Genomic DNA, 72,089 nt, shown 5'->3' with positions numbered 1-72,089 from the left:
CACAGCTAAACAGGTCAGGAAACGATCAAGGCATCCAGTTGGAAAATATTGGGGCATGTGGCTTATCCTCCAGACTTGACTCATCCGATTATCACCTATTTGCATCACGGGGACACGCTCTCGTTGAACAATACTTCAACTCGTATGAAAATGGCTCACTGACTGGTTCACTTCAAAAGAAGAACTGTTTCTTTTTTTGTGTGGCATTCACAGCCTGCCAGAGAGGTGGGAGAAATGTACAAATAGCAATGGAGATTATTTTGAATAAAATATCGTTTATCACTTTCAAACAACAGACATGTAATTATTGTAACCAAATTCTGGTTTCATACTTCTACACCTGGTAAGAAACCAGTCTGGCAAAATGTCATGAAATGAATTTCTCAACCTAATGCTGTCATGTGAAATAACCTTAATATGGTATTATGATTTGCACAATCGAACGTCTTCAACAAATCGCAGGATGTTGCCAATGTTTAATAGTTAATATTTTTTTCTTGTGTCTAGGTATCAATAGTTGCTTCAGGAGGATGGACTTTTTGAAATCCAAACTGTGGTTATAAGTCCTTAACTAAACAGGTGAGTGGCAACACTTGAGTATATTATCTCCAGAAAAAGAGTATTGTTTGAAACCAGTGCAGTTACCTTTCTTATTGTGACATGGGATCAGTTGAACCTATCAATATGTGATGTGACTTTGATACAAGATGTAATTTTCTGCATCTACATTCCTAATTAGCAAGCACCGTGTGGTGCATAATGCAGGGTGCGTTGTATTGCAGCTTATCATTTCCCCATTTCCTCTCCTGTTCAAATCACAAATGGACCTAGGGGTAGAGGCACCCCATATGCTTCCATGCAAGTCTGATTTCTATTATCTGTAGGCAGCAATCCTTACATGAAATGTTAGTTGGTGGCCACAGAATATTCTGCTGCCTGTTACAAATGTTGATTCTCAAAAATTTGTCAATAGCGTTTTGTGAAAGAACTTCATCTTCCATCTAGGGATTCCCATTTGAGCTCATGAAGATTATCTGATTAAAGCTACTGGTAACAAATCCTGTAACCTCATCTCCCGGGATCCCAAACACTCAAGCAGCAAAATCTGTTTTATAGATGAACTACACTTTCCCAGAATTCTCCCCCAATAGATTGACATCAACCATTGGCCTTCTCCACAACTGACCTTATGTACTCATTCCATTTCAAGTCTTCTAGCTGCGTGATGCCTAGATATTCAACCGAAACGCGACACACCACTAATACTGTGCTTGAAACCAGGTCTGTTTTTCCTACACATCTACATTAATTTGCATTTTCCCACATTTAGAGCAAGCTGCCATTCATCACACCAAATAGAAATTCCGTCCAACTCATCGTCTACCCTTCTAAAAGAGTGAATCAAATATAAACCTGAAATTTTGTTTTAGTGCCTGTTTGTAGGTGGAGAGTGGTGTAATCTCTGCTCATTGTTGTTTTAATTTCCAGTGATTGTTTTCCACAGCCAGAACATTGTCGTACCATTTCTTTAGACAGAATCTCGATGTCAGAGTGAGAGGTACCATTATCTGTCGTCCACCACATTATAATCACGTTTCTCACAACATAGGAATAAAGCCGTCTGAAATTTTGAAAAAAAACTTGTGGCACTGTCTGGGGTTAACATCCTGTGAAACACTCGACTGTATGCTGGCACAACCAATTTTTACGATGTTGAGAAACAGTTGAGAATGCAATTTATCGACGTTGTCTGAGGTCCTGTCTAATAGAGGAGCATATTCTCACGGTTAGGCAGTTTATTGAAGGTGACTGACATACAATGGCTGCCGAAATTGCTCCCGAGATGGGCATACCCTGCAGCAGTGCTCGAACGATCATTACCGACAACCTCACATTTCGGAAAATGTCTGCAAGGTGGGTGCCTTGTCTTCTCATCACAGAACACATAAAATGTAGGAATTGTTCTGGACACAATGGGACATCCTCCCTACAGTCCGAATTTATCTCTTGCAATTTGCCTCTCCTTGGACCTCTAAAGCAAACAGTCGGAGGACACAGATTTGATGACGATACGCTGAACTGTTCATGTGCAACTGGCTGCTGTGACAGTCCCACTTACCTTACAAACAAGGGATCGAGAAACTGCCGGCCTATCCACAGGGGAAAATGTTTTTCCCATTCAGGATACTGTATGAAAAAATAAGTTCATGTGCATGGATTTTTCTGTAACCTAAATAAACATATAAAAACAAATTCCAATTTGTATTTGATTGACGCTCGTACAGTCACCAAATGGCTCCCTCTTGTATACTACAGCCACATCAGCAAGCAATCATATATTGCTGCTCACTCCAGCCGTCAAACCATTGATGTATATAAAAACAAGCAGTCCTACCATACGCCTTGTGGCACACCTGATGACGTCCTTGTTTCGGATGAATATTCACTTTCCAGGACTACGTACTGGATTCTATCAAAGTGTTCATGCTATGAGAGAGATATATACCACATAAGTTAATAAGTTATAGTACTGATACCCCATGGTACACAAAATTGGTTAGATCGCTGTTGCAGAAGCAGCGGAAAAAGCATGCTAAATTTAAAAGAATGCAAAATCCCTAAGACTGGCAAAGTTTTGCAGAAGTTCAAAATATAGCGCGTACTATAATGCGAGATGCCTTTAATAATTTCCACAATGAAACCTTGTCCCGAAATCTGGCAGAAAACCCAAAGAGATTCTGGTCACATGTAAAGCATACCAGTGGCAAGACGCAATCAATACTTACACTGCGCGATAACAACGGTGAAGTCACTGATGACAGTGCCACCTAAGCAGAGTTATTAAACACGGTTTTCTGAAACTCCTTCACGAAAGAAGACTAAGTAAATATTCCTGAATTGCGATCAAGGACAACTGCCAAGATGAGAAACATAGAAGTAGATATCCTAGGTGTCGCAAAGCAGCTTAAATCACTTAATAAAGGCAAGGCTTCCAGTCTGTATACTAGTCTGGTCCCTCTCAGAGTATGCCGATAGAATAGCTCCATATTTAGCAATTATATACAACCGCTTGCTCGCAGAAAGATCCGGACCCAAATATGGGGAAATTGCTCAAGTCCCACCAATACCCAAAAAGGGAAGTAAGAGTAATCCATTGAATTACAGGCCCATAACACTAACGTCGATTAGCAGTAGGGTTGTGGAACATATACTGCATTCGAACATTATGAAGTACCTCGAAGAAAACGGTTTATCGACACACAGTCAGCACGGATTCAGAAAATATCGTTATTGCGTAACACAACTAGCTCTTTATACTCTTGAAGCAATGAGTGCTGTCGACAGCGGATGTCAAATTGATTCCATATTTTTAGATTTCCAGAAGGCTTTCGACCCCATTCCTCACAAGCGTCTTCTAACCAAACTGCGTGCCTACGGAGTATCGCCCACGTTTTGCGACTGGATTCGTGATTTCCTGTCAGGAAGATCACAGTTTGTAGTAATAGACGGAAAGTCATTGAGTAAAACAGAAGTAATATCCAGCGTTCCCCAAGGAAGTGCTATAGGCCCACTGTTGTCCCTGCTCTATATTAACGACATAGGAGACAATCTGAGTAGCCGTCTTAGATTGTTTGCAGATGATGCTGTCATTTACCGTCTTGTAAAGTCATCACATGACCAAAACGAATTGGAGATCTGTTTGGTGCGAAAAGTGGCAATTGACTCTGAATAAAGAAAAGTATGATGTTATTCACACGAGTATTAAAAGAAGACCGCTAAATGTCAATTACGCGATAGGTAACTTCAAGTAAATATTTAGGGATTACAATTACAAAAACCCTCAATTGGAAGGATCACGTAGATAATATTGTGAATAGAGCAAACCAAAGACTGCGATTCATTGGCAGAACATTTAGAAGGTGCAACAGAGACTACTTACACCACGCTTGTCCGCCCTATTCTGGAGTATTGCTGTGCGGTGTGGGATGGGATCCGCATCAGGTGGGATTGACAGATGACATTGAAAAAGTAAAAAGGACAGTTCGTTTTGTATAATCACAAAATAGGGGAGATAGTGTCACAGACATGATACGTGGGTTGGAGTGGCAATCATTAAAACAAAGGCATTTTTCGTTGCGACGGGATCTTCTCGCGAAATTTCAATCACCAGTTTTCTCCTCCGATTGCGAAATCATTCTGTTGGCACCCACCTACATAGGGAGAAATGATCATCACGATAAAATAAGAGAAATCGGGGATCGCACAGAAAAATTTAAGTGCTCATTTCTCCTGCGAGCCGTTCTTGAGTGGAACAGTAGAGAGACAGCCTGAAGGTGTTTCATTGAACCCTCTGCCAGGCACTTTATTGTGAATAGCAGGGTAATCATGTAGACGTAGATGTGTGTGTTGTGGAACCTATTCTATGTTTGGACCTTCAGTTAACAGTCTGCAGTGGGGCACATTGTCAGGTGCTTCCTAGAGCTCTAGCAGCATGAAATCTGCCTGTTGCTCTTAATCTATCATTCACACGATATTGTGTGAGAAAAGAGCAAGCTGAGTTTCACTAGAGCAATGCTTTCAAAATCTATGTTGATTTGTGGATAGAAGCTTTTCTGTCTGAAGGAAATTTATTGTATTGTGGCTAATGAGGGATTTTGATTTGAGAATGTTTTACTTCAAAAGCATTAATAATTAATATCTTACCTTTTGACTGTTGACAGTCTGTTAGATTTTTGCTCCTTATTAGAGAGCTGCTTTCTGAACCGTAGAGCAGGAGCCATAGTCTGTATGGAAAGTATTTTTTATGGAAAGTATTTTTGTTTTTGGCAGTGAAAGTGACATTTTGTGCCAAACTCATTCTTATTACTTACTACTAATACCATTACGAGTATTTTGATTGGTGCACAAATGCAAGAATTCCTCCGATGAAGCTCTTGTTTTAGCTACATTATTAACTTTTCACAACATATTTGCTGCACATCTCTGTAGAATACTTTTTTGTTCTTAGCTGTAACAACCCACAAGAGTGTAGGACAGGACTGAATTAAAGTATGTGGAGTGTACTACTATTTCTTATCTACAATCCGACATTGTGAGAGAGATTACTAAGTGCAAAGCGGGCAGAATCATAGTCATCATAGAGTTTCTATCCCTTGTTTCTGAATCTTTGGTTTTTTCTAGTTGTTTTCTTAGTTCTGTGTCAGAAATTTTTAAGATGTCCTGTTGCAGTGCACTTCACTTTGCTATTACCACAGATGTTTAATGTGTAGCTTGTAGATAACCTTCGTAGCTACTCATTCTCCAACCAGTTTGCTTTGTGTTATACCAATTGTTTCCCAGGTGATTAGTCTTTCCAGTGCCTCTAGTTTATCCAGTCCCCCCACACACAGTAAAATGTTCCTGTTTTGTATTTCTAGAGATGCACTTCTTGTAAACATTTTTAATTGAACAATATGCTCTTTCATTTTGTTAGTGCAGATGGCTGTTGGATATCTTCCTGACCAGTTCTGTCGTATGTTAGAACTTACTAGCCTTTTTCTTTCTTCCCTCCCGTCCCAAGATCTCTCTCTCTCTCTCTCTTTCTCTCTCTGTTTCACATGGATTCCGTTCTGTCAACCAAAATTTTGATAAATCTTTATTTGCGAATTGTGTAAAAGACCTGAATAATTGTTTCTGCTGGATTTGTTGGACATAGTGCAAACTCGCTTTTTGTGTCACACTACGTGTATTGTTCTACACATGGAGCCAGACAGTGTACTTCAGCCAGTAGCTGTTGACGGATGCTGTGAGAAGCTTCTCCATAGAACGCTGAGCTGACGTGTGTTAGTGGATTTTTTGTGTATAGGTTACAGTAAATTGTCGGGGCTGTTGCGAAGTTTTAAGTAAAATGGTAGACAAAAGTATTGATATTAATCTTAAGCAGAATGCACTGATACTGAAAATATAATACAGTTTAGTTTGAAATAGTTGGAGATGAAAATTGGACCGAATTTCACAGTGTGTTACAGTGTATGAGTTATTGAGCTTTAAAGAAGTTCTCTTATGGTGGTGATAAGCAATTACTTTTAGCTGCGTACCGAGCATGCCACGTCTCCACGTAGTAGCCTCTGGAAGCAGACTCTGCTGCCACTGTAGTTCAGGTTGTAGCATTCGGCAGCTTGTCAGAGAAAACACAGAGGCAGACCGGAGTGTGGACACGTAATCACTGCCGTGTTTCAGCAGTGGGGGAAGGACGCTGCGTAGATGTAGTGAGAAGAAAGTGTAAAGTGGACAGTGCTTTCGTCGGATGTTCACTAAATTATTAAAAAAACGTAAAACAATGTTTTATGTCAGTTGCCTGGGCGTATCCTTTGTAGGCAGGTGTAATTGCTTCACAAGTTTCCCTAAAAGTTTAGTAATTATGTTTGGTGGCATTACAGAAGTAGACTTCGAGCATTCAAATTACCTAAATGTCGCCATAAATCTCTTTGTTACTCCTAATCTCTCGTCGACTGAGACTGACTCTCACATTAATGTATCTAGCTTCTCTGATTTATCTCGTCTCAACATAGTTACTTGTTGTATCGGTATGGTGCGGGACTCACTGGAGTAAAAACTTGTGGGTGCATGGTTCTGTCAGTAAGTTAACATGTGGCCAGTCGGTCGTTTTTTCAATCATTCTCACACCCATTTCGTCTTCTTTATCTGTCATCCACTGCTTACAAGCTGTAGCTAATATAACTGCAACACACACGTATCCTTTCCGGTGTTCGACAGCTTAGGCTGTAAGACCAGGGTGTCAACTGACGATTTTTGTCAGTATTATTTATGATGTGAGGTCACTTTAATATATTGAAGGTTTGACAAGTTAGTATTATCAATAAATATTGAGCACGCACAGACCTCCAACATTTAGCGATACTATGCCGTCTGCAACTAGTTTTAAAAAAACTTGCACCGTCAAGGTAAGAGTGTACGATGGTAAGTTCCAAAGTATACCTGAAATTTCAATTAGAACATGACTAAACAATGTACAACAACGAATTGACGAAGTTCATAAGCAGCTACGAATGAGTTTCCTTAATTCATTTATAACAACAAATATGATGAGTGTCGAAAGAAAATAAACAAGAGATTGAAAATGATTTGGGGCTGCTGACCTGTAAAGTCAGGGGGCTTCCAAAGCTGAGCTTCCGACCTGTCCGAAACAGAGGGTTTGTGAACTGTGCAAATAGGGGGTTGACTTTTAGCAACGAGATATCGCGATGTTCTTTAAATGCGGGAACAGGAAAAAAAAACATTGGGTCAGGGACCAGACTGGGTTGGTAGACGTAATGAGGCGTGTTGGACGTAGGTTGATTGTGAAACCAGGAAGATGGATTACATAAATATATATATTCTAATTTTTCGTCAGGTGACGAATGTTTATTAACTTTACATCAATACAACGTAACACCTTTACAATTATACATGAGCAGAAATATAATGGTCAGTGCAGCTTAATATTAAGCAAAATCGAAAACCTTTAAAAAACACAGGATATTGGATAATATATATAAACATATTCTTCATAATAAATAAACCTTTAAAAGAAACAGAATTTGCAACGTCTAACGTTTATCGGTACACAAAGAGGTTCGGACAAACATAGATCATATTCTTCATAATAGAGGTGGCAAAAAATAACGTAACTGATAGAAACAACCGGTTACTGAGAAGTAACGGTTACTGCGATAACCGTTCCTCTGATTCTGGCAATTATTTCAATAACTATTTAGTGTCAACAGTGCCTCGCGCCATCTGTTGACCGAAGATCGTACTGGGCATTTGGAAGGCGTTCTATAGACCATGGGAATAACTGTGAGACTGCGCGCCATCTGTTGATAAGAACTGTGTACTATTTCGTGGTCCTTCGTTACTTTTAGCATAAACAATTAAATAAAGTTAATGTCCAAGCCGTGGCCGATAGGAGCTGCAGTACAGGCATTAACAAGTACGGCCGTTCCCTTAAGCCACCGCCTTACGTGTTAATTTAGCTTGGACGGGTAGTACAAGGAAAGTTACTTAGGAATTCGAGCGACTATGGAAATAACTGTCAGAGACCCGTATTCTCCTCTGGCAGTTATCGTTATTGGCTCGTAGTTCTAGTTCTCTGGTAATTATCGGGCTACCACCACAGATAACCTGGAAGCTGGTAACGGAATAACTGTGTGTGTAGACGTTCCTGACTCGGTGACTCCAGTTAAAGGTCGTAGTTCCAGGTGATATTTCCAGAGAGGATAGTAACTGGAGCGAACAAATATTTTCGTACTGCTACGGAAATAGCCGCTGGCCATCGCGAATGACAAATAACATGTCAGAAAGTATAACATAATACAGTGGAATATAATAATTATTATCCTCATCATTTGTCAGGAGATTGTCAAAATATGTGAATATATCACAGTAACTGCTAATATTTACAGAATTGGTACACTGACAGAATAAAACACAGTTACGTACTTTTAATAAATTTATCGTACACAGAATACCCGATCTTGACTGTTGCAACCAAGTGCTGTCAAAACTGAAATATAGCAGAATTTTTACCTAAGCTGGTCTATCAGTCTCTGTTACGATATTCATCTACAGAGTATAAGGAGGGGTCAATGGAAGCGTCTGATTCCACCCGTCTGCTTCGACGTAAAGGTGTTGTGGTGTGTGAATGTCATTATGGCACGGTGTTTATGAGTTGGTTTTTGTGTGTCTGTGTATGTGTGTGTGTGTGGGGGGGGGGGGGGGGGCTGTCGATCTAGGTTGCAGTGCCGGAATTTGCTGGTGGTAATTAATATTTTTTTTTTTTTTTCTAGCTGTGATGTTTTGTCTATTTATGAAGTATTGAATGTGATTTAATTTATGTAGGGATGATTGATTTGTGGACTTTTGGGATTGTGGTTTTATTTTTCGCAGTTGTAGGTGTTGGTTTTTTGGCATCAGTAGCTGTGGTGGACCTATATAGGTCACCGGAAATGACCGATTCCCATTTTCATAGTTGTGTGTGTTGATGTTTTAGTATCGTCATCTGAGGTTGACCTATGTAGGTCAAGGGAAATGTCTAATTCCAATTTTCGTACTTTTAGTTGTGGGTATTGGTGTTTTGGTATGGTCACCTATAGTTGACCTATATTGTTCAAGGGAAGTGTCCGATTCCTGCAGATTTTTGTTGGTGTAGCAGAATGCTGTATTTTTTTTCTTTTTGTTCTTCGTTTTGTGTTTTGGGATCATGGTGTGTTTTTTTTTCTAGCTTGTCCTCACCCTAAAACCCCCAACTTCCCGCAGTTGTCCCATTGGTTTGATTGTATTTTTGGTGGGAAATGTTATTGTATTATTTATATGTATTTTCGTGTTTGTTGCCATGTGTATGTAGTGACGTCATAGACACACTTAAAATAGCCATTTCCGGCATATTGATGACGGGTGGAATCAGACACTTCTGTATCAAATAGTCTTTCAAACACACTGTAAACCGTGCCTTATCTGAAACCAAGTTTTTAATGGTTGCTGACTTGCTGGCAGTTTATTGAAAATGCATGTTCCTGAATATTGGACCCCTTTTGGACCAAGGTAACTAATTTTAGGTCTTTATGTAGATTGCTGTTCCCATTTCTAGTACTGATATTATGTATTAAGCTATTGGTTGGAAATACTTGAAACAAATTTCATAAAGGAATAAATATACTAGGAAGCAGTGGTTAGAATACAAAGTTCCTTGAACAGGTTCCTACATGATGTTCTTGAATTGATACCACAAACGATTTTTATTACACGCTTTTACATGCGAAAAACTTTTGCTACGTTTGATAAGTTACCACAGAATATGCTCCCTTACGAAATAATAGAATGAAAAAATGTGTTATGCCCTTCCCAACTGAATTTATTATCGAGTTGTAGTCCCAGAAATGTAACACTGTCAACCTTTTCGATCTGCATGTCTTCATATGTTATAAACATGCTGTCGCTGGAGAAATCGAGCAGTTTGCAAATCTGACATAAAACTTGGATTAGCGTGCTCACACTTTCCCCAATAGGACTAGCTTTTACAGCACAGGAGTAAACGAATCTGTCACATTACGTATATTTTTTGTTGTATTATAAGGCTGTACACTTTATTCTATTATGTGAGCAGCACAAGAAATTAAGCTTCGAATTTAACCTACAGTACTCAGTTTACATATTACTTCATACTTAAAAACGCACGTTGTTAACATTTTACTTAAACAGTGCTTTGGCGAAGTTCCGCGTACTTTCTGTCGCAGCTGCGAAGATAATATTTCTAATAGCGACCGATAACCTACAAACATATAATATGAAACACTAATAATCGTTCTAACATAAACTAAAATGTACCCGGAGTTAATAGGCTAAGGTTATGACACGATTCATACGACATTCCTGCTATTTCACACTACTCGCAGTTATACTGATAACTAAACCGATGGATTCCAACTATGTCGTTATTTAACTGTCGGAGTTATCGGTATTCGCTAGCGAAAAATAACTTGGCAGACGGCAGTTAATAATAACCGTTAACGATAACGGTTATCAAAGAATAACTGGAACTGTGATAACGGTTACTCCAGAATAACCGTTAGGCCCACCTCTACTGCATAATAAATAAATCTTTAAAAGAAACAGAATTTGCAACGTGTAATGTTTTTCGATACACAACTATAGTGGTGGGCAGGAAATCGCGTATCTGTTAGAAATCACAGTGACTGAGAAGTCACAGATATCACAGTAGCAACTTTACAGAATCTAACTGCGATTTCAGTCACAGTTAGCAGTCGCAAGTAGTATTTCACATTGAAAGACGTGAGCCATCTATTGGTCGAATTTAGCACTGCTTTCTGCGATTTCAGTGACAAGTCGCAACTAAGAGTCGCAAGTAGCAACTAAAAAGCGCGGTTAACAGTGGCATCTGTTGGCCGAAGTTCGTACTACGTCCATCTCTGCGGTACGCTATGGAGTCTAACTGCGATTTCCGTGACAAGTCGCAACTAAGAGTCGCAAGTAGCAACTAGAAAGCGCGGTTAACAGTGCCATCTGTGGGTCAAAGTTCGTACTACGTCCATCTCTGCGGTACGCTATGGAGTCTAACCATGGAGGTAAAAATAAGAGGAGTTGTCATGACGTCACAAACTTGAAGCCGACCCAAGAGAAGGTCCGCCATGTTAGCTACCCCAAAACATTCGCTTCTGGTGGTTTGATTCCGTGTAGTCGTGAAGTGTTTTGATAAAAAATGCCGGGCCTGCGTAGCTCACGGGTGTACTAATCGCTCTGATTGTAGTCTAAAGTTTAAACAAATCACATTTCATTCGTAAGTGGACTTATTTAAGCGCTATTTTCTTATATATACTTGAAATTCTGATGCACTGTAAAGTTTTACAGTATGGTTTTATTTCTGTGATTTAACTTTAGATTTCTATCAATCCAAGGCGAAGAGCTGTCTGGAAGTGAGCATTACACTTGGTTTTCACTGTGTGGTTATTCTGAAGTAACTGAAAAGTCCTGGCAAGAAATATCCTGGAAATGGGGACTAATGTTTTAAAATGCAATAATTTAATATAAAGCTAATGTAACTACATATAGTTAATTAAATCTTCAGTAAAATGTGTGGAACACCTGTTACAGTGGTTAAATTATAAGTACTTAAATGGTTACATATTTGTTAAAGCAAAGTTCCCTACCGAAGTCCAGGCTTAGATCATTACATTAATCACTGTGTTGTCGTATTACCCTGTAAATTTCTGTTCTTTGCCACGCTGAATGTCATTTGGTAGGTACAATTTAAAAAGAAAGCAGATGTGGAAATTGTAATGGGCCTGACAATATTAAATTCAGTTCTGTTCCTTCGTAATTTAACGTATTTTTCACTTTGTTGACATGACAGCTGGCTTGTTTATATCATCCCTGCATACATCTATGGGACACCAAAGGAAATAAGGTAAGTTTCTTGTAAACGTGAACATTTAAAATTTGCATTTGACTTGAAAATGCAACGAATACAAATCGGTGCCTCTAAACTATCAATCATTGTTTTTGGAGTTCTGGCTTTATCAATTATCGACACAAACACAATGAAAGTGAATAGAAATGGATTACAAAAGCACGCTTTTCATAGCACATACGTCTCTTCTCGGTTATTCTAAGTGTATAAACAAAAAGGAATTACAGTACTGAGGCAAGAAGCGTAATATTTTTACGTATTACTGTATCGAATACGCATTTAAGACCAGAAAAACGTTTGAAGTTGCGTTCCTTATGCTGTGTTGTTCACTAAAACCGAGTAACATTTAGTATATAAAACAAATATCACGTGCACACGACATAAATAACGAACAAAAAGCAATTGTAAACACTCGTCTGCTAATGTTTTGGGGGATCCAAGATGGCGGCAGGCCCCGCCCACTGCCTTCAAAACAACGTACAGCGCAAGTCTGTAGCGCCATCTCCCCTTATTCTACCTCCATGAGTCTAACTGCGATTTCCGTGACAAGTCGCAACTAAGAGTCGCAAGTAGCAACTAAAAAGCGCGGTTAACAGTGCCATCTGTGGGTCAAAGTTCGTACTACGTCCATCTCTGCGATACGCTATGGAGTCTAACTGCGATTTCCGTGACAAGTCGCAACTAAGAGTCACAAGTAGCAACTAAAAAGCGCAGTTAGCACTGCCATCTGTTGAGCAAAGTTCATACTACGCTATTCGCTACCGAGTCAAATTGCGATTTCTGTGACAAATCGCAACTAAGAGTCGCAAGTAGCAACTAAAAAGGGCAGTTAACATACTTCTCCTAGTGTCATCTGTTGACCGACGTATGTACGTTATGAGAGCCTTGTGCCTCACGAGATCGATGTGCTGTGTGTGCATGTGAAGGGCTTATTTCAATAGTGGTACAAGTCCATTTTTGTTAATTTTGAGATATAGAGTCGTAAAGTTAAATGAGTGCTGAAAAATCTGCAGTTGAGATACCAGAAATATTCACCATATGGCTTCTTGCTAGAGATGAGCCTTTATTTATGTTTGTTTGGATCACTAATTTCAGAAGCATTATAGACAGAAAAGTGTAGGTAATGGACTTGTACCACTATTGAAATAAGCCCTTCATATTATATGACGACATGCACATTCAGCATCAGTTATGGTTGGTCAAATACTGCTGTGACTCTGAATGTATTATATTAATAAGAAGCGACATTGCCTTTTTCTCCTGAAAATATCGAGTAACGTAACAAATGTGTTTGATTCTGCTTCCAATATGACAGTTTTGGTTAATACTCCACATGCCTACAGGACTTTGCAATGTTAACACAGCAGAACTCAGACATCTGTATAAGTGTAGAGAAATGAAAACAGTCATATGAATGCCTCACAGTTCAAGACTCGGGAGAAAAGTTTTACACCTGGTGTTCTACATGGCAACTTCACACACAAGAACTTTTTGCCGACACTACTACCACCTACATAAGTAAGCTTTTCCTGTGTCACTTTCAAGTAATGCACTTAAGCTATTCCTGATTTAACTGGAAGATCTGTACTTCCCACTTTCATATCAACAGCCTCAAAATGCATATTGTAGACTTCGGGATATGTTACAGGTCAGTGTCACACCAAGATTGTGGAGAAACGGGGGGGCGGGGGGGGGGCGGCATGTCACTCTCCAACAAGTGTTTACCAATAAATAAGTGGCGGAAAATTATGGGTATAGGACGGCTTAACATGTGGAAAATGAGATTTTTATTATTCACTCAATGTATTTAACATTTATTATTCCTTTAAAATCGCACAACAACTTCAATAAAACACTTTAATCAGTCATACACTTATTTCATAATTATTTCACTTTTAAACTGCAAATCCTCTAAGAGCTGTCTTGAATCTTCACGAGTCTCTCTCAACAGCCTTGATGTGGATAGATATGTACAGCAACCAGTAATCAGTCAGAACTGCGTCTGCAAAAACACAAGGATTATTAAACAATTTTTGCTGTCACTAATTACTAGCAATATAATTGACAGAGTAGATTGCTAATATTTGCTATATCACATTTGCTAATATTTGCTATATCACGTTCGCAAGAACGATCTCACTGAAGTAATTAAGTCCATCAAAACGCTTAGAAACTAACCTGTCGTCTGACGAAAACGGTCTAAAGACTGGCAATTTCTTCAGATCTGTTGACAATGATATTTTGAATCATCACTTTACTGAGTGACTGAAATGTAGTTCAGGTACCTATGAACATAATATGTTAGAATTCATTTGCTAAACATGAACTATTACGATACTGTGCGGCTACTTACATATTAATTACACTATTAATATTTTCACAGTTGTTTCTTTAATACAAAATTAAAGCCAACGGAAGAATAAACGTAAAACATACTTACCAATGACAGGTTTGTTGAGATGCAATTTTCTGTGTGGACAGATGTAACTTTTTCATACGGTGGTACGTCGCAGCAATCGCAGGAGTCACAGAAATCGCAGAAGTAGCAGAAGTCACAGAAATCGCAGAAGTCACAGAAATCGCAGAAGTCGCAGAAGTAGCAGAAGTCGCAGAAATCGCGGAAGTAGCAGAAGTAGCAGTGGCGGAGGGATACGCGACTTAGGTTCCTTAACTGCGACTCTTAACTGCGACAAATCACAGTTAAGAATAACAGATACTGAAAAGTAGCATTCACAGAAATCACTGATATCGGAAAATCGCAGTTTAGCCCATCACTACACAACTAGGTTCGGACAAACATAGTTCGAACCTTTCAAAAATTAGACTTTAATTCTGATTTGCTTACAGCACTTTGCAGTTTCCCACATATAATAAACACATTAGCAAGAACGTTAATGGGTGTAAAGTACATTCCTTACAAGTTGACCATAGATATGGACATTTATTCCAATTTCCTGAAGCAACTGGAAATAAGTAATTGATATCGATAAGAACATCTTTCTTATTTTCAGCATTTTCCTGCTAAACTTCTTATTGCGAGATCCAGTACACAGCTGCTGGCTTCTGCACTGTTGCTCGGCGCCGCCGACAGATGTCAGCTCGAAACGCTGTCGGGAGAACATGGCGATCATTTTAACCCCGTCTCTTGTCGCCTTCTGCAGTTCGTCACTACCTGAAATCCAGTGACATAGTATCTGCAGCCACATTGATTCTGTGTAGTGTGTTAACTTTTAAGAACCCGTTACGGAAAAACAATTTGTGAAACTGTACAACATTAACCAAGATCGCGTTGGAGTGTTTCCGCGAAATTTTGTTAGACGGAGAGTTTGTCAGAATGGCGGACGTTGTTAGAATCGGTGTTTCGCCTCATATGGTTAGGGAAAAATAGTTCTATTACGATTTATCTAACTGTGTCACTATGTCGGCCACTGGAGATTGGTGGTGAAAAAAAAGAAAAAAACTTCGTTGCTTAGCACCAAAAGTAGTATAGGCGTCGGTATAGGACACTTCCCAAGTGAAAACCAAGTGAAAATAAAATTTCTAATCTTTTTCACTTGAAAAACTGAGGGAATGGGGCAATATGAGTGAAAACAAAGTGAAAAATTTTCCACATTAAATTTTAAAACATTTTTCGCAAAAGTAGTCGCCTCTTTGAAACCTGCATTTTTTTGGGCAAAAGATTGCGGACACTTTTTGGTGGTCACCGGTCACTTCTTCGCAAAATTCTGGCGTTTTTTTTTTGGCAGTTACGTTTTGCGCTCGCTTTTTTTTTATGAATTTTTGGCAATCAAAAGTTTGAAATTTTGTAGGCCTTGACCTATAAAATTATCCTTAGTAGTGTTTATATGTCACGTTTATTATTTGCTCGTTGATGAACATCGTACAATTATTTCTATATTGTCATCGAGTATGAGCTCGTACCGACGAGCATGATCATTGATGTATTCTGTAATCACTGTTTCCATTTATATATACAAAAGTTTTTCTTCAGTAACTCGAGGGAAGGATATAAATTATTCCGCCTTTTTCCTCTAGGAGCATACGTATAACACAGTTAAATTTAAACTCTTTTGGTATAAATTTTTTCACCAAATTTTTGGTTTTCTTATCTCTCGTGATCATGTTTTTGCTTATGATAACCTAATCTTCAGAAATCTGTATTAATTCAATCATCGTATTCATGTTGAGTTTTACGGAATTTCTGTAGTTTAGAGTCAAGCCATTAATTTTGGTAGTGTGTTAGCCTTTACATATTTGCTAAACATAGCGTTTTGGCCCAGTGCTTATCCATTCAATGCCAAAATCGTATTTCCAAATTCCTTCCTTTTTCTTTGACTACAGTAGCCGTGTTATTCTCAAGCAATTTTGTCCTGTAAGTAGCCATACATAAACTAGCGAATGTTATGCACTGAAATCGATCAATATTTGCTATTTCCAGGAAATATCGCCCAAATTCAATACACCCAGACGGAATATGTCGACATCAGAGTGGCAATATTGAGCTAATTCGTTCTGGAAGTCAAACACGTGGTTTTCATTCACCTTCTGAGTGTGCCATTCTAAGAGCGCCTCTCTAGCTTCGGGTTTCTTAGTGTCAACACCATAGTACTTGGTTAGCCACATTGGATAAAATTTATGCTGTCAATTAGTCTGAGGTTTAGGTTAGGTATTTTCAGCTCCATAAGCTTCGTCCATTGGTAAATGGTTTTGATCTTAATTCCGTTACTGACACAACAATGCAAAATGAAGTACGCATCATAAGCCTTTCCATTGTGTGCTATATACATATACTCCCTGTTACTGTATGATATCGATCATTTACAAAATTCATTGTTATTTCTATATTCGTATCGGTTTTCTTCGTAACCGTCCACAGTGACAGAGTTTGGCGTATGTACTCCCGTATCTTTTTCTGATTCGAAATCGAAAAAGTAGTACATTTCTGTGTAAGTGCGTTTTTTAAATCGTTTAGTGCCTCTCGCTTATCTTTACATTTTCATCACAATTTCGGCATTCAAAGAAACCACAGTTGTGTCCACTTATGCTTCTACTGCATATCTTTTTTCACTTTTTGCACTTATAAACTGTTTCACAAACTGGTTTGTGGTTATTCATGCATTTCCTATCAAAACAAAATCTGTTGCACTTTTTACAATAAGTTCTTGATCACTTACGTTCTGTATTATCATGCTTTGGTCTTAATCACAAATTGCACACATTTCGTTTATCTTTTTTGCAAGAGTATTTGTCTTTGTGATGGAAGGGAACATCGCACTTCTTGCTGTAGTATACGCTACCACTAAAACACTCATGTGGTCGTTATTTAAGTACATGTAAATCGTTTTCTCTCTTTCCACGCCTGAAGAATGAATTACCTTGTTAAATGCAGCAGCTGAAACGACCGTGATCTGAACAATCAAAAATTGTGCTGTATCGTTGATATCGGCAAGGGTGAACGCTTTTTCACAATTCTTTCCTAGTTTCTCGCACAACTTCTTCGCTAAAACTTCCTGCAGAGCTCCCCCTTTCCAAATGCAGAGAACTTCATTACCCGTCAATTCCTTGCCCAGTATGTTTCTGGTTTGGTAGGCAAGTGCTGTGATTAATGCTCGTGGACCGCACAGGCTGTCAGTGTAGGTTATACTGTTTGTGCTTCTCTTACTAAAGATATCATTAGGAATATTCACTATTTTCTTACGATTTCCTCCGTTTTCTCTGGACATTTTGTAGACCTCGAAGTAAAAAGTGGTATTGTTTATGTCTACATTTTCATTAGATGCCAATATTGTTTCAATTTGTGCAAGTAGCCGTGAAGCATTGACTTTGAAATCCTTTCCGACGAAATTGCGAGATTTGATTATTTTCATCAACTACCTTCATTTGATCGCCTTGCTTGAAATCAGTTAACTTTCTAACCTTCTTAATGCCTGTGTGTACAGCTTTCCTGACAGCTTTCATCTAAGATATTTCACGGGATCACCTTTCAAGTCTTTGATTTTATAAGTTGTCTGCCAAAGTTATATTTTTTTAACAATACTGTACGATTACCTGGAATAATCTCGAATGGCAGCTTCTTCTCTTTCAACGGCTTGAACAGTTTTTTCTTGAAATGGAAAGTACCTCTTAGTGTTCCTGTTGTTTTCTTGAATTTATGCTTTGGCACTGTTTCGAATAAGTCTGGAGCAAACTGAAACTACCGAATTCTCTCCAAACACTCCTTCTCTAAATTTATCAAATTAAATAGCTTTTCCTTTGAACGTATCACAGAATATTCTTCGACTCTATTTTCCCTTGCTATTTCACTGAATTCATGAAAATTGTTTTTGGAAAAGTCGTCATAGTTAAACAATCCGCCAACATTTGCTGAAGCTTCATCATGTGCTGATTTCTTCATTTTGTAAAAATATTTGACCCTGAGCTCTTTTGCAAGAGCTTTTAATTCAGTAACAGTAGCGCCATTGCGGCACTGCTTATTATTCTTATTATTTTCATTAGCCATTTATTTATTATACAAAATATTTTTTATATTTCGATTACGCAATTCAATTTTTATGGTACAACTAGTATTTAGAGTGTTGCCACCTGTGGCGAAAGAGCGGTCGCCACATAACCAGATAAGAAGTAGGAAGTACGTGTGTGCACGGCCTTCACCGGGGTTGATTGTGTTCTCTTCTTCTTCTGTCAACAGATTTCGCTGATGTTTGCGCCACATTAATCACTACGGTACGCGTTTTTGCTTTATTCATTATGGAAATGTAGACGGAATGGTCATCTCGGTTGAAAATTAAAGAGAATTGAACTTTGTTTTTAGTCTCTTCAAATGAGCTGCAACTATCTTGCAAAAACTATACATTTCACGCGAAAAATAAGGTGGTGACTTAGGCACTTTTAGAAAGTACTTTATCACTGCCACACCAAGTATATATACAAGACTTACCTCCCGTCGCTGCCCAGCCTCCTCCTTTTTTTCTATGTCCCCTCCCTCCATCGGCTCCCATCTTTTTTTTCCTCTCCTCCCCCTCCTTTCTCCCCTTCATCTGTCTGGGTCCCCCTCCCCCCACCCCCCATCAGCCACCATGTCGCCTCTATAGTGCTGGTTTAAGTGCGTCCCCTGTCAGTTTTGCGAACCAACGAACAGTCACCATACTGTCACTAGTTGTTTTTTTATCTCATGCAAACAGAAACCAGATTGTAGCCATGTTTTTTAATTGTGCCTGTCTCCTTCCTGATTATCTTCATCTGCATCGTCAATGCCGTGGCTTTGTATTTTACTTTCTTCCACTTTCTGCCATTTTACTGTTTTCAAGGAAGTCACCGTTTTATCGCCTTTTATATATTGTTTGTTCTCTTACCATTGTTTGTTTAACTTTTCTCTCGACTGTAGAGCAGCGTATTAAGCTGCCATCAGCCCGCACTCCCCCGGGCGGTGGAGAATCGAAAATCAATAAAGGAAAAAAAAAAACTCCCGTCGTTCTGCTATCTTTGTTTGCCTCGACCTCCAGAAAGCCTACGACTGTGTCTGGCATCCAGGGCTCCTCTTCAAACTCCAGACCTGTGCTCTCCCTGTCAATTTCTTCCATCTCGTTGCTTCTTTCCTCTCCTGTCGTCCCTCCTATGTCACTATCCACAATGCCAACTCCTGTACTTTCTACCCCTCAGATGCCGTGCCCAAAGTCTCTGTCCTTTCCTCCATCCTTTCTCCTCTCCACTATCTCCTGTACACTGCTGATATGCCCAATCCTCCTCTGCCTGTTCATCTCCTCCAATTTACTGATGACACCGCCTTCCTGGCCCTTTCTCCTACCCTTAAACAGTCCCAACGTACCCTGCAAAGCCACCTTGTCCAGTTTACTTGGTTCCTTCGTATGAACTCCTATAAGACCCAGACAATCACCATAGGCCACACCACCCACTCTTTCCATCTCCACGATTTCTATCTAAACATTTATGGTCGTCCTATCCACCTCACTCCTACCCTAAAATGCCTTAGCCTCACCCTTGACCGCCACCTCACCTGGACTCCTTATCTTCTTAATATCCAACACATAGCCCACAACAGACTCCACCACCTGAAACTCCTGTCTAGTTGGACATGGGGATTGCTGCATCCTTCTGCCACCCTTCTTCACTTCATTTTCTTTTTGTTGTCCTGCTTTGAGATTTTTCAGTCTGCTGCTGCTTATATGGACTGCTTGTTAGGATTGTAGCTGAACTTCTTTTTCTCTTCTGTGAAATAACTTGAATACATTTTGGTGGCATTCTGATGTCTTTGGAAGTAACCACAAAAGAAGGACTAGGCTGCGGTGACATTGGAGCAGGAATATGTGATACATTATTAGAGGTTGTAGATGGAACTGGCTCCATTTGCAGGGTTTCTGAATTGGAAAACGTAGGCCTACCTTGACAACTAAGAGGTCAGTGAGAGGACAAAGAGGCAGCAAAATTTGCTTCTTCAAAAACATCACAGTTAAAAGGACAAATGCCATATTTTATCAACCTGTTAATGCCTGTTATAGGTGTTGCCACCCCCAGATATGCTCTTCCTAAGAGTCTACTTGGCATTGGGTCATCTCCCGTCCACGATAGTTGTGGGAAAACTTCCCTATAGAAGACCCATTAAATGTGTTAAGTGGAAACATGAATTTCACATCCAGTGGCTGGAATTTATGGCTTTGATGAGGCAGAAATGTAACTATTGTCACTTTGTTTTTCGCTGTACACATTATGACTCGCATGTTCTTGATGTGTGTCATGTGACTGTCCTATATGAGAAGAACAGGGTTCTTGTCTGATGGCTTAGTATGGCTCAGGAAATGGCCAAACCATGAAGGTAGAGTATAAAGTTGCATCCAACCTGAAGAATTACAAGTAAATATTGTTTACAGTGCATTACCATCAACTAACTCAACTTTCATAGAGATGAACTAAACTAAACTCCGCCCGAACAGGCCATGAAGGCCCAATGGAACCGTCCAGCTGCCATGCCCCCCCTCCCTCCCCTAGCCCGAAGGCGACATTGGATGTGGATATGGAGGGGAATGTGGTCAGCACACCGCTCTTCCGACCGTACGTGTTTACACGACCCATCCAAGTGATAGCCCAGAAAAGCAGCACTTAACTTCAGTGATCTGACGGGCACCAGTGTTACCACTGCGGCAAGGCAGTCAGCTTTCATTCAGATGCGAGGGAAACAAATAATTGGGGAGGGGGTGGGGGGTATGAAATGTCCGCATGGGACATACAAATAACTGTGTGGACAGAACTCCTCGTTCTGTGAATGTAATTGTCCCTATTTGCTTGTTTCCTTTGAAGACGAGAGCCTTACTCGATTTTGGTTGGACATTAGGTACGCCAAAAATGTTCAAATGTGGGTGAAATCCTATGGGACTTAACTGCTAAGGTCATCAGTCCTTAAGCTTACATAGTACTTAACCTAAATTATCATAAGGACAAACACACACACCCATGCTCGAAGGAGGACTCGAACCTCTGCTTTGACCAGCTGCACAGTCCATGACTGCTGCGCCCAAGACCGCTCGGCTAATCCCGCGCGGCAATGGGTACACCAATCTCATTGACATTTAAGATACGATGGGGCGGAAACTGTATTTCATCTGAGAGAGTTTTTAATATGGAGAGAAATTTATATACATTAGACTTTTTAAAGGCCTGAGCTCTGGCGGCAGATGTCGCCTCAGGCGATAGCAGTGTAAGGTATGGGTGATGACTCTTGAATCCATAGAACCTATCTTCTCCAGCAAGACGTGATTCTTTGTCGAAAATATGTTTAGTGTTGTTTTTCTCAGACCGTTGAATAGCAAGATTTATGACATCTCTAACTGAAAAACCAAAAGAACATTGTTCCCATTTTCAAAATATAGTCTTTTAGTTCCTTCTCCTGTTCAGGGATGAAAACAGGTCGTTTTGAACCAAGGACTTTTTCTGTTTGGTTGTCACTTTAAGTTATGGGCTGGTGTCTTCAATGTCATTCTCGTAATACTAAATATTTCTCGCAACTTCTCATTGCCTTCATAGCCTGACGAATTTTTGTGGACTACAGCATTGTGGTGAAGTGAACTCAATTTCTAGCCTTTTAAGAGCTGTCTGTAAGAGAAAACTCGAGTCATATGTTTGAATGTGTTCGGGGCAAGGCAGTCCCTTTGTAGAAAGGCAGGACCATCTTGCCCCCAGACGCTCTCAGACTAGAAAAACATGGCTACAAGATGTCTAACACATTCTAATATCTCGAAACATAGAGGTAACTTAAGTTAAAGGTGCAGGTAACCAAAATATCTAATATAAATAATAATTCTCCCACGTAAATGTGATTTAATTATAGAATGAAATTGACCTTACCTTACTTCAGTTCGTCACAAAATAGATTTTTTTCGTTAACTTCAAAGCAACACCGGACATTCAAGTGACGCTTGAAACACAAGCAGGACATAGTATAAAATTCCAGCGACATATTACAAGGGCGTCACACCAACTGTAGGGATCACTATACATGGGCTTCCCCTACGTCAGCTAACCTTCAATGGCTGCCATTCAGTATGCGTGTGAATGACAAACATAAATTTGGAATAAGGTACCCTGAACTCCTAAGGTACTGAAGAGTGAAAACACATACCTACGCCACATTTGCAAAGCACTTCACGTAATAGAATCGCCAGCCTACTGGCATAAAGACGCCAGATAGCAGTAATAATGTCCAGCTACCACAACCCAAACAGATCCAGTACAGTACCGTCAAGTATAAGATACGCTATACTTGTCACTTGAACAAATTATGTTTACAGGTTATAACCTATACCTAAAATTTACAATAAGGATTTTGTCTACTTGTGTTTCCCTATGAACTTGCGATTTCAGTCCGTAAATTCCGAACTACAGTCGAAACCGGTTATAGCGACGTCGAAGTGGCGGACGGTTTACGATCGTTCTAGCCGAAAAGTCGCACAAACCCGGTTTTTTTTACTTGTTTTTGACAAAAATTTCGTATTCGTAAATTTTAGATTGCTGTAGAGGTAACACTTCAAAAAGTAACAGCACTACAGTAGACACGCAGTATTTACAATTAAGTATTTGTGAAGAGGAACAAAAGAGGAATTTTTCTTACATTTATGCAGTGTTTACAGCGGTAAAATAACAGTAACCTGTAACAGGTGAAGTAAGAAGTTGAAACAATGTAAATTGTTCAATAATGTCGAACACGGTCTTGGATTTGCACGAGATAAAATGATAAGCACATATAAAACTTACTGTAAGTGCTGTATGGTACAATATTCGTGAATGACACAACTTCATTCCTGTTATTGCACAGAGGGGTCCAAAAAATGTATCCACTGTTTACAAGTCCGTAACTGGCAAACTAATTGACGGAGTTGTCTCATCTTTGGTAATGTAATCGTTTGTAGTCCCGGCAATCGCCACACAAGCATTGTACTGTGTTGTTTTATTTTGTCAGATGACAATCGCCAGATGGTCAGTGTTTTGTTCTTAGTTGCACCTAGTTACTCGAGTAAACATGGCTGACGCAAGGTTTACATTCGATGAAAGGAAGTCAGTTTTGAAGTGGTATTTTAAGTACGAAAACATTAATGAGGTTCAACAGCAATGGCGAAATGAGTATCAAACAGAGCCACCGACACGTTTAACGATTCGTCGCATTCGAGACAAATCTGAAGCCGAAGCCTGTGTTAAAGATGTAAACAAACAACGATCTGGACAACCTGTAAATGTAACAAGTCCAGCCAACTCCCGCTGTGTGCTACAACAATTCACTCGCCCACCACAGAAGTCTGTGAGACGGTGTGCCCGTGAAACTGGAGTGAGTCTCTCAAGTGTTCGGAGAATTTTGAAGACAGCAAAGTGGAAGTGCTACATCACACAATTGCTACACACAATGAACGAGGACGACCCAGATCATAGAATGGAATACGGTGAGTGATTTACTAACATGGTGCACAACAATGAAGAGTTTGCAGAGATGATTGTGTGGTCTGATGAGGCACAGTTCAAACTCAATGGTACAGTAAATCGCCGCAATTACATCTACTGGACCGCCGAAAATCCGAACGTCCATGTAGATAAAGATGTGAAATTGCCAGGAGTAAATGTGTGGTGTGGGTTGTCTTACCGAGGCTCGATTGGGCCATTCTTCTTTGATGGCACAGTTACCGGTGAGGTGTACCTTCAGAGGCTTCAGACATCCATTTTACCTGCCATCCAAGACTTGTATGGAGATGGAAGAGTTTACTTTCAACAAGATGGAACTCCAGCTCACTACCAAAATCGTGTTAGGGCTTACCCCGACGAAAATCTACCAGGAAGATGGATAGGCCGTAGAGGTGCTGTGGAGTATCCACCACATTCCTCAGACCAAACTCCTCTGGGCTTTGACCTGTGGGGAATACTAAAGGACGTCGTTTATCCGCAAAAGCCACCCACAATGGATGAACTTCGAGAATCCATCATAAATTCATGTGCAAATATCCAACTGAACACGTTGCAGTCAGTAGTTCGTGTTGCAGTTCTGTGGCATCGTTTGTGTGTGGATGTTAATGGTGACCATTTCGAACACCTACAGTTATATCTTTAAGTTGGACTTTAAGCTACACTTTCACCAAAAATGAGACAACTCCGTCAATTAGTTTGCAAGTTATGGACATTTTAACAGTGGATACATTTTTTTTGGACCCCTCTGTATAATAAAAATCAATCAACAGCAACAAAAGGAAAGGTCAGTATTCTACACACAAATTGCACAAAGAACTACAGTTTCTTCTGTGTTTCTCTTTAATGCTTAGCTTCCCAGATCGTTTTTTGTGACACACAGTCCTGGACGCAGTCTGACAGATTGTAATATTTAAATTGCCATGAAAATGCATTTAGCAATTTCCTTGAAGCAGTACATATTTTTATGTATACGTTACATTAACACCACTCACAAAATACATTAAAAGAAATTTTAAAGTTTATTATTTCACGAAATAATAAAAACACAAAAAATCCCATAAAGCAGCCTTAAAAATGAAAACTACACTATTACTTTTTAGGTTTTTAGTTTCCGTGTCAGAAGTTTTCTTTGCACTCACTATAAATGTTGTACAGAGTTCAAGTTAGATTGGATTCTTGCAACAATTGATAATGTAAGGCGTTTTTCTCTTCTTTTTTTTGGGTCATGAGTTGAGGTGTTTCGCGTTTTTGCGATAGTTCTACATTGACATCTACTCCTGGTACAATGGATGCAAGAAGTTCCCAGAGCATGCGGTAGTTGTTGACTCACTTTATATCTCTGGTGCCACAAACGAGTTCGCAAGCTTCTTCAGGAAAGTGAAGCGGCATTGCAGAAATTGTGAAGGACAAACGCATTCACCTCGCTTATGTTCAACATGAAGAAAAATAATGTCATTAGCTATTGCTGGAAGAGGCTTCGACGGCCAGCAATATTTGTTTCGACCAAATATATTTCTAGCAGAGCTATTCGCTAAAGACTCAGTCTCTACACTTCTGTCTTCATCACTTTGATCACCTGTTTCATTCAAGGAACTCGCAGGTGGCAAAACAAATTAGTCTTCACCTTTGTGTCGTTCCTATTCTGAACTATGTTCGTTTTCAGTTTCATTGGCACTATCTGAAACCAACATCATTTTGTACTCTCTCCTCAAACCATTTTAAAACATTATTCTCAATGTCAGCGTCCATAGCACGAGCAATAGATGAAGACTTGGCAACTTAATCTGTGATGCAAAGTACAACACGTGGTATCAGACACCGCTGGCATGAAAGAAGCAGTAATAGCATAGGTCCATGTCGCATTCAAGTGGCTACTGACGAAAGGAAGCCATGGAAATATCAGCAAGGAACAACTAGTAACGCAGTAATCTCCTACCACCCCATTATGCGTTAGCAGCAAACAACAGATGCTAGTGGTCTGTGCTACTGCACCTTTGTCTCTTTAAGAGTTAAAATGTTGTACAAATGAAGTCATGTGCGGAAGAACAGGCTAACCGTCAAATATAAAACCTTAGAGGCAAGTGTTGCCATATGTTGCTGGTATGGGAACTATCAAAATTAAAATTGGTCTCACCCCTAAGTGATACTTGGATGTGAGACCAATGTCAGTTTTGATAGTTCCCGCACACAGCAACAGATGTCAACACTTATCTCTAAGTTTTTACATTTGAGGGTTAGCCCATTCTTTTGCGCTTGTCTTAAAATGTGATGTACTGTACCTGACGCACTGAAAATATCTAACACACACAACCACAAAACATCAATAATGGACACACTATTATTCCACTTCCAGACTTTGAAGAAATAACACATATTAGAGTTTAATTTTCCATTTTTCTGCAATCACAGCGAAGATAGTGTTGTTTGGTTTTTTAACCTTGCTGTTTTAAGTTCAGAATGCAATACAGTATGCAAGATACAGTATACTGATGTACTTAAGGTAATAATTTATTTTTGTTTACTTTCTGCACCTAAGAAGTGCGTACGCATTTTACCAAAAACAAGAGTTTGAAAATGAGCTTTATATTGTTATTAATAATCCCCAAAATACATAACAAACTAAAATTAGCATTGGTCGTTACAGCCGATATATATCTCAGAAGGTGTAATTAAAATACGTCGTTTTATATGATAAGTCGCAATAAGCGATTTTTTAAAATATAGGGTTTATGCGTAATTTATATGAGGCCAGTCTCTTTCGCTGTTATAGCCAATATGGCTTTAGAAGCGATGTCTCTGTGAACAGTGTCAACTATATATCCCGATTATAATGTTTTTCATCCTCAGAAAGCAACAAACCTCTCCTATATTAATCAGTTTCTGGCAAGCCACGCTTTACTGTCGTATTGGCCATTGTGAGCGAACAAAACAAACGGATTTGAATTTCGCCGATTGTCGTCCGAAATCTGTACGTTCAGGTCATGAGATCGGATACATTGTGACTGTGCGCAGAGTGGTGTACTGATGTGACGACATCGGCCGATGTCGGTCGTCGGCGGAATACACCGACATCAGCACTACAGTCTATGTTAGACAGTCATTATAATGTAAATTACGAATCTTTGAGCAACATGTAAGTGACGACATTCGTGTCAAAATCGTGAATGCCTCTGTGAAGTCTTGAACGTCACTCAATCAGCATACATTAGATCACAGATATCAATAGAGAACCTTTCAGGATTGAGCGTCACCTCTCTTAGATTGATTTCAACAGCGAGAATCTTTGTTTGGAAATATCCTGCTGCTTGAGAAATGAGCGCAAGCATCTATCTGTGGCTACCTGACACAGCTGCCTCCACAAATTTTACATATATACCACGAACATAGTTTCCAGTTGTAATACCACAACCCTTTGGGACGCTATATCCTATTCCAGTCTCATCTCCACTCCCCAAAGAGGGTATAAATATAATATTAGTAAGTTTCACTAATTTAAACTGTTGTTTTGGCATTATTTACACTAGGTCTTACCAGTAAATGGAATGAAGGAAACGTGTTGGATTAAACGCTAATGTACCGTCATAATTTACACATTATACAACCTTGGGGCACGTTGTGGGAATAATTTCCTTCTTGTTATTATGGAGTAATTAACGATTAAAGTTCCGAAATTTCCAAGTCATAGAGAGACATCTATTTTTATGTTCTGAAGTCAGAAATTGTTTGAGTTCCTAATCAAAATGTGACACGATGATTTTTCAGGCAGAATCAATCATACTCATGTTGTAATTGTTGTTACTTAAGAGAACTGTAATTACGACCATAAAGAAATGTAAATTTTACTCATACAGAAATTAATTAGTTGCATCTAGACCTTTTATTCGATAAAACTAATCACCCTATACACCTGAAAATGATAGCATGTCTTTTCTTTGAGTCAATTAATTACCATATGAAAATTAACGAAAAATACTGTTGCAATGATAAAACATGGTATTTATAGTCTTAATAGAAACAGATTCTTTCCTGTCTTTGTATGGAATTATTCACTTTTATTCTATGTAACTTTCTATGTAGTTTGGGAAGGTGTATGGAAAAACTCTGTTCATATGCAAAATTCAATATGTAACAATGATTTGTACGCCGCTATAATACTTCAATCTTAGGCCAAATTCTGTATCAGCAGTAGGCTGTCAGACTTTCTTGTAAAACATATTCATCCCACAACATCTAGTGTACAAAATAAAAACCTTTGTAAACAAGAACAACTGAAACTTATTTCGACCATTTCATAATATCCATGTGACGATGCAGTTACAACAAAATGAACCTATGACAGTATCAAGAAGCAACACCCCGGATTACGCAAGATATGTATAAAACTGGTGGAGAGTTATCTCAATACTGGTAATGTGTTGCAAAACGTGGTGTTAAATAATTAGAGAGTGACTGAACATTGTTTTCCTCGTGTTAAACTACGATACATATCCCAAACTTCACATAAACATTTTCGGCTCGTTTTATTACGCAGTACCTTCTACAACAAGTTGTAGTCAGTTTAGTACTATTCTCACTTTTCATTAGAAATTACTTTTCAGGTTAAACTTACGTAATTTTTTTCTGGAAATAATTAGTTTCAAAAAGATTTACAAACCTAACAGTAACAAAGGTTGCAAATTTTGACAGTCTGGAAAGGAGCCACTTCCCGTCTTTGTGTAATGTCGACATCATTGCCGATAGTAAAATTAGGAAAATTACAGATGAAAAGAAATTTTATTTTTTATGGGAACTGAAGCATACAGAAAAGCCGTTCTTGGATAATTTGAGCTGACAGTTGTAATACTAATTCAAAATGGATGCTGTGCAATGGATTCGATATGAAAAATAAAAACATATTATCAGAAAAGTAGTGTTTTAACAAACAGATATATGCAAAAATATCTTCAGACTTGGATAACTCAAGTATGAAACTTAAGCCAGGCCAAAATTTATACACAATCGAACATTTCAATTGAGATATGAAAGTTACGAGCAGGCAAGATCTATTACAGTAGGCAACTTCAAACATTTTTTTGCGAAGTCATCGCCTATCATGTATCACAATTGGATAAATATATTAACCGTTGTTCGTGTTGAAGTAATACAAGAGTTAGTTAATTTTTCCATTTCTCTCGGTTTCATTTGACTGCAGCTTATCCTTACATCTCTAACTGTTGGAATTACTTCAACGTTAATTATATCCATATATGTACATATGAGACTGGCAGTGTCGTGTTCACACGACATAGTAAGGTAACCTATACAGGGAGTGCTGAAATTGTTCGTGCAAATTGATACGAGAGGTAGAGAATATCAAAACAAAAAAATATATATTTTATTAAGTACAGTACATATGGTTCCTGAGACCAATTTCTGATGCTAGGGACGATTTAAACAGATGGTAGTTTAGTGACAGTGCGATTCACAAAAACTGCTGGAACGTGCGACCTATAGGCGCGAATGCACACAGTACCTCTTTGGACCAATTTCTGATGCTAGGGACGATTTAAACAGATGGTAGTTTAGTGACAGTGCGATTCACAAAAACTGCTGGAACGTGCGACCTATAGGCGCGAATGCACACAGTACCTCTTTGGACCAATTTCTGATGCTAGGGACGATTTAAACAGATGGTAGTTTAGTGACAGTGCGATTCACAAAAACTGCTGGAACGTGCGACCTATAGGCGCGAATGCACACAGTACCTCTTTGGACCATCGACTGGCGCGACAGTTCGAAGATTCCTTTTTTTTTTCTTTTATTGGTTTTCATTTCCACCCAGAGGATGGCCGGGCTGGCAGCAGTGTAATACGCAGCTCTGCAGCCCACAGAAAAAGAGAGGTGATAAAATGGTGACTGCTTAAAACGAACATGGTGAAAGGTTGCGAAGAAAATATAAAAAGAAAGGGTGGGTGATGCTGATTTAACCACGACGTAGTTTGACAGGCACAATCCAAAAACAAGGTGACAATCTGGTTTCTATTCGCAACACTTAACAAGGGGGATGCACAACACTGAACAATTACAGGAACACTGCACTATACAGTACAAATGCATATGCGGTGGGTGGGGAGAGGCCAACAGATGAGGAGGAAAAGAGGGGGAAGGAGAGGTAAAACCAAAAAAGGGGGGAGCCGATGGAGGGAGAGGACACAGAAAAGGGGGTAGGGCAGATGCAGGAAGGAGTGGGGAAGGCAGTGTGGGGGGTGGGGGAAGAAAAAGGACTCAGGGAAGAAAAAGGAGTCAAAGAGAGGGTAGGTGGAGAAAAAACAGGATGAAGGGGGAAGAGGGAGCCAAGAAGAAGAACAGGAGGAGGGAAGGGGGGAGAGAATCAGAGTTGAGAGGAGGGATCAATGGAGGGAGAGAGGGCTTCATCCGGGAGGATGAATTGATGGAAGCCACCTAGGGAAAGGAAATGAAGGGTGTAGAGGTGGATGGGAGAGGGACACAACAGGTATGGCAGCAGGAAGGGTTTGGATAGGAGTAACCAAGGGATGAGGGGGATCAAGTCGGTGGGAGATGTAGAAGGCTTGGATATGTTCGAGGAATAGGAGCAGATGGGGGAAGGGGATCAGGTCATAGAGGATCCGTGTGGGGAACGGGAGCTGTAAACGGAAGGTGAGGCAGAGAACATGGTGCTTATAGAATTTGGGGAGTGGGGTTGGTATCCATGCAGGACTGGCATAACAGAGGATGGGATGGACCAAAGATTTGTAGCTGTGGAGGAGGGTAGAGGGGTTCAACCCCCATGTCTGGCCAGAGAGGAGTCAAAGGAGACGGAGGGGCTGCGGGCTTTGGATTGGATAGACCTGAGATGAGGGATCCAGGTGAGGTGACGGTCAATGGTGAGTCTAAGGTAGGTGAGGGTGAGGGAGAGGCGCACAGGATGAGTGCATATGGTAAGGGAAAAATCAAGGAGCTGAAAGGAATAAGTGGTTTGACCTACAATGATTGCCTGGGTCTTGGAGGGATTGATTTTGAGCAACCACTGGATACAACATGTGGCAAAAGAGTCAAGGTGATTCTTAAGAAGGCGTTGGAACTGCTGAAGGGTAGGAGCAAGGGCAAGGTAGGTGGTGTCATTGGCGTACTGTAGGAGCTGGACTGAAGGGAGGATTGGGGCATATCTGCTGTGGACATGAGGTAGAGGAGAGGGGAGAGGGCAGAGCCCTTGGGTACCCTGCGGAGGGGTAGAAGGTGTGGGAATCGGCATTTTGGATGGTTTCGAAGGACTGGCAGTGGGAGAAGGAGACAATTAGATTGGCATAGTTGATAGGAGAGGCATAGTTCTGGAATTTAACCAGGAGACCAGGCTGCTATAGCAGCCGTAGGCCTTTTCGAGGTCTACGGAAACAAAAATGGCAGAGCAACAAGAGTTAAGATGGAGGGAGAGGAAATGAGTGAGGCAAAGCAGTGGGAGAAGGAGACAATTAGATTGGCATAGTTGACAGGAGAGGCATAGTTCTGGAATTTAACCAGGAGACCAGGCTGCTATAGCAGCCGTAGGCCTTTTCGAGGTCTACGGAAACAAAAATGGCAGAGCAACAGGAGTTAAGATGGAGGGAGAGGAAATGAGTGAGGCAAAGGAGTTGGTCCCGAGCAAATAAGGACAGTTGAAAGCCAAACTGGGTACTGGGGAGGTAGTGGTGTCGATGGAGGTGGTGGTGGATGCACTGGGTAAGGATGGATTCCAAGACCTTGCTGAACACTGAGGTGAGAAATATAGGGCGATAGGAAGAGGCATCAAATGGAGGCTTGTTGGATTTTGAGAACATCAAGATACAGGAGGTTTCGCATAGGTCAGGGTAGAATCTGGTAGAAAGGATTACATTGTAGATGGCAGCAAGGAGGAAGGGCAGTGTTTGAGATGGCAGTAGCTAATGCATTTGTGGCCGGGTGTACTGTTGCGTTTCGTGCAGAGTATGATGCTGATGTCCGGTGTAGTGACTGGAGTGTTAAGTTCTGATGGTGGTGTGTGGCCCAAGTACTGGAAGCTAGGAATAAGGGGAGGAGCAGAGGTATCCATATGTTTGATGACATTGGGGAAGAGGTAATAATCAATTTGGGGATCATCTGGATTGGAAAAGGCATTGGATAGTTGGGAGGCAAAGTGGTTGGACTTACTGATGTTATCAGGAAAGGGACAGTCATCAAGGAGGAGTGTGTACTACAGGGTAGGGTGGTTCCCAGTAAGGCGATGGAAAGCAGACCAATACTTGGAAGAGTTTATTGGGAGAGTAGTGTTAAGTTGTGTGCATGTCTGTCACCAGGCATGAAATTTCTTAGCAGTAAGCATGTGGTGGATGTCTCGTAATTGACGGTGGTGGGCGAGTAAGACCTGGTCATGAGTGTAGAGGAAAAAGTGGTAGAGGTGACAGAATTCATGAAGGAGAAGGACGGCCTGTAGGGACAGGGCTGGGTGCTGATATTTTATGGGTTTGGTAGGGATATGGGTGGCTACAGCATCAGACAATGTCTGGTGGAGGAAGATAGCAGTCCAAGACATATCATTGGGAGATTGGAGGGTAGGGTAGTGGCATTAGTCCTGGGTATTTATGGAGTCCCAGTAGGCATCCCAGTGTTGTGGGAGTAATCGTGGACAATTTTAGGAGGCATGTCAGGGTGAGGAATGGGGCAAGGATGGCGACAATGAGAGATAGTGAGCAGAATGGGGTTATGGTCGCTGCCAATTAGGTCAAGGACGTCCTTGGTGATGCGCTCAATGAGGTTGGGAGTGGTGTTGGATTTTGGTCGATTGTGTTGGGGGAGGGGAACCAGGTCTCTCTGGAGGTCTGTATCAATCACGTAGGTGGAGAAGGTGTGACCAATTTGGGCCAAGAAAACATAAGGGGCAAGGGGGGTATGAGGGAGGATGTAGATGGTGGCACATGTGATGAAAGGGTAGGGAAGAAGAGGTTGAGGGTGAGATGCTTCTCAGGATTGTTGAGGAGAGGTTGGGGCTACACAGAAATGTGCTTGTGGTGGCCAATAGCAACCCTGCCATGAGCCAGGTGGTATGGGTTATCAGTATAAGGAGTTGTGGTGATGGAGATATGGGCTTGGAGGAAGGGTTCATTTAGAATGAAGGCCTCATGTGGTATCATTTGAGGGTGTGATGGAAGAGGAGTTTGTGGGCAGGCAGGGAGCAGATATTATGGTGAAGGAAACTTTAACGTTGTCTTGCCTAGGTAAAGGAAATTTAGACGAGGATGGTGAAGGAGAAGTGGGCATTGTTACGCAAGTAGTTGTCATAGGTGGTGAGATGGAAGATGGAACATGCAATGAGCGAGATTTAGGAGTGTGGGGGTGTTGGAAGGGGTGGATATTTTGGAGGACAACGGTGACAAAGCGGATGTTGTCCTCTGCAGTAGGAGGAGGGCAGAGTGAGTAATTGGGAGGATAGGGTCACTGATGGTGGGGGGGGGGGACGGAGATGGTGAGATCTAGGGTGAAGGAAAGAGGTTTTGCTTTACATTTAGAGCAGAAGGTAGGGTGGTGTTCATTACAGGTATTACAATATGGGGAGAGGTGAGGTTGGGGCAGTACGTCAGGAAGTCCGAATTTTTGCAGTGGGGACAGGTAAGGGGATCTTGCAGGTAGTAGTGATATGGTTGTTATAATTGACGCATCATTGGCAGCAGTAGGAATAAGTGGGAGGGGGGGGGGAATGGGAGGAGTTAATTTTGTGACGTCTAGTAAAGATTAGCTGTCCCTCTGTAATGAGGTGGTCGATGGAGGACGAGAATCTGTGAATAGGTGCATCAGGTAGGTCAGCTCGGCATCATTAAAGATGCAATGGGCCAATCAGGTTTCAGTGTCGGGATGAGAATTTAGTTCCGATGACAATTCAGCTTCTGTGATTACAGGGATAACCATCACAATCAAAGCAGTTAAGGTCAGCAGACATTGGGGAGGTTGAGGCTATTGGGTTAGAGGATGGGGTGTGGTGGGGGTATGGGTGGCTCATGGGCAAAATTGGATACATGGAATTTTAGAGAGGAGATCGGTGTGGAAGGAAGCATTGGGGGTTTAATGACCAAGTATTTTCAAGGAATCATAAGGGAGACAGGGGAATTGGGGAAGTATTTATGGATGTACAGGGTGATGGTGTGAGTGTCGCGGAATTGACAGTCAGGATTGGAGAGGGCAAAGGTGCAGACTGAAGGGGTTGTAGGGGCAGAACCAACATTAGGGCGTTTACTTGGTTTCTGGGACAGGACAGGGTGGGAAGGGGGCTGGGGGATGGGTTGAGGGGGAGGTGTTGGGGCAGATCCTCCCTGAGGGGTCGGTGGTGCAGTAGGTGTGTGGTGTGTGTGTGGCAGAAACTGTGGCATGGTGGGTGGTAATCTGTGCTGCCTGGGAGCCTGTCGTCGTTGATTCAGTGAGTGGTTGTAAGTCTAAAGATGGCGATGGGGTGACAACTAAGGGTGAGGGAGAAGCAGGGGAAGTGACAGCTGAAAACAGCGCAGGAGTGGGGTGGACACGGAGGGAAGGGATGTGGTCTGTGGAAAAGCTCCATGTGATCATGGTTGGAGCAGCTGAGGGGGAGATGAAAAAGATGGAGTTTGTAGGGTGGGATGTGCTGGGTTATGGAAGTGGGGGGTGAAGATGGTGATTGCTGACAGCGACAGCGACGACTACGAGAAACGGCGGCAGCAGCGAGGACAGTGGCGGCAGTGAAGGACTGCAGCGACAGCGGAAGCAGCAGCGGTGTCTGCGTTGGTGACTGTGCTCAATGGCAGCGACAGCAGGCACACAGATGTCGACAGCAGCAGCAGCAGCCTGGGGCTCCTCCCAATGTATTGATTCTACTGTGAGTGCAGCCCAGGCTCTGCAATCTTCTCACTTGAAAGTGAGGGGATCCAACCCTCGAGAGCTCCGAAGATTGCTGGCACATCCACAATGGTACCAGCAACAACAGAATTTCATGCGACGAGGTCTACTTCTGTTTCCACAGCGGTTTCCTACCACAAATCAATTGAAGTGGGATACTAAAAAAAAAACAACTCATATACAGTTGGGAGAGCGGTGAGCTGACCACACGCCCCTCTGTATCCATATCAAGTGACGCCTGTGTGCTGAGGATGATACTGTTGAGCCTTCATAGCCTGTTTGGGTGGAGTTCTGTTTCCACTAAAAAAATAACACTTGGCTTGAACAGGAAAGAAAAGAATTTGATTTCTATACATTTCTCCATGCTTTTCTCTTGAAACGCGCTGTTGTGAAAAACATAGGAAAAAGCATATACGGAAAAAAGTGGCGAAGCCCAATGCTGCTCTCTGGGCCTGCTTGTTACGTGGACGATTGCACTTTCCCCCGCTTCAGGTAGTACACAGAGGCGACATGAGAGTCAAGGAGCGGCAGGAAGAGGCTAGCAGTGCGCATTGCCACCAGCAGATGGCAGGCGCGAGGTTTTCGACACCACCTTGAAGTTCCTCACAACCTCGTTCTGTGGCGATGCAGACCAGTTGCCCGTGGACGATTGCTATCATGACTCGTTGAGGCGGCTGCCGCTTGGTTGCGCTGCAGCCTCCTCACAGTTGATTGTGCCAGGTAAATAAATTTTCATTTACATATTTGTTACTAACGAGGGAAACATAGGAAATAAGCTTCATTTGTAGTTCTAAGTTTCGTTAAGAAATTTATCCAATAAAATGTATTTACTTGTGACCTGCTAAGATAATTATTTTCAGACTTGCACACATTAACCACCGTATAAGTTACATATAGGATAGAACGCTAAACCCCCATCCTTAAGTACCTTGGTGTCACCCTCGACCGTTGCCTCTCCTGGACGCCCATCTCCAGACAATCCAAGCCAAGGCACGCTCCCGATTCCGTCTCCTCGAGCTCCTTTCCGGCTGTACGTGGGGTCTGGACCCCTCCACCACACTCCACACCTATAAATCCCTCATCCGCCCTATCCTCTGTTACGCCCATCCTGCCTGGATCTCCGCCCCCCTACCTTTTACAAATCCCTTCAGATCCTCGAACGCCATGCTATCCGCCTCACGTATCGCATCCATCTCCCCTCCACCACGCGGATCTTGTATGACCTAATTCCGTTCCCCCACCTCCTCCTTTTCCTCGAACGGATACGGATCCTCTACACCTCCCATAAACTCGATCCTCCTCACCTGCTTGTCTCGCCCATCCTCTCCCACCCCCACCTGCTGCCCTGCTTGTATCTCCACATCCCACCTGCTCTCCATCCCTCCACCCTCCTTACCCTCTCCTGAGGTGGCTCCTGTCGGCTCCCCCTCCCTGATGATGCCCTCCTCCCCTCCATCTACCCCTCCTACCAACTTTGATCCTCCCCTCCTGCTTCCTATGTTTTTTTCCTTTGGGCGCCCTCCCTCCCTTCTCTCTCTGTTTCCCTCCATCCCCCCTTCCTCCACCCTTCTTCCCCCGGGCTTCCCCTACCCACTCTCCTCGCTTCCTTCCTCCCCTATCTCCCCTGCCCTTGGCATCTCTGCTCTCCCCTCTCCCTCTCCCACCCCCCTCCTCCTCTCTTGGCAGGTCCCCGGACTCGTACATGCTCAGTGGACATTCTCGCGCCGAAGATCATCGCCATGTGTCTCGTGTGTGTGCCTTTGTGTTTAGTGTTTTTTCGCCGTCACACTCCACCGTTCACCTGTGCCATCGCAGTGGCCAGTGTTTGTGCGCCGTGTCAACAGGTTTTTGTGTTTTTTCTTCTCCAGTGTAAATGGCTTCGTGTGTATTGTTTTCTGTGTCTACAGTTTTTTGCCCGCCATTTGTATTGTATCATCTGTGCCTCCCTTACGTCTTATATTGTACCACTCGAGGCTGATGAGCAGTGTACTATGCTGCTGACGTCCCACCTTTGTACAAGGTGTTGAAAATAACAATAAAGAAAAAAAAAGAACGTCAAATTCGTTACACACATTCGAGGGTTGGATCCCCCAGTTCAGAGTCGAGGAATGACACTGCCTGGACTACAGTCAGGGCGTCTCATGGATTTGGAAGAGCGCCATTCATTGCTGTCGTCTTTTTGCCCGTGTCCGCTGTCGCTGCTGCCCACCGCCTGGTCCTCGCTACCAAGTGTTCACCGCTGCCCACTGCTGCTGTCACCTTCGCCGCCGCCGCCGCCGCCGCCGCCGTCGCCACCTGCTCACCGTAGCCCGGTGCTTGCAGCCGCCGTCGCTGCTGCCACCAGGTCGCTGTCTCCTGGTGCTCACAACTGCTGCTGGTGCCGCCACCTATGCCCAGTTTCCGCTGTCGCCGTCTCCCAGTGCTCGCCACAGCCCAGGGCTCGCCCCTGCCCACCGTTTCAGTTCCTTTGACACTTTGGTGACTCCTGTCGCCTGTGGCCACCACCTGCGATCATAGACACCCCCTCTACCACCATCATCTACACCGTCCCTTCACCTGCCTCCACTTTAACATCGTGGAGTGCTTCCTCTGGGATTAACCCATCTCATCCACCTTCCCTACTCACAGTCTCCTCCCCTTCTATCTCCTCCTCTTCCCTGTATACCCAACTATATGTCACTCCTTCCCCTACCCCTGCCCCAGCCCCTGCTCCTGCTCTGGTTCTGCCCTCCCTCTCACTACTGTCGCCCACCGAGACGACTTTCCCCATTCCCCACCCACGCCCCTACAACTATGCAAGCTTCCCTCGCACGAGTAACCGCCTGCCACTCCACAGTCACCACCACAGAGCACTCCACCCTCTTACCCAGTACAGAGAATATTTTTGTGCCCATGAATATTAATCAGTCAATATTACCAGCACTGACAACACGCCAATTCTCACCTTCAGACAGTCTGTATATTGGCGCATTGTTAATATACTGACAATAGTACTGAACCTGTGAAGAGCCCCTTAAGAAATTCACTGAATGCATGAGGGAGCACACAAGCTTATCCGATAGTTGTGGTTTGGAGGGAGTCGTGTGAAGTTAGCACCCATTTTTCTTGAAAGATACATTTTTTTCGTTGCTCTTGATAAACGTGCCACAGTTCGATACTTCTTTGTGCAAAATTTGAATAGTCCTGCGGATTTTAGCGAAGAAAACAACAATAGTCGAAAAAAGTTTCGTATCGAAACCATTCTTTGTTAATTTGAAACGTCCCCTTTGAACAATTATACACGAGACTGTGCTTAACCTGACACACAATACTTTGTTAGCGCAACGCAATCTGACTTTCAAAATTCCCTACAAAAGAATGGCCCTGACTAACATTAAACTATACCTTTCACAAATCACTTACCTCACAAAAATCTTCGCTGCTCAAGCTACTGCAATACAGCGAGCGCCACTACTGCCAGCTAAATAGAAGATTCAAACTACTGAAGGCACTAACTACTGATAGGGATAGTTAGCAAATGAAAGATATTAATAGAGAGCAAACAATGTATTTACCTTAATATCATCACAAGTCATAATATATATATCAGTTCATGACAAATTAGAAACCTCCGCCATCTCTCTCCCCACATCCACCACTGCTGGCGGCTCACCTCCAACTGCGCAACGCTACGCGCTGTTCACAGCCAGCTGCCTAACACTACAATGGCGAGTATTACAACAATGCAAAGCAGCCACAGACTGCACACAGCACAGCCAGTGATTTTCATATTGAGCGCTACGTAACGTTGCCAATAAGAAAACATAAACAGCCTACTTACATAGAGAAAACATAAACAGCCTGAGAAAACATAAACAGCCTACTTACATAGAGAAAACATAAACAGCCTACTTACATAGCCCCCATGCTCCCCACAAAAATTTTTACAAATGGTGTTGGGCACTGGCCAATACAGATTTGACAAAAAATTTTCACAATTACAGTAACAAAGATATAAAATGCACACACTTATTGATACATTGTTGGTCAAAAGCTAAAAATTTCTCACAGTCCATAAAGACAGTCCACATTGTTCATCACAGTGAAACTGCCGTTTCTTTTCTCAAAGTCTGAGCAGTAAAAGACAATGCACACAGAAGTAGTGGATTTCCATGCAGTCTTGAAGAAGTAGTGTTGTCCTTCCAATGGAAAGACAGTGCTGACTCTTGACATGCTGACAGGTAATGGGCCACAATGGAGCAAACCCACAGCAGAGTCATTCGAAGTTTTGAAGAATATTGGTAGGTAGGTCATCACAGAGCAGACCCACTGTAGTCCTGGTAGAGATTACGGTATTGGTGGGCCACCAGAGGTGCAGACCCACTGCAGTCCTTGTAGCAATTGGTGGGCCATCAAAGATGCAGACCCACTGTAGTCCTTGTGGATACGGCCAGCAGCCATCTGTTGTGACTGTGCAGGTGCACAATCACCATTGAAGAGTCTTGCGGATAATGTAGCAAGTCCATAAACCACCACTTGTGCACTCACAAAGTTTTTGTAATTGTCCTTAGAACCAGCAATGCTGTTATCCAGTCCCTTGCTGAGTTATTAACACACGTGCAAACACTAACAGTCCCTACTTCTCACATATTGTCCACATACTATGACCAACAGAAACGTGTGCAGTGAAATGTAACTAACAAGTTAATAATGTCATGAACTGGTGACAATTACAATTTTATAACATAAGAATACAATTACAAAGGTACAAAATACATCATTAAAAACATAATAATACAGATAACATTTGTAGTACAGGCTTTACAAAAGAATAGAAATAAACATATACATCAGTGTTACAAAAATAGTGACATAAGTACATACATAAAATAATGAGAATAGTTTTCGAAACATTAATTTCACACATGAACATTGAAACAGAACAGAATTGTAAACAACTTTACAAAGAAAATAACATATTATTAATGCAACTTATATTTGAGGATAACAGTATTCCTCCTCATAGCGAATGTAGCTTAATATTAAAAGAAAAAAAAATTCTATGAAACTACACAGAGACAGGAAGAAAACAAATACACAAGGGTACACAAACACATAGTGGGATAACACCAATAGGAAAGGACAGGGTTCGTTTTCAGTGTAACATTTGGTACTGCAGTCCAACCCAAAACTTCATATATCTTTCCTCTTATTTCATCCTTTGTTTCCACCAAAAAATTCTATCTAAGCATGCTTTCTGTATTTATATGTTCACACATTTCTTACCTCAACATTTATTTCCAAGAAAATCCTACCTAAACCTGTTTTCTCAATGCATTTCTTCCAATTCATCGCAACTCATTCTCTTAGAGGCTACCCCCTCTTAAGCTAACTTAAATATACTGAGCTCAGATGCTAAACTAAGGGACGAGACAATGCAGCATCACATAACAAATCAACACAAACAGCAATGCAAAAAAATGCAAATTGGCAAAGCTAGCAGCATAAATGAGCAAAAGTCAAATTCAATAACACTATGCCTGGCAAACAGCAGCAACTTATACCTAAACATGACATAGCGCAAGCAGAAAAAATATTACACTAAACAACAATGCAGATAAGGGAAATGTATCATCTTAATGTCTATGTAATTAAAGTGGTGCACCACAAGAAGTTATTCTACCAAAAAGTTACCAATTACTTGAAAAGAAAATTATGAATGCAGTTACTAGTTCCTTCTTATTGTTCTTTCCTTTCCAAGTGCTCCTTTTTTAAAGAATGTGGATCATAAAATAATTATTTAATAGATCTGTTGACAGAAAGTGTTCACATTAGCAAATGCATTTTATTTTATAAAAGCAATGCTGCAACACAGCTGGAAAACAGATGTCAAATGAAATAAGCAACTATGAAAAGCAAAGCATAAAAATATCATTCAGTAGTCATGTGACATTTCATAAGTTAGTAGCTCTCAACTCTCGTAGAAAGACGCTTGTCGTAATCAGGTGTGCAGATGTACGAATATTTCCCATCAATTCATAAGCATTTCAGTAATTAGCACAAAGTGCGAGCAATCATATGTTTTCAAGTAACGAGGGTGTCGCATTAGCGATGAAAGGCACACCCTAATGGCTTGTTCTCCAGGTGTTTGACACGTCCCACGTCCCCTTTTTTTTTTTTCTACCTGTGCCGCTGAAAAGGGCTCGCAATAATGGCTTTTTCTCCAGGCGTCTGACACAGCTGGGTGCCCGCGACGCATTATGTGCAGGTGGTCACTTAACTTTCGTACGGAAATATTTACGACAGCAGTTTCTGCTTCCGTTGCAGTCTCATTTAAAAATATTTCACAGGTCAAGAATTAGCGTTGCAAATGTGTAGATACAAAATCCTACGAACATAACAGTGTTCAAAACGTTTTCGTCGGCATTGTGATACATTCATGCATGTATACACATTTCATAACTCTTAAAGTACGATTCTTGGTTTCCAACATCCTGTTTCACAAGTCAAGAGTCCCTAACTTCTATTCATTATTCCTTACCTCATTATACATATACATATTCGTCGACACTTCTTCAATATTTCATCGTGAGAAATACGTAGCATAATAAACATTCCTCAACAACATAATACACATCGTCGTCGTAATAATAACATCATAACACTTCAGTCAAATCTCAAAATCGTCGTAACTTCCTCCAATAATTTCTAAGCCTAAAATAATTCTCTGCTCATGTCAAAAGTGTCAGCTGCCTCAAACGTACTTTAAAAATCATGATCTCATACCAAATACATCATTCAAAGCTCTCATAGTATCACAATGATTCCGAAAAAATATGAACAGTTTACAAAGTACAGACAAAATACAGTTTCATAAGTGTGAAGTTATCCAACGGTGTAATTACGTAAACATGTGTCACTGACGTAGTAAAAAACATGTTTATCTCTCAGTTAAATGATCAGATAGCTGTGTAATTTGTGTGTTAGAGAAATATGGTACCGATGTGTAAAGTTGTATAAGCAAATACCATATTAGCTAGGGCTCCTTGTGCTTGCCAAACACATGGTACACAAAGTAAGCGTGTACCCCCCTGAGGATTAATGTAATTATACCCTCAGGTGTTACAGATTACAGCAATGGAATGAAATGTATCACGGAAAACTTTCTTTGTAATTCAAAAATCTTTAAAAATAAATTTTTTAAGTACAAAATTAATCACTCAAATACGTGTACTGTAGCGCTAAATGTGCGTCTTGTTGCAACATAATCTGTGTGGAAGTGTCGTAGTTATCGTCCTCCGAAAGCTAAGTTCTGCAGAAGCCAATGTACTTACCTCATAATACACAAAAGTGAAATGCTTTGCGTATAGATATCGTAGTTATTACGCTTATTGTTGTAATGAAGAAAGTACTGTACAGTAACGTATTGTTATGCTACGGAAAACCCTGTCTCATTGTAGCTATACTACACAAGTTACTACTAAAACCTGTTTTACTTTCCAGAAGAATTCAGAAAAACTGTGCAGATATAAAACAGAAACACTGCAAAAGCAACATTGTAAATTGTCACTCATTAGTAGCGTCGTGATAAAAATCGTGTAGCTGTCACATAAACTGACCTCTGTGTCATCTGGTATCTCTCAGAAAGCACTTTAAATACAGAATGTATTTTCAGGTAACCAAAATGTTGCATTAAAATCTCATTAGCAGTACCAGTATGTGTCCTAAGTATGTAAGCCTGATATTCGTTACGTAATCGTGCAACTAACAAGCAAGAATGTACAACTAACAACACTGTGTCGTCTGTTCATTATAACAATGCATTCGTAATTTCTGTTTAAATAAGTTCTCTTGGTTCTTGACTGGATATTTCACTTCAAACATTGTTACATGTTAACAGATTCCAAATCTGACAAAGCATACTAGAAATGTGAAGCGAAAAATTTTATGACAAAGACTAAGTTAAAGAGCAGATTATCTTTCAATAAATGGTTTTACATGTGAAATGTGGTGTAAACCTTTACTCTTCCTAATACGCAGAGTTTCAACTTCAACGCAATTATCATGTGGTATACGTCGGATTCTGTATGGTCCATTGTAAACTAGAAAGAATTTGTGACTCAAGTGTTTCTTCTTATGTGACAATGAATGAGCTTTAATGAGAACCTTCTGACCAATATACAATTTCTTTGCATTTGCTTTACCGTGTAGTTTTCTCCTTTTGTCTGCTGCAGATTTTATATTTTTAAGAGCCAAATCAATTATGTCTTTGTGTCGAAGTTTACGTGTATTTGGGAAAGGTACAAGCTCTCTGATTCTGTTCGGTGGTTCTTCATTCTTCAGTACAAGAGTAGGTGGTAAAGCAGTGGAATCATGAGGCATTTCATTCAGCACGTTTTGAAATAAGTGTAAATATCCGTCCCAATGCTGATGATTTGTGTGACAATAAAGCCTGCAAAGCTTATTGATTTCTTTCATAATACGTTCGGAGGGGTTACAATGTGGTGAGTACAATGAAATAAAAACAGGTTTGATTTTATGGTTGCGAAGCATGCGTGACCAAACAGCAGATCTAAATTGCGGTCCGTTATCTGAAATGACTTTAGCAACGTGGCCAACTTCACGTAAGAAATTTTTAACAAATGCGTTGGATACAGACCGTCCGGTGGCTTTACGTAACGGTGTGAAAGAAACAAATTTTGAAGTAAGTTCAACAGCGACTAGAACGTACGAAAATCCATTGGATGTTCTGACAAGCGGTCCCAAGAGATCAACAGCAGCAAATTCTTTTAATTTAGAAGGAATAATAGGAAACAACGGAGCACGATGTGAGACAGTAGATGGTTTCGCCTTTTGACAAAGTTTACAAATAGATAAGACTCTTCGAATTCTTTTTTCCATATTGTTAAAATAACAAGTCGTTCGAAGAATATGATAACATTTTCGTGGACCAAAATGTGCGTAGCTGAAATGAATGTACCAAATGAGCTTATTAACAAAATCGTCTGGAATGCAAAGTACCCATAGCTTGTCATCAACAGTGCAGCGTTTGAAGAGTATGTTGTTTCTAACCAGGTAATAATGCCGAATCTGTGTGTGTGTCTTTTCATGCCATTTGCTCTTGATGTCTTTCCAAATCGGATCTTTATCTTGTTCATGAGCAATGTCCTTTAAAGATGTGGTGATGAAGTTTTCAAAGGCGACTTTCTGAATGTAAAGAATACTGAAATTTTTCTCGAGGTTGCCTTCTGTGGTACTTTTCTCAAGCCCAGCCGGTGCGCGTGACAGTGCGTCCGCAACAATGTTCTCCTTGCCGGGAATGTAGACTATTGTGAAGCGGAATTCTTGCAGAAACAATGCCCAACGTTTTAACCTGTCATGATTTAATTTTGAAGACATAAGAAATTGTAATGCACGATGATCACTGTACACTTTTACGTGCTTACCAGAAAGAAAGAAACGGAATTTGTTAAATGCCCAAACGATAGCTAAAGCTTCTAATTCAGTAACGGAATAATTTTTTTCAGATTTTGTTAGCACTCGGCTAGCAAAAGCAATGGTTTTCTGAACAGTAGTGTCATTTTCTGTGGCTTCTTGAAATAAATGGGCACGAAGACCGACTTCAGAAGAATCCGTGCTAAGGCAGAAATCTTGTGACAGATCTGGATGAGCTAAGATTGGCGCGTGAAGTAACGCTTCTTTCAAAGAATTGAATTCCAACTGTGCTTGTTCGTCCCAGTTCCAAATAGTATTTTTTCCAGTGAGAGAACAAAGTTTTGGTGTAACAAGAATTTGCATATTCAGAAAACGACGGTAAAAATTTACGAGACCTAGAAAACTGCGGACTTGTCTTTTTGTGGATGGAACTGGAATGGCTCTGATTGCTTCTAACTTTTCAGGATCCGGCTGAATGCCTTCAGAAGAAATAATATGTCCCAAAAACTTCACCTTTGTCCTACCGAATTCAGACTTTTCCAAGTTAACTGTAATTCCAGATTCTGCAAAAATACGTAACAAACTGTTGAGGATGCGATTATGTAGTTCCCATGAAGCTTCTGCTATTAGAATATCGTCCACATATAAGGTGATGTGACGTTTTAAGAACTCAGGTAATATCGAATTTAGCCCGCGAATGAATGCTGCTGAAGAAATGTTCAAACCAAAGGGAAGTTTCCGAAACTGATAACAAACGCCGAAACAAAGGAAAGCTGTGTATTTTCTACATTCTGGATGAAGTTCGATCTGATAAAAGCTGGATCTGAGATCAATGGAAGACAACACTTTTACACCATTAAAATTTTGAAGAAGTTCTTCCATCGTCTGCGGCCTGTCTGTTTCAGGAATAATGATAGTATTGATTTGTCTCGAATCTAAGACAAGCCTGATCGATCCATTTTTCTTCTCAACAACATGTAACGGATTGTTGTATGAGCTTACTGCAGGCTCAATAATGCCCTCGTCAAGCATAGATTGTATTTCTGTTCTAACACGGTCCCTATAATGCGCCGGAATTACATATGGTCTAACACAAAATTTAGTATGCTCACGAACACGAAATTGGTATTGAAATCCCTTGATTGTTCCTGTTTTGTGAGTAAAAACTGTGGAATGTTCTTGTAAAATCTCAAAAAGGTCCTGCCTATCAGTGTCATTACAATTCTCAATTGTTTGAATTTTATTCTGAATTAACTTATTAGTGTCAAATGCGCCGTCGATATCATCCCTGTCAGTACTTGCAGAGTGATTGTTAGTGTCTAGTTCCGTAGAAAAGTCCGAACTGTTGTCTAACAGAAGGTAAAGCCGATTAATTTCCTCGTCATGGTTTGAGAGCCAATCTTCAAATTTCAAAGCTACTGACTTACCTTCTTTTTCTAAACTTATTTCAGCATCGTGAAAGCTTAAGATTGCTTTGTATTCATTTAAAAAGTCTACTCCCAGTATAATTTCCGTCGACAATAATGGAACAATGAGAAAGTTCATAGAGAAGCTGTGGCTTTGACAAAAGAATTCTAAATTGGTTTGTTGGCGTACATCTACACCTTTTCCAAAGATTGCACCTTGTAATTTAATCTTACGTAACGGAAGTGTGGGGCAATCGTTCGATTTGTTGCATTTGCTAAAGGCTGTTTCACTGATTACTGAAATGGGACTGCCAGAGTCAAGTACTGCCGTAAATTTTATGTCATTTACAGTAATGTGAATCACAGGATATGCAATGTTGTTATGTTTTATGTCGTGTTCCTGGAGTAAGATGTCCCTAATGTCTTCCATTTTTACGTAATTACTAGCTATGGCAGCTGCGTCGTCAGTTTCATAAGTATGTTTTGTGGCTGCCAGCGGTGTGAGTCATTGCCTATTGTCTCTTTGTTGGCGCGCGTCGTTATTCGGATTTGGAGACCTAACTTCTACAAATTCACCTCCTCGAGAGGGCCCTGCCCTGTTTAAATCCCGCCAGTTCTGATGCAATTCAGGTCTGTCGTTACGATCACATCGTCTGTCGCCATGTCGATAGCTCCTGTAGTTTCTTTCTTGTCGGTTAAGTGGTGGAGAATTTCTCCCTGAATCGTAACTGCGCGCTGGACCATTGCGTCTAAAGTTATTCTGTCTCCCTTGATAATAATTGTTTTGGTTCCCATATTGTCTGTTTCTCTGATTGTCTCTGTGATAGTCATTACCACGGAGAGGTGATCTTTCCCTGTAATTATTACTACTCTGCCAACGGTTGTCATACGGGTGGTGTCTGTTTTGGTCACGATATGTGTTGTGGGAATAGCCTTGTCGTGTCCAGTTATTATTTCTTTCATCGCGGAATTGCGACTGATGTGATCTGTAATTGTTGTGCTCCTGTGTTCCGCGATTGTCAGTGTCACTTTCCAGTTCTTGTAACAGTCCCTGAAAAGCTTCAATGTCGTCTTTGCAACGTCCTGCCAAAATAATATGTCGTAAATGTTCAGGTAATTTGATTAAGCAAATGCGGATGAGTTCTGAGGGGCTGTATGGGTTTGACAGGTACTGATTCTTGTGCAACATGTCTTCAAAATATTTCACAAGACTGGAGAATTCAGATTGTTCGAAATGTTTCATCATTATGATGCCATGTTTTACACGGTCTTGTGTGGCTTGAGACCAATATGCTGAGAGGAAGGCATGGTAAAACTCTCCTTCACTGTGGCAATCGTGAATTACCGATCGCATTCTTACAGCTGGTTCATTCTCCAAGTAGCCACACATAAATTCTAATCTGTGTTCTAACGACCAGTTGGGAGGAAAACAATGAGAGAATTGATGGAGCCATGCTTGTGGATGAATGTCGTTGCCAGAATTCTTAAATGTTTTGAATTTACGTGTAGTAATGAACAGCTTATAGTCAAAATCATCATGTCGGCGAGTCGCATATCGGTCATTGTTAGGTCGTGTCGGCCGTTCCATCTCAAAATTCGGTGCACATTGCCAATTTCTTTCATAACTTCCGAAATGCCCTGTGTTATTATTTTGTGGTTGTTCCGTATTTCTAAGTCCCTCTTCCCGTATTGGGGCGCGAGTATCCTCTGAAATACGTAATTCTTGTATTAACTGTGTCAGCTGATCTTGTACTTCCCGGATTTCTCTTTGGTGTTGCGTATTAATCTGATTCTGATTTTGTTTGAATTTCCTAATTTGTTCGCACTCTTCAGTGTCAGTGAAGGCTACAGGTCTTGTGTCATTCAGATCATCATCTACCTTTGTAGATAAGTTAGTGACCTGATCCGAAAGTTCGGCTACTTTCTCCGATAGTGAACACATTTCCTCAGTGTGTTTTTCTGAACCAAGTTTCAGAGTGTCCATTTGTGTTGAAATCGTATCTACTGTGTCCTTTAAGTTTTCCTGAGTTATTGCAAGTTGCGTAACCGAATCGGTAGATGCAACTGAGTCAATTTTAGCCCACAAGGTCTCATGATTTTCATGAACAATGGCTTGCAGTTCTTTTATGGCTGCTTCGTGATTCTGTAATGCATTTTCATGCCGCGAAAAAATAGGTTGAAAATGCTCACAAATTTGTGTTTTTACGTCATTACAGACTTTTTGACATTTCGATTCAATGTTATGTAACTCAGTAGTTAAATCTTCACGCGTTTGTTCAAGAGTTTGTTCCAATGAGTCTAACTTTTGAAGCTGTTGCTGTGTTTGTATCTGATTTTGTTCCATTGTGTCTAACTGTTGCTGTGTTTGTCTCTGGTGTTGTTCCATTGTGTCTAACTTTTCAAGCTTTTGCTGTGTTTGTCTCTGATTTTGTTCCATTTGTTGCATTAATTGCAATAATAATGTATTAGTGTCTGGAATCTGTTTCTCTACGCTTTTCGGCAGTGCATTTGCACCGGCAACATTCACATTTTGACAAGCAGAAAATGTGTCTTGACTTATTTGAGAAAACGGTGATGACCCAAAACCTGAATCTACAGTATTTGCGAAATTGTGTCCTGTCATTTCGGATTCCTGAGGCGAGCTGTTGCCGACCGATCGATCGATAATGCTTCCCTGTTCACTACCTGTTTCACTGTCTACACCATTGTTTGCAGCCCGCTCCATTTCCCTATGCACGATTACCAAATTACTACTTTGAACATCACTTAATTCATTACTCGGTGGCGCTAACACACTGCTTTCATTTTCACTGTCATTTCTCAGTTTACTTTGGAGCCTAGTGTTACGTTTTTCACACGCCATTATTGTCACAGTATTTCACACGACAACACAGAAAAACACAATTTGAAGATCAAAAATAAGAGAACACATTAACATAGCACTGAAAATAATATCTAGTTAATTGCAAGCGCAGCTGCGAAATACTTGGTGCAAATCTACATGCATGCCACAACTGTTTTACTATACAACAATGAAAGACTGCAACTACAAAGGAAATTCTCTCTACAATTACGCGCTAGCAATAAACAAAAGCTACACTAAATACACAAACTACAAGAAAAAATCAGAAGATTCCAGTGAGGTATCCTAGGCTAAGGGTCGACATATGAAACGTCCCCTTTGAACAATTATACACGAGACTGTGCTTAACCTGACACACAATACTTTGTTAGCGCAACGCAATCTGACTTTCAAAATTCCCTACAAAAGAATGGCCCTGACTAACATTAAACTATACCTTTCACAAATCACTTACCTCACAAAAATCTTCGCTGCTCAAGCTACTGCAATACAGCGAGCGCCACTACTGCCAGCTAAATAGAAGATTCAAACTACTGAAGGCACTAACTACTGATAGGGATAGTTAGCAAATGAAAGATATTAATAGAGAGCAAACAATGTATTTACCTTAATATCATCACAAGTCATAATATATATATCAGTTCATGACAAATTAGAAACCTCCGCCATCTCTCTCCCCACATCCACCACTGCTGGCGGCTCACCTCCAACTGCGCAACGCTACGCGCTGTTCACAGCCAGCTGCCTAACACTACAATGGCGAGTATTACAACAATGCAAAGCAGCCACAGACTGCACACAGCACAGCCAGTGATTTTCATATTGAGCGCTACGTAACGTTGCCAATAAGAAAACATAAACAGCCTACTTACATAGAGAAAACATAAACAGCCTGAGAAAACATAAACAGCCTACTTACATAGAGAAAACATAAACAGCCTACTTACAAATTTTTGCAAAAAGTAATTTCTTACAACAGTTTTGAGGACAGTTCTCAACATAACACCAAGAGTTCTATCAAAAATCGTAATAAAATCTTTTTGTGGCGATGATAGTTTATACGATAAAAGCTTTAATGTTAGACCCACTTTCTCCACAGAAAAAAATAAATCCGTACAACAGTTTTGATTAACAGTTCTCGATATCAGCCCAAGACTTCTATCATCAGTCATAATAACATTTTTTTGTGGTGATAATAGTTTGTAAGATAATTGATTAATTGTGGGGCTCACTTACTCTACAAGAAAAAAATATGTCTATTCGTACAACAGTTCTGATGACAGCTCTGGATAGCATTGTAGGAGTTACATCGAAAATGCTAGTAACATATTTTGTGCAGGTAATTGTTTACGAAGTAACTGCATTTAATAAGGAATGCTTATGAGCATTTCCCTAAAGTTTGCACCCCTTTTACGAGAAATATAAATTTTTTCATAGTTCTTGATATGTATGCAATTGTTCTAGAGTTCCCTGCTCAAAACACGAATAGTTATGCAGAATTTCTGGAAGAAAACAATAACTCGGCAAAATTTTTGTAAATTAAAAATTTATTTGTCAGTTTTGAAAAAAATAAATTTTTATAACAGTTCTGTTGGCAGTTCTTGATAGCACCCGATGAGTTGTATTGGAAATGTTAAGAATATTTTTGTGGCGATAATAGTTTTACTCTAATATTCACTTTCTCTACGAAAACAAAATTCGTAAAAGAGTTCTGATGACAGACCTGAATAGCATCCACAGAGTTCTACCGAAAACTATAATAATATTTTTTGTTATGGTAACATTATACCACATATTTTCTTCAATCTGGGACTCACTTTTGTTGCGTAAAGGTAATAAATTTGTACAAAAGGTGTGATGGCTTTTCTTAATAGTACCCTAAGAGTTCTACTGAAAACTGTAATAACATTTTTGTGGGGATAACAGTCAATGAGATAATATCATTTACAAGAGACCCACTTAGACCACATTATCATAAATTGCCACAACTCTTTTGTTGACAGTTCTGGATAGCACCCAAAGAGTTCTTTTAAAAACCCTCATATGAAACTTGCTGGCAGATCAAAACTGTGTGCTGGACCGGGTCTCTAACCCAAGGGTGTCACGAAGCAAGATCTTCACAATACCGTTTTTTCCAGGAGTGCTACTTCTGCAATTTTCGTAGGACAGCTTCTGCGAACTTTGGAAAGCAGGAGATGGGGTACTACCAGAAGTACAGTTATGAGGATGGATCATGAATTCCCACTTTTGTTTTGGAATTATGTGAGACATAAACAATGTTACAATGTGCAGTGCAGTACACAAGAAGCTCTTTTATCTGGACTAGTTGGGACCGGATGTAATCCAGATTACCGAAAATCCGGATAATCCGGAAATATTGTACTAAATACAAAAAGTCTAAATATTCAGCAATCTATAAATGCCGATACAGCTTCATAACACTGACTGTAGTAACTGTTGGTGGAAGCGTGGGATGTGCACGCTTAGATGATTCAAAGAGAGAAGGCTCGTCAGTGCAAAACAAACATGGCTGAGAGAGCGAATCCATTCACACGCTCCACTACCCAGGTGGTGTCACACCTGTCGAGGAGAGCACCAGAGGTACAATGAGCTGTGGTGGGAGAGCTGTTGGCGTAGTTACTATGCAACTTACTTGATGGGCCCCAATGCTGACAGAGCTTCACATATCGGCCACTTGGCATTAGTATTCCTTGTTTGCTTACAATTCGCCTTTGTTCGCATCACACCTAAAATCCAATTTTTGAAGTGATCTTTTAACATAGAACAATTTTAATAGGCCGATGCGATTGTAATCACTGCATATACCACTTTAGGATGGCAAAGGATGATTGATTCTGTATGTCAATGTCTACCTTAGTATAGTATAGGTTAATGAATTACATAGCAGTTCGAAAAAGCTCTTTGTCTTACAAAAATATGTCATATATCCGAAATGACTAGTAACAAATCCTCGAAAACCATATCAGTTTCACCAAATTATTAAAAAACGTAGAAAAATGTTTACGTCAGTATCCTGGAAGTATCCTTGCTAGGCAGATGTAATTGTTTTACAAGTTTTCCCAAAATTTTAGTAATTATGTTTGTTGGTACTACAGAACTACACTTTGAGTATTCAAATGACCTACATATCGCCACAAATCTCTTTGTTACTCCTAATTTCTCGTCGATTGAGACTGACTCTCACATTAACGTATCTTGCTTCTCTGATTTATTTCGTCTCAACATAGTTACTTGTTGTACTGGTACGGTGCAGGACTCACCAGAGAAAAAACTTCTGGGTCCATGGTTCTGATTGTCTGTAAGTTAACATGTGGCCAGTCGGTCCTTTTTTCAACCATTCTCACACCCATTTCGTCTTCTTTATCTGTCATCCACTGCTTACAAGCTGTAGCTAATATAACTGCAACACACACGAATCCTTTTCGGTGTTCGACAGCTTAGGCTGTAAGACCAGGGTGTCAACAGACGATTTTTGTCAGTATTATTGATGATGTGAGGTCACTTTGATATATTGAAGGTTTGACAAGCTAGTATTATCCACAAATATTGAGCACGCACAGGCCTCCAACAGTTGGCGATACTATGCCGTCTGCATCTAGTTTAAAAAAAACTTGCACCATCAAGGTAAGAGTGTATGATAGTAAGTTCCAAAGTATACCTGAAATTTCAATTAGAACATGACTAAACAATGTACAACAACGAATTGACGAAGTTCATAAGCAGCTACGAATGAGATTCCTTAATTTGTTTATAACAACAGAATGTGATGAGTGGCGAAAGAAAATAAACAAGAGATTGAAAATGGTTTGGGGCTGCTGACCTGTAAAGTCAGGGGGCTTCCAAAACTGAGCTTCCGACCTGTCTGAAACAGAGAGTTTGTGAACAGTGCAAATAGGAGGTTGGCTTTTAGCAACGAGATATCACAGTGTTCGTTAAATGTGGGAACAGGGAAAAAAGACTATTAGGTCAGGGACCAGGCTGGGGTGGTGGGCGTAATGAGGCGTGTTGGACGTAGGTTGATTGTGAAACCAGGGAGATGGAGTACATAAATGTGCCGCATATCGAAGGAGTAAGTTCTTTCCTGCATCCGAGGAAATATGAAGCACTTTATATATATTTTAATTTTTCGTCAGGTTAGCGTGAACGCCATCCCGACTTTCAAAAATTATGCACCGGAAAGTCGCGCTTTTTTGTATTTATTTATTTATTAACATTATATCAATAGAACATAACATCTTTACAACAATACATTAACAGAAATGTAATGGTCAGTACAGGTTAATATTATACAGAATAAAAAACAGACAAATTCTTTAAAGAAACGAGAATTATAACCAAGGAATTAATTTTTAAATGAAACAGATGTATCGGCAGTTCAGAGGTTCAGACAAACATGGTCCGGACCTTTCAAAAATTAACCCTTATGTTTTGTGTTTTTCCTACTGCATTGTTTTTTTTCCCTTTATTGTTATTTTAACACCTGAACAATCAGGTAGGCTGTCAGCGACATGCTGCGCCGCTCTTCAGCCATAGTGTTGACAATAACAGAACACAGAATGGAGAATCAGAATGAAGATAGTGACGGGCAAAAAAATAGTGGTCAAAGATACACAAAAAACACGGAGCCGTTCACACTCGACGATAACGACACTGAAAACACGTTGACACTGCGCACATAACACTGATGAATCCGACGGCACAAGTGAACGTAGAAGCATGACGGTGGACACTAAAAACACAAAACGACGTCACACACACGAGACACTGATGGCGATGATCTCCGGTGCGCGGAAGTCCACGTAGCATGTGCGAGTCCGGGGATGTGAAAAGAGGGGAAGAAGGGTGAGGGGGGATGGAGAGGGTGGAGAGGGGAGAACAAAGATGCCAACGGCTGAGGAGATGGGAGGAGGAGTAGAGGTACAGGGGAGCGGAGGCCCAGGGGAGGAGTGGGGAGAAAGGGAGGAGGGAGGGAGGGTGCCCAAAGGAACAGACACAGGAAGAGGGAGGGAGGATCCAAGTTGGTAGGAGGGGTATATGGAGGGGAGGAGGACATCATCAGGGAGGGGGAGCTGGCGGAAGCCACCTTGGGAGAGGGTAAGGAGGGTGGAGAGATGGAGACCGGGTGGGATGTGGGAATACAGGCGCGGCAGTGGGCCGGGGCGGGAGAGGATGGGCGAGACAAGCGGGTGAGGAGGATCGAGTTTGCACAAGGTGTACAGGATCCCGTATCCTTTCAAGGAAAAGGAGGAGGTGGGGGAATGGAATGAGATTGTTGAGGATCTGCATGGGGGACGGAGGACGGATGCGATAGGCGAGGCAGAGAGCAAGGATTTGAAGGGATTTATAAAAGGTAGGGGGGGCGGAGATCCAGGCCAGATGGTCGTAACAAAGGATAGGGTGGATGAGGGATTTATAGGTGTGGAGTATGGTGGAGGGGTCCAGACGCCACGTACGGCTGGAAAGGAGCTTGAGGAGACGGAGTCGGGAGCGTGCCTTGGCTTGGATTGTCCGGAGATGGGGGATCCAGGAGAGGCGACGGTCGAGGGTGACGCCAAGGTACTTAAGGGTGGGAGTGAGGGCGATAGGACGGCCATAGATGGTGAGATAGAAATCAAGGAGGCGGAAGGAAGGGGTGGTTTTGGCTACAGTGATCGCCTGGGTTTTGGAGGAATTTGCCTTGAGCAACCACTGGTTGCACCAAGCGGTGAACGAGTCAAGATGGGATTGGACAAGGTGTTGGGAGCGCTGCAGGGTAGGGGCAAGGGCAAGGAAGGTGGTGTCATCGGCAAACTGGAGAAGGTGGACAGGGGGTGACGGCGGCGGCATGTCCGCCGTATATAAAAGATACAGAAGGGGAGAGAGGACGGAGCCTTGGGGCACACCAGCGGAGGGAAAACAGGTGTAGGAATCCGTGTTATGGATGGTGGCGTAGGAAGGATGGTGGGAGAGAAAGGAGCCGATTAGACGGACGTAATTAATGGGAAGGGCAAAGGTTTGGAGCTTGAAGAGGAGACCGGATTGCTATAATGGTCATAAGCACGTTCGAGGTCCAGGGAGAGGAAGACTGCAGAGCGACAGGAATTAAGCTGTTCAGAAAGGAAATGAGTGAGGTGAAGGAGAAGGTTGTCGGAAGAGAAGGATGGCTGAAAGCCACACTGGGTAACGGGAAGGAGGCGGTGCTGGCGGAGATGCTGGTGGATGTGGAGGGTGAGGATAGATTCCAGGACCTTGCTGAAGACCAAGGTAAGGCTGATGGTATGGTAGGAGGAGACGGCGGACAGCGGTTTGCCAGGTTTAAGGAACATTAGGATACGGGTGGTTTTCCACAGGTCGGGGTAGTAACCGGTGGACAGGGCTACATTGTAGAGCCTGGCCAGGGTGAAGAGGAAAGAGACAGGAGCTTCACGAAGGTGACAGTACGTGACACGATCGTGACCAGGAGCGGTGTTGCGTTTTGTGCGGAGTGTAGCAATGAGATCCCGTGTAGTGATAGGGGCATTGAGTTCCGTGTGTGCAATGTTGTCCAAGTACTGGAAACCAGGAGTGAGGGGAGGGACAGAGGTGTCAGTTCGATCGCGGACATCCGGGAAGAGGGAGTAATCGAACTGGGGATCATCGGGGATGGAAAAGACATCGGAGATGTAAGAGGCAGAGTGATTGGCCAGTCCCGGCGTTACTTAGCCACGAGCAAATTTCGAATGCGTCGCTGGAGTTGCCGGTGGTGTCGTAGTGTGTCCGGGTGACGTGTGTGGAGGAAGGCATGGTAGAGCCAGCGGGATTCATGGAGGAGGACGGCCTGTGGGGGTAAGGTAGGACGGTGGGGGTGGACAACGAAGGTAGGGACGTGGGCCTCCATGGCCTCAGACAAGGTCTGCTGAAGAAAGGAGGCGGCATGGGTTACATCATCAGGATGCTGGTAGGCGAAGGGGTGGCTATCAACCTGGGTGGAGAGGGTATCCCGGTAGGCATTCCAGTTGGCACAGGAATGCATGGACATACTTTGGGGAGGGTCATTACGAGGGTCGGGGCGGGGGCGACAACCATGTGAAACGGTGAGGAGGACAGGGAAATGGTCGCTACCAATAGGCTCCAGGACATCCACCATAATGCAGCCAAGGAGGTTAGAGGAGGAAAGGATAACATTGGGAGTGGAGTTGGATTCGTGACGGGTGTGCTGGGGGATGGGGATGAGGTCGCCTTGAAGGGAGGAGAGGAACCGATGCCACCGCCATAACTGGGCAGCGGAACGACTATGGATGTTGAGGTTGGTGGCGATCACGTAGGAGGAGAAGGTACGGTCAATGTGGGAGAGGAAGTCGAAGGGAATAGAGACGTTATGGCGGACATAGATGGTGGCGCAGGTGACGGTAAGGCCGGGGAAGAAGAGGCTAAGGATCAGGTGTTCGGTGGGGTCGGGAAGGAGAGGTTGGAGCCGAAATGGGATCTGGCGGTGGTGACCAATGGCATCTCCGCCCCGCGCAATCAGGAGGGGATTATCGGAGCGGTGAAGGAGGTAGGGTGACATGTGGACGGTGTGGTGAGGTAGGAGGAAAGTTTCATTGAGGAGGAAGGCATCCACACAGTGGGTGGCAAGGGTGTGCAGGAAGATGTTCTTGTTGGCGGGAAGGGAGCAGATGTTGTTGAAAAGGATACGGTGCTTTTGCGCCATGAGAGGGATTTAGACAAGGGTGTCAAGACGAGAGAAGGTGAAATGGGCCTGGTTGTTGGAGTAGGTGGCATACATTTTTAAGTGGAAAATGGAACGGGCGGCGAGGGAGACCTGTTGGAGGGTGTGAGGGCGCTGGAAAGGGTGGACGTTTTGTAGGACAATGGTGAGGAACCTGATGATGCCCTCAGCGGTGGGGGGGGGGGGGGGCGGACGAAGGGAATTGCCAGGAGGGGTGGGGGCGTCCAGAGGATGGACAGGGACGGTGAGTTCAGGAGTGGTCGGAGGGGGTCAGGCTTTACACTTTTGGGAGTGGGTGGGATGGGGGAGATTGCAGGTATTGCACGAGGGAGGGGATTGAAGGTTAGGGCAGTGCCAGAGGAAGTGTGCTTGCCTACAATGCGGGCAGGTGGGGGCCTTGCGGCACTTGGCTGTTGGATGTGCCTTATAGTGCAGACACCTCTGGCAGCGCAGGGATTGAGGAGGGGAATGGGAGGGGTTGACCTTATAGCGCTGGTTGAAGAGGAGGGCACCCTCCTTCAGGGGACGGTCAATGGAGGGGGCGTCCTTGGAGAAAATCCACATAAGGTGGGTGGGGCCGGCCGAGTTGAAAATGTGGCAGACCACCCGCACCTCCACTGTGGGATGCGCCTTGAGCTCCGCCAACACCTCCTCCTCCATGATCAACAGACTGAGCCGAGTGATCATGACGGTGAGGGTCGGTGGGCGACGCGGGGGTTGGGGTTGGCAGGTAGGAGATGGGGAAGAAGTAGGGGTGAGGGAAAGGATGTCAGTATGAAGGGTGGGGCTAGGGGAGGAGATGAGAACGGAGTCTCTTCGGGGAGTGACGAGAGAGATGGTAGCTCCAGGAAAGTGTTGACGGAAGAGGATTGAGAGGTTCTGGGCCTCGAGGAGGAAAGGATCAGGACGAGAGAGGAGATATTTGTAGGAGGAGGGGGGGAGGAGGAGGAGGCGGAGGGAGCAGGGCGAGGCGGGGAGACATCCATGGCATCCTGCGGGTGAAGGAGGACAGGGTGGGGCCTTTTTGGAAGCTGAGGAGGTGGTGGTGCCACTAGGGCGTTTGAGGGCAACGGAAGGGTGAGTGGAGACATGTGGGACAGGAGCAACAGGGAGGTGGTGGGAAGGGGCAGGTCCCGGCGTGGATGCTGGAGCCGGCGCCGGAGATGGGGATGGCGATGGTGAAGGCGACGGCGACGGCGATGGCGGAGGTGAGGGTGAGAGCTGGGCATGGGCAGTGGCCCGTCAGCCCACCACCCTAGTGGGAGCTGCAGTTACAGGCTGGGGGGGGGAAAGAATCAGAGGTGGAGGTGCGGGAGGAAGAAGCTGGGGAGGGGGGACAAAGAGCAAGGGTGAAGGCAGAATGAGAAGAGGGGGGATGGAAGGAGGGGGGGCGACTGTGCACACCATGTAATGATGGTGGTGGCAGCGGAGGGGGAAGTATAAACTATTGCGGTGGTCGTGGCAGTGGTAGTGGTGGTGGGGGCTGACATGATAAGTAGGAACTAAGACAGGACAGGACGAAAAGTATAGAGGAAAACAGGGGACAGACGGACGACAACGGGGGCCAAAGTCCCACGCTGCTGGCACTGGCAGGAGGCGACTGCTGGCAGGAATGCCGACTGGCTGGCAGGAACACTGGCTGGCTGGCAGGAATGCCGCAAATGCTGCGGCTCGCTGGAGCACTGCCGGCTGGACCACTGCTGCTGCCACTGGGTGGACTGCTGCTGCTGGCTGGACCACTGCTGCTGCTGCTGGGTGGACTGCTGCTGCTGGCTGGACTACTGCCAGCTGGACCACTGCTGCTGCTGGCTGGACTGCTGCTGCTGGCTGGACCACTGCTGCTGGCTGGACCACTACTGGCTGGCTGGACCGCTGCTGGGTGGCTGGACCGCTGCTGCTGCTGCTGGCTGGACCACTGCCAGCTGGCTGGACCACTGCCAGCTGGCTGGACCGCTGCTGGCTGGCTGGACTGCTGCTGGCTGGCTGGACCGCTGCTGCTGCTGCTGCTGCCTGGACAACTGCTGGCTGGCTGGACTGCTGCTGGCTGGCTGGCTGGCTGGCTGGACCACTCTCGGCTGGACTGCTTATAAAGGCACATTTGCATGCCGAGCGTGAGTTTCCTCGGAAACGCGAGATATTAATTAAATAAATAATCAGTGACAAATAAATAAAGCCTATGGCACACAACTGCAGCGCTGTGTCGCTGATAAAACAAAAGTACATTTTCGTTAGTCGTATGTTTGATTAAAAAAAAAAGGAAGAGCCCTGGTTGAAGTGGTGCGAGAAGCACGTATTTTAGTTTATTGTCTGGCACACCGCCATATTTCATGATATAGAAAATTACTGCGAGTTGCAACCATACTAGGCACTCGATTCTGTAAAGAATTTATATTTATAAAAGTAAGTAGGACTATGAACTGTAGGCTTATTCATTGAATATATCTGATTTAACTAACTGTGTAATTTTTTGTTTAGTAGACAATCACCTCTGTACGACGTTTTGGCATGGCTGGCAAATTATTGTAATATTGAGATTTAGTTTATGAGTCCGCACCTACCGCAGCAGTCTTTGGAAACGATTTAATTACGAAGTCCGATTATTTCAGTTTTATTTCACGGTCAACTACGAGTAACATTGCCTTTACGAAAAAGCCATTGTCAAGCGTCTGATACCGAATAATCAAAACCTGACGACTCATAGGAGAGCCAATCATACAGATAAAAATAATTAATATTTTATTTTATTTTATTTATTTTATATTGGCGACTGCGTGTCGGACTTGTTATTTTGTCATTTGTTACATTGTTCTCTTTGTTTCATGTGAAAAATCAACCTTCTGGTCCTGGACTTGACTATATGAGAAATAAAAAAAAATCAGAAGATATTTGCCAATTATAAAATTTTGCGGGAAGACGCAAAGAAGCTTCCAGCAAAATAAGGTAAGACGCAGCATCTTTGCATTAGCAGGCTTGACCAGACGTATAATTCAGTGTATTAGCTTTTCAGTAAAATTCTGTAGTGTTTCTTTTCCGCATAACAGTTTCAGTGATAAATTCCATTCTCAGTATTTTTCCTTAAACAATAACGTATGCAACAATACCAATACACGAGTGTACAATATGGCCGACTTCTGTACGATATCATGTAACATGGCCAGCAGCCATTACCAATAATCTCAAATTCAGTTTATATTTTTAAATTAACAGACAGCCATTGTTGCTACGACCGATTCATGCTCAACTGCATTTTATTTTAAAACCAGTGTCAAACATTAATTTCTTGAAATATATAGCACGTGTGGCATGGTAATAACTAGAAAACAATACGCAAAAATGGAACAGCAAAGACGTACTATTCAGACGCAATCCGACTCGGACGAGAGACAAATGTTAGAAAATGACTTTACGACAGCAACCGGTAGTGACGATACATCAAATATTGACGCAAGTGTCAACGGAAATTTTGACAATAGGCCGTCCACCACAAAAATTTCAAAGTCTCAGTCAGAGCCCATGTTAATACATGACGTCACGTCTAATGACGCGGCGGGGGCAGAGACCTTGCAAACAGTAAACATTGCCAACATGTTACAAATGCTAATGAAACAAAACGCAGAAAATATGGCAACCTTAAGGATGCAGAACGCGGAAAACATGGCAACCTTAAAGACACAAAATGAACAGTTAAAGACACAAAATGACGAAATTAAATCTGATCTCATAGCAATCAAGGCATGTAATGACACTTTGTGTAAACGTGTGGAACTTATAGACGCCACACTGACCGAACAGATGACTGAACTCAGTACGAAATTTTCCAAGCTTAATACGAGACAAGAAAAGACTACAAATGACGTAGCACTTTTACAGAAACAATTAAAAAACCTTAATGTCACGTGTGAAGCTCTTACTGAACAAATTCAAACATATCCTTCAGTACACGACAACCTTGAAAAACGAATTACTGACGTGCAGAATAAATTTGACGATGTTGAACAACACCTGACTGACATCTTACAATCTGATGCCACAGCTCATTTTCAAAATATTAATAAAGAATTTCATGATTGGGTAGAGAACAAAGACAAACATTTTGATAGATGCATACGTGAAAATTTACCAACAATTGTGCACGACTCCGTAGCGGAATACATCACTAATAACAAACAGCTGATCAGTGACGCAGTACAATCCGTCACTGCACCCATGAGACAATTCACCGATCAACCACAGTCTGAATGTAACGAAAATATCAGTCAAAATGTACAGTTCAGAAATCAATATACATTCGAGTATGACGCACACATACCGCACACCACAAACACACAAGAACAAAACACACCACGACTACAACACATACCACGACGTGCAACCACAAACACAAGCTATTATCATGGTAAACCACAGCAACATTATCGTAATTACTCGCCAGCTGAGCATTGCAGTAATTACAGTGGAACAAATCCATATCATAATGCAAAGGAAGAAGAAAGCTTAATAAAACACAGGCAATTTCAGGCTTTTATCCCAGAGAAACGAACCATTCATCCGGTGATTTTTCTTAAATCTTTTAGTAACGCATTTCCACGCACTTGGAGTGACCGGAAAAAGATTTCATATATTGTCGGTTACATCCAAGGCGATGCAGCTGTCTGGGCATACAGTCAAGCTGACGTATGTACCACGTACAGTGAGTTTGAGCGTGCTTTTCTGAACAAATTCTGGTCGCAATCCGTCCAGGAGCGACTCAGAAGACAAATCTTAGAACCTGAAAGTTTTAACAGTAAAAATGGTAACTTACGCAGATATTTTGAAAAATACTTGAACATGGGACATTTTTTAGACGAACCAGTCGCAACACGTGATATACTCCGAGCGTTGAAGGCCAAATTGCCTTTCAACATTAAGGAAAAACTTCTACATATCCCGGATGACGATTCAGATTATTTTTTAACAGCTTTAGATTCGGTTGACATGTTACTTGAAGATCAGCGCTTCGCGCGGCAAAACAGCAGCCACAATGTTTACACTAGTGGTATGCAAAACATGCAGGCTTGCCAACACAATTCTGGCGCGCCCACAGTTGGATACGCGGTACAACAAAAACAGCAAACTCACATGCCGTCTCAGTACGGAAATCAAAATCAACACGCGTATTCCAATACGAACAATAGTTACAACAGTAATAACATTTCATGCGGCAATCCATACAAAAGGCACCGCGGTAATAACTGCAACGATAACAACGGATACAAAGGTAATAACAAAAACACAAACAGAAATAGAAATAATAATAACTACGAGCCAAGACAGCATCAAGGTTGGACTCGTAACGATCAGTACTTTCATTCAAACTCTGCTTTACCACAGCAGCCACCAGGTCAAAATTGGAGCATACCTTACGACCGACAGGTAAGTTATAATGCGCAACAGCAACAACAACCGCAAAAGTTTGGAGATCATAATAGGCAATATCCGAATGTGAATATAATAGAAATGACACCTGATGCACAACCTCAATCTGTGTCAGTACCTAGTACAAATGATAATCCAACAAACTAGAAACAGTCACTACTTTGCCCCAGGTCGTGGCTGAAGAATCCTTGGGGGGCGGCTTCAATGTTAATCAGTTATTTGACACCACACTTGAACAACAGAATAATGATATGCCGAGTAATTCTAAACAAAAACTACCTGTTTTATTTATAAGATACAACCACAATAACAATATATCAGATGAACTTTTACAAGACAGTACACAATGTCGTTTAAACACAAATGAAATTGTTTTAGCATCCACTACTGGTGTAGTAGGTGGGATTCCAACTACTATTATCCTAGATACAGGTGCAGCTGTGAGCGTTTTATCTTTTAATTTTTATAAAAAGATGTGTGAATTGGAACCTGTGCCTGAGTTTCCTGCCCAAAACTGTAAAATAACTACTGCACTAGGTAATAAGTCATGTAGGGTTACGAAGCAAGTTTTTGTAAACGTTAAAATAGGTAATGGAACCGTACAATGGCCATTCCTGGTTGTACAAAACCTTGTGACAAATTGCATATTAGGAATAGATATTATGAGCGAGAAGGACTGCATTATAGACTTCTCCAAAGGTAAATGTATTTTAAATGATAAAGGCAGTGTAATTATTATTGATTTGGACAGGAGAACTCTAAAGCATGACAAACACTGTACAGGGTACAAGGTACAGTTAGTACTTGACAAAGACATTCAAGACATGCAAACACACTCATCTGACAGAGAGCTAATGGACTTGAAAACATTGCTTGATCATAAGATAAGTGAAGCTACAGCTCTCAGTGTACATGAACGTATAAAACTACAGGAAGTGTTATCCAAATATTTACAAGTTTTTACCAAACGATTAGGTGTTATCAACACGTATGTGTACAAGATTGAAGTTAAGCCTCACAAGATCTTCTACCATAAGACATATAACGTACCGTTATCTCAACGACCTGCTGTGTGGCAAGAATTAAAACAAATGTTAGACTGGAAGGTCATTGAACCATCCACCTCACCTTATTGTAGTCCTCTACTTGTTGTCAAAAAATCAAATGGAGGCATTAGGTTAGTGTTAGACGCACGAGCTATTAATGAAATAATTTTACCGGTTCACACAAAACCTGAAAATTTAGAAGAGCAATTACAGAAATTTCTAGATGCAAAATATTTTTCCACAATAGATCTCGCTAATTCGTTTTGGCAGGTGGGTATCACTCCTGATTCTCGGAAATATACTGCATTTATGTTCGGGGGGCGAACCTATCAGTTTTGTGTTCTACCCTTCGGACTGAATGTCAGCTCTGGGGTATTCATTACAGCCCTGGATACCGTGCTTGGCGACGATTTAGTTGAGACAGTCACACACTATGTAGATGATATACTGATAGCTACACAATCCTGGAATGAACACGTTGACACACTTCAAAGAATTTTAGAAAAATTTGCACAAGCTGGAGTCACAGCCAACCTAAGAAAATCAAAATTTGGTTGCAGTGAGATAAAGTATTTAGGACATATCATTAATTCACAGGGCATACGTCCGGATCCCAGTAAATTAGATGCTATCAGAAATTTTCCTAGCCCTCGAACTAAAAAGCAGTTAAAATCATTCCTTGGGCTATGTTCATTTTTCAGACGTTTTTTGCCACAACCACTTTTGAACAGTAAACATCTGCTAAATCTACTCAGAAGGAATCAAGTTTGGATCTGGTCGGAACAGTGCCAGAATGACTTTAATACAATTAAACATGCTTTAGTGAATGCTAACATTTTGAGCCATCCAGATTTCAATTTAGATTTTTGTATGACTTGTGACGCATCACGTACTGGCTTGGGCTGTTGCTTATTTCAAGTTGTAAAGAATAAAGAGGAGGAACAGATAAGAATTATTGGGTTTGCGAGTCGCACTCTAACTGAATGTGAGCGTACATACTCCACTACTGAGTTAGAAACACTTTCCATAGTATGGGCATTCAAGAAATTCAATTATTATTTATTTGGAAAACATACGGTAATTTACACCGATCACCAGGCCCTGACATTTTTGTTAACTTGTAAACTTGTACATCCTAGACTATCACGATGGGCAGTTACACTTCAGAACTACTCTTTTGAAATTAAGTACATAAGAGGTAAGGACAACACCATTGCAGACACTTTGTCTAGACTTCCACAAGGTATGAATGATACCAACAGTGACTTAGAAAATATAAATGACTACAGGATTCTCATAATGCAAGACAAGCAGTATCACCAATATTATATTGATATGTGCAGAAACATGGCTGAATTACAAAAATCTGATCCTCACTGGTATAAGATAATAACATTACTGGTAGAAAAACACAACCATCCTTTGACTCAGTATTACAAGTTACACAATGATGTGTTATTTTACCGCCGACATCCAAATGCTACTAACTGGTGTGTATGCATTCCCAAAGAGTCTGAACGTAATCTAATTTGGCACACACACTTAGTTTGGGGTCATTATGGGACGAAAAAGTGTTTGGCAAAGCTCAGTACATACTGTTATTTTAGCAATATGAGAAGAAAAATTTACAGGGAACTAAAAACATGTGTCAAATGTCAAAAATCAAAACCTCAGAATTTATCCACAAAAACAGATTTACATTCTATTTTACCTGGTAGACCCCTGGAAATTCTGTGTACTGACATTAGTGGACCGCATCCAGCAAGCTCTGGAGGCGTCAAATATATCTTAGCTTTTTACGATATATTTTCTAAACACGTAAAACTTTATGCTTTAAAATCCGCCACTGCAAATGCTATAATACGAAGATTCTCAAGTGATTACCTGACGCACGTGGGAAAACCTAAAGCAATTCTGTCAGATAATGCAGCATACTACTCTGGGTACAAATGGAGAAATTTCTTGAAGGACAATAACATTAAAAGTATATTTATTTCGAGGTTTAGTCCACAATGTAACGCGACTGAGAGACTTTTCCGAGAATTAAATCGATTCATGAGGACCTATATTTCATCAAAACATACTAATTGGGTGTCCTACCTAAGTCTTTTCGAAGACGTACACAATAACTTAAATATTTACGATACAAATTACACACCTAACGAGATCATGTTCAATTGCAAACAGAACGATCAGTGGATAGAACCATTACCTAAGTTGTCAGACAAGGAAATCACACCTGAACAGAAAATAAAAGAAGTATTGACTACGCTGACACATCACGCACAGATACGAAACAAACATCACAGAAACATAATAAAAAGAAAACAAAAATTCGAGGTAGGAATGCTTGTACTACTTCGTACTCATCATAAATCTGTTGCACTCAAACGACGCAACGCTAAGTGGCGTCTGCTATGTGAAGGACCTTATATAATTGTTAACATACCGCACCCTGGTGCGTATCTGTTACAACATCGTAGAACTAACAAAATTATTGGGCTATACGCACACCGAGATCTTAGAGCATTTCATGCTGAATAATGTAAAAGTCATACCCATCAAAATATTGCTAAGCAACTCGAAAAACTCTGTTGCTACAACACAGATAATAAGTAGTATAGAAATTTTCATTTCAGCGTTCCAGAGTCGCAGTTGAAGACAGAAGAACTTTTCTTTCAACGCCGCGGTTCCACCGAGAAGACTGAATATTAAAGTAAAATTTATGATTACGTAGCAGTGAATGATATATAAATTTTTCACGGAACATTTGTGACTGTAGGTACCACTGACTTGCTATGACACCTGACGAACCGACAGACGTCATCTGTGAAGCGATCTTTTACTTCGAGAAATAGATTAGACGCACATCTCTCAGCAAGAAAAGCATCTACCAGTAGTCAAGGCCACACAGACACACTACACACACGCACAAAACGCGAGGAATCGAACATTTTCTCTCTCTTACTATTTTGAATATTTATTGAGTAGTGAAAACGCCTGGTCTTGCCTACTGATGTAATGAATGTTGTGTCTAACCTATCTTAATTTCAGATGACATCACAAAAAACATCGATAATATCCCAGCAAAACCGCTAAAGAGGATGTAAATATCTGCAATTCATGTAATCAAATATGACACAATGTAATAACCTATAGCTATGTAATGATGATGTAAACATGTTTATGTGCAACTGTATTATGTTTATGCTAAGAAAATATGTGACGTGTGTATGTATTATTACTTATGTTTTTTTTAAACTGATGTATAATGTAACTGTTACTGTGTGAAAATTTGAACGATAACGAGTGCCAAAATGTGAAAAACTTTTTAAAAAAAAAAAAAAAAAAAAATTGCGTAGTGAACCACTATTCACGGACATTAACGTACATTACTAAGTCTGCAACTACGCAGAAACCTATGTGAAAGAAACTGTTAATGACATTCATGATGCATCGTACCTTTGTAAACGCGATGAGTAACTACGAACATTTAGGTGAGCTATATTCAGCAAAAAAAACTGAAAATGTGAAGTGAATAATTCGTGCATCGTCTAGTGACATTACTACAGTACCCAACTTCAAGATGTTAACTGGATTAAATGGACACAAAGTGCCTGTCCAGAAAACAACACGACGGGTGGAAGAATTTTGGTTGGAACTTCAGGGAATGAAATGTTCTCGAAATGTGACGGACACGCTTACCTGGACTGTCCAAGGATCGACGCCAGCTATGTGCCGTCCGAGGTTCTGCAACCAAGCTTCCACGGAATATCGAAAACGAACTGCATATGGACTAATTACTCGACGGGTCACGTCTGATCTGTAATAAACAATGCTTTTTGTCACAACGAACTGCATCACAACGACTATAATGGAAATAGGAAATGGACATGCTTATGTATCAATCACGTTGTTATACAACGATGTTACTGTGATCAAAAAAACTTTACCACGACGATACTAACCTGTAAAAAATTATTGTGCAGCAGATGAATATGAACTGTGATAACGACACCATGTGTATAGGTCAACGCACCTGAAAAATACGGACATTTTTCTTTGAAGCATTTCATTGCAATGCTATGTAACTAAGAACATTCAACAATCTAAAGTTGTATTGTATTATAACAAATATTGTAATTTTAAAACTAAGTTACCTGTCATAGAATGTAGTCTTCATATGTAATCTTGGTGGAATATTTTCTTTGTGCAACGACTAAGAAATGCGCGCGCACACGAACAATATGAACTGCAATACTGTGCCGCGTGATCTAAATTTACGAAATAACGGCAGTGCCGTAGTTACACAGACGCTTCTGCGCATGCGCGCACTCTGTTTTGCCAACATAAGAACTTTTTCGGCGCACGCGCGTCATTCAAATTTTGTGTATAATATACAGTATAATGTAAGTCATGTAAATAGTTGTAGATAACTTAGATTTTCTTGTGCCTTTAGGTGAATTGCTCGCCTGCAGGTGTGTCCTTTCGCCTCGCAATTCAGGGGGCAATATAAAGGCACATTTGCATGCCGAGCGTGAGTTTCCTCGGAAACGCGAGATATTAATTAAATAAATAATCAGTGACAAATAAATAAAGCCTATGGCACACAACTGCAGCGCTGTGTCGCTGATAAAACAAAAGTACATTTTCGTTAGTCGTATGTTTGATTAAAAAAAAAAAGGAAGAGCCCTGGTTGAAGTGGTGCGAGAAGCACGTATTTTAGTTTATTGTCTGGCACACCGCCATATTTCATGATATAGAAAATTACTGCGAGTTGCAACCATACTAGGCACTCGATTCTGTAAAGAATTTATATTTATAAAAGTAAGTAGGACTATGAACTGTAGGCTTATTCATTGAATATATCTGATTTAACTAACTGTGTAATTTTTTGTTTAGTAGACAATCACCTCTGTACGACGTTTTGGCATGGCTGGCAAATTATTGTAATATTGAGATTTAGTTTATGAGTCCGCACCTACCGCAGCAGTCTTTGGAAACGATTTAATTACGAAGTCCGATTATTTCAGTTTTATTTCACGGTCAACTACGAGTAACATTGCCTTTACGAAAAAGCCATTGTCAAGCGTCTGATACCGAATAATCAAAACCTGACGACTCATAGGAGAGCCAATCATACAGATAAAAATAATTAATATTTTATTTTATTTTATTTTATTTTATTTTATTTATTTTATATGCTGCTGGCAGGCTGGACTGCTGCTGCGGGTACTGGCTGGCACCTGCAAAACCTAACACTTCGATTAGTGACAGAAATCATGAATTGAAGAGCGGTACTCGTTACAAGGTACCGCTGGAGATTTCTGCATTCTTGCAATTTGCCACATATAATAAACACATTAGCAAGAACGTTGTTGGGTGTGAAGTACATTCCTTACAAGTTGATCATAGATATGGACGTTTATTCCAATTTCCTGAAGCAGCTGGATATAACTAATTGATGCCAGTAAGGACATCTTTCTTATTTTCAGCATTTTCCTGCTGAACGGTTTACTGCGTGATCCAATACACAGCCGTTACGTCCTGCACTGTTGCTAGACGTCGCCGACAGATGTCAGCTCGAAACGCTGTCGGAAAAACATGGCGATCATTTTAACCCCGTCTCTTGTCGCCGTCTACTGTTCGAGACTACCTTAAATCGAATCACATAGTATTTGCAGTCACATTGATCGTATGCAGTGTGTTAACTCTTAAGACCCTTATAAACGATAAAACAATTTGTAAAACTTTAATACATTAACCAAAATTATGACAGTGTATAGAGCTAACTGCCGTTTTCGTCGAACAAAGATCGCGTTGGAGTATGGCAAAAGCTGTAAGCACTTTGAAGATAAGCAAAGTATGTCTGCCGCCCTCCTCTTAAGCAGTCACATGGTTTAATTCTCAATAACAGTTCCTGTTGATATTTTCTCACAAAAATTCTTCTCCTTTTATATATTTCATTTGCATGTTGTGGATGCTCTCGTTTCAATCATAATAATTTTCACTTCTCCTATTATGTATCGGACAAGAAACACAAAAACAAAAATGTGGAACCTTAACATTTCCTGACATGGTCTCGTCATCATAATTCCTCCTCCTCTGTTTAGTGAATAATTAAATGTTATTTGCTTCATGTGATTAACCAGAAAAGCAAGTGGAGTTATCTTAATGGTGAGAGTGGTGATAATCTGCACAGTCAGTAATAGTTGGTCCTTTACTGACCGTGATGTATGACAATGGGAAGAAATTAAGTATTTCAAAGCCAGTATATGTGTTGCACACAATGCTTGTTTTGAAAGGATTGATTGGACTTCGTGATACTGATTCTGAATTACCGCAGGTTCATAATGATTGTCCAGAGTGCATTTAAGGTTGCAGCAATGGTGGCTGGGCACTAGCAGCACCATATTAGAGACACCTATCTTCATTAGACGCTCACCGCTACGGTCTCGAAAAAACATTTAAAAGCAATTTTAGGAAATATTAGTTATGTTAAACAGAAGCATTGCAGCTTTAGATCACATGTAATTAATGTAAGTTGTACGATGATTCGCAATATCACCTTCTGCTTACTGAGCAGACAGAAGAGGCGCCAAGTGGTAAGTGGTACAACAAGCTCACCTGAGCTAGTCCCAACAAACGTTTTAAAACAAATACACAACGAAAAGTTTACACTGTGGTTACAATTCTTTTGCATTGTCTCAGATTTTGAGTGGCTGTGGATTCTCTTTCATAATCTTTTATTACATCAGCCTAGACTAGGGAGCGGATATGTTGACATGGAGAGGTGAGTCTGGACAAGTAGAGCAAACTTAAGATAGCCTGCCACGCCACATGCTAGCATCCACATGTCTCACATTGTCATACCATTCCACCTGCTCCCTGTCTGTCCATTGATCTAGTATTGACTGTTTCTGTTATTCATTTGATTTCATCTCCTATCTTGCCTATTACTGCAGTTTTTCACTTTCTCCAAAACATTTCCATTGTGTGGAGTCCGTATTTTCTTTGTCAGCATCTTCACTTCAGCACCATAAGACACAGTGCTCTCCACGAAAATCCTCTATAGCGGAGATATCTGCGCTGCCTAAATTATAAATTACTAAAATTATTTTTTACCTTATGACACTGTTGCAGATATCCAAGGTTATATTACAATATGGGTTACCTTGTTCGTCACCATCTACGCAGCATGGAAAACTTGCAGTTGTTTACACGATCTTCCGAAAGTTTGGTACATCTGTTTAGTAACGTGCATTCAATAGATTGCTGTGGCCTAACTAGTTGTCCTAATGTTCGCATTATGTATCAGGTAAGTGTGATGACAGGCAATAAATGAACATTAATGTGTGTTGCGATGGTGTAATTCTGCAATGGAAATTGTAAAATTAAATTGAGAGTGTTTTGAAGAAATGGAACCATTCGACAAAAATCCATTGGGTAAATACCAGTACTGACAGTATAATGCCGGCTGTTTTGTTTACCTGCGCTGGAACCTTAAAAATAATTAGAGAGACGTGATGTCAAACATGGAGATAATACCGTTTTTATTCCTTATTGAGTTGTGAAAGTGATGACTAAATACAGGTACCGCGTACTTCCTGCCATGTACTGCAAAAAGGTGGAAATTTAAGGAGATGGGACCTGGATAAACTGACTAAACCAGAGGTCGTGCAGAGTTTCAGGGAGAGCATAAGGCAACAATTGACAGGAATGGGGGAAAGAAATACAGTAGAAGAAGGATGGGCAGCTTTGAGGAACGAAATAGTGAAGGCAGCAGAGGATCAATAGGTAAAAAGACGAGGGCTAGTAGAAATCCTTGGGTAACAGAAGAGATACTGAATTTAATTGATGAAAGGAGAAAATAGAAAAATGCAGTAAGTGAAGCAGGCAAAAAGGAATACAAACGTCTCAAAAATGAGAGCGACAGGAAGTGCAAAATGGCTAAGCAGGGATGGCTAGAGGACAAATGTAAGGATGTAGAGGCTTATCTCACTAGGGGTAAGATAGATACTGCCTACACGAATATTAAAGAGACTTTTGGAGAAAAGAGAGCCACTTGTATGAATATCAAGAGCTCAGATGGAAACCAAGTCCTAACCAATGAAGGGAAAGCAGAAAGGTGGAAGGAGTATATACAGGGTCTATACAAGGGCGATGTACTTGAGGACAATATTATAAAAATGGAAGAGAATGTAGATGAAGATGAAATGGGAGATACGATACTGCGTGAAGAGTTTGACAGAGCACTGGAAGACCTGAGCCGAAACAAGGCCCCAGGAGTAGACGACATTCCATTAGAACTACTGACAGCCTTGGGAGAGCCAGTCCTGACAAAACTCTACCATCTGGTGAGCAAGATGTACGAGACAGGCGAAGTACCCTCAGACTTCAAGAAGAATATAATAATTCCAATCCCAAAGAAATCAGGTGCTGGCAGATGTGAAAATTACTGAACAATCTTTACAGACGAATGGAAAAACTGGTTGAAACCGACCTCGGGGAAGATCAGTTTGGATTCCGTAGAAATGTTGGAACACGTGAGGCAACTTATCTTAGAAGAAAGACTAAGGAAAGGCAAACCTACGTTTCTAGCATTTTTAGACTTAGAGAAAGCTTTTGACAATGTTGACTGGAATACTCTCTTTCAAATTCTAAAGGTGGCAGGGGTAAAATACAGGGAGCGAAAGGCTATTTACAATTTGTACAGAAAGCACATGGCAGTTTTTAGAGTCGAGGGGTATGAAATGGAAGCAGTGGTTGGGAAGGGAGTGAGCCAGGGTTGCAGCCTCTCCCCGATGTTATTCAATCTGTATATTGAGCAAGCAGTAAAGGAAACAAAAGAAAAATTCGGAGTAGGTATTAAAATCCATGGAGAAGAAATAAAAACTTTGAGGTTCGCCTATGACATCGTAATTCTGTCAGAGACAGCAAAGGACTTGGAAGAGCAGTTGAATGGAATGGAAAGTGTCTTGAAAGGAGGATGTAAGATGAACATTAACAAAAGCAAAACGTGGATAATGGAATGTACTCGAATTAAATCGGGTGATGCTGAGGGAATTAGATTATTAAATCAGACAAAGTAGTAAAGGAGTTTTACTATCTGAGGAGCAAAATAACTGATGATGGTCGAAGTAGAGAAGATATAAAATGTAGACTGGCAATGGCAAGGAAAGCGTTTCTGAAAAAGAGAAATTTGTTAACATCGAGCATAGATTTAAGTGTCAGGAAGTCGTTTCTGAAAGTATTTGTATGGAGTGTAGCCATGTATGGAAGTGAAACATGGACAATAAATAGTTTGGACAGGAAGAGAATAGAAGCTTTCGAAATGTGGTGCTACAGAAGAATGCTGAAGATTAGATGGATAGATCACATAACTAATGAGGAGGTGTTGAATAGAATTGGGGAGAAGAGGAGTTTGTGGCACAACTTGACT

The sequence above is a fragment of the Schistocerca americana genome, chromosome 11, assembly GCF_021461395.2.
Source record: "Schistocerca americana isolate TAMUIC-IGC-003095 chromosome 11, iqSchAmer2.1, whole genome shotgun sequence".
In the NCBI taxonomy this organism is placed as follows: Eukaryota; Metazoa; Arthropoda; class Insecta; order Orthoptera; family Acrididae; genus Schistocerca; species Schistocerca americana.
The sequence above is the reverse complement of the archived record's forward strand: the minus strand, read 5'-3'. Positions refer to the sequence as shown.